A 72,089-nucleotide genomic window follows, 5' to 3' on the forward strand; every position below is an offset into this window, starting at 1 on the left:
CATGAAAAAATGCTCAGCATCACTGTTTATTAGAGAAATGCAAATCAAAACTACTATGAGGTACCACTTCACACCAGTCAGAATGGCCATCATTAGTAAGTCCATAAATAACAAATGCTGGAGAGGGTGTGGAGAAAAGGGAGCCCTCCTACACTGTTTGAAGTTGGTACAGTCACTATGGAAAACAGTAAGGAGATACCTCAGAAAAATATAGAACTACCACATGACCCAGCAATCCCAGTCTTGGGCATCTATCTGGACAAAACTTTCCTTGAAAAAGACACAGTCACCTGTATGTTCACTGCAGCCCTATTCACAATAGCTAAAACACGGAAACAACATAAATGTCCATTGACAGATGAATGGATTAAGATGTGGTATATATACATGATAGAATACTATTCAGCCATAAAAAAGAACAAAATAATGCCATCTGCAGTAACATGGATGGAACTAGAGACTCTCATACTAAGTGAAGGTAGAGAAAGATTAATTATTATATCACATCTGTAATCTAATATATGCCCAAATGAACCTCTCCACAGAAAAGAAAATCATGGACCTGGAGAACAGACTTGTGGTTGCCAAGAGGGAAGAGGGTGGACTGGGAATCTGGGGTTACAAACTATTGCCTTTGGAATGGATAAGCAACAAGATCCTGCTGTATAGCACTGAGAACTATATCTATTCACTTATGATGGAGCATGAAGAAGGATAACGTGAGGAAAAGAATGTATATGTGTGCATGTGACTGGGTCACTTCACTGTAAAGTGACAAAACAGTAAACCAGCTATAATGGAAAAAGTCAATCATTAAATAAATATAAGGGGGATAAGGAATTTAGAGCCCAACCTTCTCCCAGTTTCCTCTGAGCATTTCCTGCCATGGTGCTAGCCCACTCTGTGCAGTCTACCGCTGTAGTCATGATGCCACTTCTAGCCTTAAGGCTTGAAGGGGTCAAGGGGAAGAAGGTTCTTGCTATTAGTCTGGATTTCTTCCCTATTTCCCATTTGGCCTCCAGCTCCTAAAATACCTTTGTAGCTTTTTGCCCACATCAAATTCCTTTTATCAAACTCCTTGTCTCTGATTTAAGTGGACCCAACTATTAACAGCTGATTTATTTCAAGAATAAGCCATTAAATTGCCATTTCAGTTGGCATAGGTTAATGTTTAGGGCATGGGATTGTTTAGAGGCATCTTAATACATGAGCCATTAATCATAAATAGCAAGTAACTAGCAGACAACAGTTACAAATCAATTTGCTCATAAATTAGGTGTGCCAAGAAACAAGAGTTTACCCCCTAACAAGGTGTTACTTGGCACAGAGGTTTCAAACAGACCAAAGTGAGCTTGCATGAGCACAGAATCCCATGTTTTAAGCAGATAAAGATAACCTCTACTAACTTTCCAGGAATACTAAACAATTTTCATTTAATTGCCAAGTTCTAAATATAGCAGATTGGGAGTTCCCTTGTGGTGCAGTAGATTAAAGATCAAGCATTGTCACTACTATGGCATGGGTTTGCTCCCTGGCCCGGGAACCTCCATGTGCCGTAGGTGCAGCCAAAAGGAAACACTCTAGAATATTCTCAGACTACTCTTCAGGAGTTCAGGATCTAATATGACCAGCTAGAAGGCCTGCAGGAAAGTTGGTGCTCCAGAAGGCTGTGGCATAGTTCTATAAATATTATGTCTATATTAACCACCGATCCAAGAAGCTAGATGAAAATACTTGTCACTTGTCTATCACGAATGCACTTAACCTTCATTCTAAACTCAAAGCCTCTGACTCATTCCATTGACGCATTCCTTTTTCCCTGCAACTCTTCTGTACACCCTAGCCCTAGGTACACAACAGCGGACAGGAAATCAAGAATTCTGGCATGGGTATTTCTAGGATGCTCTGGTGGTTGTCTTGGCTGTAGATCAGAAACACAAGTGTCTGAGACATTGATAAGGGCACAGCCTCTTTGTCTTTCAAGTTACACATAGCAATTCTACCTGCATATTCAAGTAAAAAGGGTATATATTGGGGTGTGTGATGGATGGCCATTTTCATAAGAGGCGCACAAATGGAAAATCTGATTTGTTTTTTCCTAACAATTGTGGCATCTTCTCCCACAGCCTTGTGGACCATTTCCTGAATCTCTGCTTTTCCACCTCTCAATCTCAGCATCATTTTTCTGTGAAGGAATATTCTTAGAATATTTGCTGGGAACCTTTGCTTTCTCTATTCATTTTAACCAGTAAGAAACTACACCTGGCTTGTTCAAGCCCTGAAGTCTCTCAAACTATGAGGGAAAGAGTTGCCACAGTTTTTTTTTTTTTAAACTTTACTGAAGTCAATCTCTTAGTTCTATCTCAAAGGCAGACACCAAGTTTAGGGGGTCTAGTGGGAAACGGTATGTTTCTGGACACGTAATGCTCTCTGGGGGTTTGTCGCTCCTTTAGGCCCAAGCGTCCCCTCTTTTCTGAAAGGACTTCAACTGCCATTGCCTCAAATTCATAAAGCAACCCCAGGTCTTTGGCTAGTAACTGGCAAAGAATTTTTGTTCCCCCAAATGAAGGCTCATTGGAACATGATTGCCACCTGCTATTCAAGAACTGCGGCTGGACCATCTCCTGGAAACTGAGTCCCATCAGCAGCTCCCAGATGTTTCTCTGCATAACCATGAAGAGCACTGAACACAACCCCCCAAGTTTATTCCTTGCTTTGAATACTTCCCTGAGCTTCTTCCTCTTACCCAAGCATCTACAGGACATTTCCACATGGGTGCTGTGACAGGCATCTCAAGTTTAAACAGGAACAAAATTTGGATTTGCCCCCAAATTTTTCCTAATCTTATTGTTGGCACAAAAAAAAAATCACATCAGAAAGCCAGGGATCATTCTAAAAGCTCCTTTACTCTTCATTTGATACATAGAACCCACTCACTCATCATTCTCTATGCAGAACTCGTGAGACCTGGTTACATCATTTCTAAGATATTCCGGATCTACGCAACTTTTTCATTGCTACCATCTCATAGTCCCAGCAGTACCTCATCTGCTTCTATGAGCAAGTGACATGGGGCAAGAGTGGAGGCAGGAGGGATTTAATCATTTGTTGTTCCACCTCCTAGTAGCTTTCCATTAGCTACAGACTGGAGCTTACCTTCCTTACTGTAGACGCTGGGGTTCTTCACAACTTAGCCCCTGCCTTTCAGTGCCCCTTCCCTACACCTACTACGTTTTAGCCACCTAGTACGTTTCACCTACTTCCTTTCAGTCCTAAGCATGCCAAGGTGCTCCTGCTTCAGGGCTTTTATTTCCCGTGCTCTCCATCTCACATGATTTCTGCTAGGGTCCTTAAATGCCTAAAATCCAAAATGTTCAAATGGAGCAAATGTAAACGTCATCTCAGAAAAATCTGACCACTTTATCACTGCCTCCACAGCTCCTGCCAAGGACTGTCTTTCCCTCTGTTTCTACCTGTCACTCTCAGGATAGTTCTTCTTTGAAGGAATATTCCTACTTGATCCATATTTGGGTTCCTGCACCTACTGTTCATTTTAACCAGTAAGAAACTTATCATTTAACCAAAGATAGCTTGTTTGACTCTTCTCTATGTGAGAGCACAAGATCTTGTTCCTGTGGCCTTCATCCAGCTAGACATATCCAGACACAGAAGTATGCTGGTGAATCTTCAAGAGAACCTACTATGGAGCTGCAAGAGTGTTAGTCAATAGTCTCCGTCTGCCGCATCTCTGGGATCCGCCCCAGTATTTGATCTGAAGCCAGTCTTGATTATGGAGCCCAGGTGGGGTACTAGGACACTCCTGAGGGCCTTCTCTCTGCATCAGAACTTTGTGGGACTGTCAAGGTGCTCTCAGGGATGTCTGAGTTGTTTCTACCTGGTTTTCCATCTATCCCTTCTCTTTTTCTAGGCACTAGTTCAGCATTGTCTGAAGGTTGGCCTGGCCTATGTCTACCCCCTTATCCCTTTTTATAGGTATTTATTCCCTGTAAGTCTCACACTTCCAACTCCGCTTGGCATTTCCTTTTCAGAGGACACAGCAGAGCTGATAGAAACAGTCTGAGACATCAAGTGGTTTGGGGACTGAAACACCTCTAACCAGAGAGTCAAAGAAAAGCTGAACCTAATCCCAAGCAGTGTGTGTCATGACTAGTTCCTGACCCAAGGTGGCAAGTCAATGACTAGAAATTTCAACAATAGTGACCTGAGAAGGCTCCTGTGAGGGGATTTCTGTGGCCAGTGCAATGATTCAGGCATTTAAGGGGAAATGGAATTGGTTGATTACTACATTGTAGGGAGTGATGCCCTACTGTAAAGGATAACAGAATTTCATGGTCAGGGCCAGTGAGAGCTAGAGGGTCTCTTTAGCTTATAAGAGACCCCTATTCCATGCAATAGGAGAGTGGATACAGCTGAGAGGCAAGTTTAGGATCGGAAATTTGCCAAGCCTAAGAGACGGTTGAATACTCTGTCAAGGCAGGTCTGCTACATTATCAGAGCCCTAGTTGGGAAAACCTGAGGACCATCAAACAGGCTGGGGACATCTGGGTATATGCTTCCAAAGACCCTCCAATGGCCCTGAACCAACACCCTCAGAGCCTAGAGAGGTGACCTGCCTCACGTAGGAGTTAGCCCTTCCCCCTTGTAGAAGACATTGCAAAGGCTCTCCCCCTCCACAAGGTGACAGGATGCTGCCTTATGGGGGAATCTTTCTTGGATGCCAGGCTTAGAACTAAATCTCAGCATATCCTAGCATCATCAAGCTCAGGATATGCTGGTCCTGGAGGAAAGCAATTATACCCCAAGACTGAGACAATAAGCACCATCAGGAGGCTTTGGGGACATCTCTAGGACTGGATTTTGAGGATGCCCATTCAAAGACCAGAATGCAAAACTTAGGAGCAACCTCAGGATACTATGTTTACACCCTCGCAAGGACCACACAGAATGAGGCAAACTCACTGTTCTTTAGGTGACTCTTAGAGATGGCTGATTCTAAGCAAATTTGAAATACCTTTTTCTAGCCTTCTAAATTGGCAAAGAGCAAAGTACTAGAAATCTCAGGGAGGTGAGTATACTGAAATGGATGAACTATGCAAAGCCAGAAGAGCCACTGATATTACATTCCAAGAGGACACAGATATACCATTGATCAAGGTCATCAGCAATGTACTGATAAAAGGGGCTCCATAGCACTAAGTTCAGTGGCAAGTAAGGCTGTTGATAGGAGAAACAGTTCCAAAGCTGGGTTCACGAATAGCCTTAAAGGTGGCAGAAGCTCAAAAGAGTACTAGGTGGTAGCACTTGACCACCAGAAGCCATGGTACTGTGGTTACTACATCGGCTAAAGGGCTGCCGAAAGGGCTTGTTCTGCAGAGGGTCAGAGAGATGATTAACTGAACATGTCCCTGAGGCAAGACAGAATGGCAGCTCCCACCAAAGATGCTGAATTTATACAAAAGCAAGAGTGAGGCAACCTCCCTCCGCTGCCTCCTCAAAGTTACAGTGCCTCAGTTACTTCCCAGATGTGAACAATTTTTAAACCTGTAACCCCTTGACTACAGAGGTGGCCGGGTCCCCAGAGGGAAAGGGCTGGGACACCACAGAAAATATACCCCTGGTCTTCCCCCTCAAGACACCAATTGGGGAATTGCTTAGTAACCTCCAGACATTAAAACTTACTAGGACACAACATCCATGCTGATGTCAAAACCTGGAGATCACACAGTCTCATCATGACTTTGTTGAGTGTGAGCCTAAGGGGTCCCAGATAGTAAATGGACTTATGGTCAGAGTATGATGTTCAGTGGGTCTTCTGGGTCCATACACCCACCTAGAGGTCATTCTTTCAGTCTGAAGTTGTCCTTGGCGTGGATATAATTGAAGTAACCCACACCTGGGCTCCTGGACTGAAAGAATAACTACTATCATAGCAGGAGATACCAAGTGAAAGCTTCTGAAGCTGGGCAACCCCTGCCCAAGAGTGACTATCATCACTTTTTGGAGCAGCAAGGATGGCCCATATTAGTACCACCCTTAAGGATTAAGGCTTCAGGGCTGGTGCTTTCCATCACACCATCATTTAATTCAGCCTGGCCTGTTGTAGAGCTTGGATGGATTCGTTGACTATAAGCTCAACCTAGTAGTAGTCCCAGCTGCTGCTATCATCCTAGAGATGTTGCTAGGGTAAATTAATAAGACCTCTGGTATGTGGTTAGTGATAAGGTGAAAGTTCTTTTCTATCCCAATCACAAAAGGGGATCAGAGACTGTCTGAATTCATGTGGAACAGTTAACATACAGCCAGAGACTGGCCTACGGGCTAGTTACCTTTCAGGCTCTGTCAAACATTCAGGAGACTTAGGCCATACAGACATCTCAGAACATTGACCTTTTAGAGAGGGAGTCATGCTGATTGCATAGGGTGAGCCAGAAATGTCTCGTACACTGGAAGCCTTGGGAAGATACTTTAGAGGGTGGAAGTTATGCCCTATGAAGATTCAGGGATTGGCCACTTCAGGGTAGTTTAGAGGTCCAGGATTGGGAACAATGTGACAAGTCTTGCTCTCTCCAGAGTAAGACAAGTTGTGTTAGAAGGTGTACTTCCTTCACTGCTATACCACCACAGGATTTTTTAGGTTTAAGAGAAAATATGCCATACCTAGGAATATTGTTTTAGCCCATACAACAGGCTATCCACGCAGGAGATGAATAAAGGACAGGAAAAGATACTGTAGCCTATCCAGGCTCTGATAGTCACCTCTGCTTCCTGGCCATACAATCCAGTGAGGTCATGGGCAAGTCTATTACCTTAGTTGTGGTAACATTCACAGGGGTTTGCATATGCCTAAGCTCAAGGCAAAGACAATCACATCACTTTCATCAATAAGGTTTAATAGGGGCTTATGAACTGAATTGTCAACATGGGAGCTTTATATGGTATAAAATCTGTCACATCTCCAGAGGGAGGAAGAACGCAGTCCCCTGGGGCTGAGAGGCCTCATCCTGCCACCGAAGCAGACACCTCTATGTTTTAAGAAATGGTTAATGTGCTACCAGGCTCTGGTAGAGAGGAAATCTTAACCACATGACACCAAGCAACACACATCTGGGCTCAATGAGACCAACTGGACCAAATTTGGCCAGGCTCAAGTAACACTCCATAAAAGATGAAAATGGTACCCCCAGGATTTAATCCAATACCAGAGAGCACAAGATTTATAAGCAGATAACCCAGACCCCCCATGTCATCCATACCAGTTGTCTCAGGATCACTTGAGTTCACACCTGTGAGTGTACAGTGGTCTATGACCAGTTGACAGGAGATCAAAAAGTGTTAAATCTGATCTGGGGATGGGTTGGTCCAGTGTATATGCAAGCTGAAGTGGATGGCTGCAGCTTATGGGCACACTCGGAGTGGCTTTCAAGTGCAGTGGTACACAGAAGACTCTCAAAACCAAAGCAATCCTGAGGAAGGACAAAGCAGGGGGCACTACACTTCCTGATTTAAAGTTATAAAGCTATAGTAGTCAAAAAAGCCTGGTATCGACTTATCGTGGCATAAAGACACAGGCCAGTTTCAACACCTGAGGACCAAGAAATCAAACCATGCATTCATGGTCAAGAACCTCAATGGAGAAAAGACAGTCTCTTCAGTAAAGGTGCTGGGGAAGTTATGTATGTGTGCAAAAGAATAAAATTCACTCCCGTCTCACACCATTCACAAAAACTCAGAATTAAAGATTTAAGACCAGAATCCAATACTCTGAAAATAGGAAAAAAGCTCCTTGACATGGGTCTTAGGATTCTTATTCAAAAAATTATTTCTAAGGCACAAGGAATGAACATATATTCGTTTGCTCAGCAAAAGAAATGATGGGAGTGAAAATCTGCAGAATGGGAAAAAGTATTTGCAGTCATCTAATACGGTGTTAATATACAAAATATAAAGGACTCACAAATTAATACTTAAAAACAGGCAAAGGAAATAAAACAATTTTCCAAATAAGACACATGAATGGCAAACAGGTACACAAGAAGTGCTCATATCACTAATAACTAAGCAAATGCAAGTCAAAACCACTGGGAGACATCATCTCCCATCTGCTAGACTGGCTATCAGAAAGTAACAACAAATGCTGGCAAGGATGGGGAGATTTTGTGTACTGTGGGTAGGATTATAAATTGGTACAGCCACTGTGGAAAAACAGCAAGGAGTTTCCCTCAAAAAATTAGGGCTAGAAAGGCAGTGGTGAGGGAAAAAAATCTCCATATTGGTTTATCTTGGAGATGTGCACCATGGAAAGGAAAGTAACATGAGAGTTCCCGTCATGGTGCAGCGGAAACGAATCCAAATCATAGGTCCCCACGCGCCAAGGCCAAGTTAGATACCTCCAACTACGAATGCCTAACCTGCCAGCAACAGGCCAACGGGGCCTCTGACAAGGCACTCTTCAAGGAGTCCCAACAACCATTTGGTGGAAAGTCCCCTTCCATCCAACAAGATCTAGCAATGAATTCTCAAGAGGTTGACACCAACTTCCAACATGGGTTTGCCCATTTTGCTCAGAGCCTCATCTAACATTCATGCTCTAGAGACTTACAGCGCCTGATCCCCAATCATGGAATCCCACACATGGCACCTTCCCAGAGGATCTCCTCCATAGTCAAAGTGTGGAAGACAGTCGATGACATCACCACCCACTGGGCTGTATCACATAACCCCATCTGGAGGCTGCCTGCTAGGTAGAGCACTGGGTGACCACCTGAAGGCACAGTCATGGAGTCAGGTCAGACACATCACTTTGCCATGATGGCCAGGTATCACCAAGGATGCATTTTAATTCTGAGCTTTCTGCTCCAGTAGGAGGATATCACAGCACAGGCCTGGGAACCATGGATGCCAAGCAGAAGTGGTCCCCTTACTTTCACTACTGGTAACCCACTGGGAGACTTCATATCTCCATAAGTCTGGGCTTTGCAGCATTAGAGGCTCTAATCCGAAGGGGTCCCCTTTTGCCAGGGGATTTAGCAAGGGTTCCAGTGAAGTACAAGCTATAGATGCTTCTAGGACACTTTTGGACTCCCCGTTTCTAGGACCAGCAGGTGAAAAGAGAAGACACTCAACTCATGGGGGAGGTGGATGGCCCTGGTTATATAGTAGGAGCAGGGAGGAGAGTATGGGCACCTCATGGTGTTGCCTTGACCAAGTGTGACTGAATGGGAACAGCCACTCAGTCTGAGAGTACATGATCAAGGGCTCTGACTCCTCAGGAAGCCAGGGCCTGGGTCATACCAGGTAAACCATGAGGGCCAGCAGAGGTGACATCTGAGGGCAACAGAGTTTAGAGTGTTATCAAGCAAGGGAATGAACACTGGTTGTGGCTCTGAGGGCCACAGCACCTGTGGGCTATCACTCATCCCACTAATATTTCTACATCCTCTTCCAGAAGGAGAAGACACCTGAGCCCTGGAGGATCTGCTCCTTGAACAGAGAACCACATTTACATGGCTCAAGGGGTGGGATGGGACAGCCACAGTGGCATGTTATCCAAATTTCCCCTCAAGGGACTTGCTACCTGTAAGTGAAATTAACTGACAGTGTCTAGCTGCAACCACCTTGGGATTCACTGTAGCATCTGAGCTTAAGCCACCATGAATAACCCATCAAAATGGCAGAGGTCTATGAAGAAGCAGATCAAACCTTTCATGGGAAGGGTTCCCCTAGTGAGCAGAGATGGCTGAGCCTTGACACTCCTTGTATCTTCAAGAAGTGTCAGACTTGAATTTGCACCTTGAAAGGCCTTTCCCTGCATTTCTTCCTCCCTTTACGTCAGCCCAGTATGTCTCTTGCATTTCCAATTCAAGATTCAACCAAAAAGTCTCATGTATACCCCAGTACCTTTGGATAGTGCCCAGCATGTAGGAGGTATTCAAATATTTAAGTGGTACTTGGTGCTAAGACAGAAAGGCAAAGGACTTCTCCAGCTCTTACTTAGTAAGGTATTTTGGCCACGGTGGTTATTAAGGCTACTCAGGTTGTCAAGACTGGATGCCAATATTGCGTGAGAGTTGTGCTGAATGTTGCAGACACTGGAAGGAGTTGGACTGGCAGGATTGTTACTGGAAACACATTTTGCCTTAAGACCCTAAAAGGGAAATAACACAGAAGTAACATATTCAAATAACCACTAGACTGTCTCCCATCCCTGGAATCTTAAAAAGCAGACATTGACCAAGAAAACCATTGTGAAAGTTTTTTGGTTTTTTTTTGTTTTTTTTTTTTTTTTTTTTTCCTTACTATAGTCCAAGGATAGAGCCCACCATGGGTTGCTACATACAGCTCGACTGAAACTAAGGAGGAAACCCCTATCCTATCGAGGCCACGACGGGATCCTATCTAATCATATTGCTGCCCCCTATTCTCTCAAGGCAGATTACTTATTCCACTGGCACATGCCAGCACCTAGACATGAACTCAGAAGGCTAATTTGACATAAGGGGCATCTCCATTTCTTTAATTCCTCTGAACGTGGATTTCCCAGTCAGCTCCAGAATCGAGCTCTCCTTTACCTTAAGGTTCTTGTCTCTGTGACTCTGCTCTATGTCCTCTAGGGGGCCCTCCCTGCCCTATTTCTTCCAAGTCACTCTCATTTAAACTAGCACCTGGCTAAGCTAGTTCTGGCCCCTGAGGAGAGGCAAACGGAGATGCAATTTTAGGAGACCCTTGAGAAAAAGACAGTTATTAATGCCTCACCACTTGAGATACTCAAGTATTACTGTATAAACGCGGGTTGAATAGGGCCTCAGTTTTGTTTTACAAAGTTCTCTGGAACCTGGACATTCATTTAGTCCCATTAGTTCAAGTTCATGCCAAGCAGAACATTTCAGCAAAACCAAGATGTACTTTCTGTAGGAGTTGTTGCTCTTGCCAGCAAGACTTTCTTTCCAAGCCGAAGAGCCAGGGCATGTCATCTCTTAGGACCATCCTGAACTTCTGTCCATAGCTTGCACCATAACTATCTTTGTCCTGACTGCAAGTGACAGAAGAACACCCAGCCCTGATGCAGGAATCTAACTTCCTAGAACCTTAAAGATCTTGTGTTCACACTAGACAAGACGCTGTTCAGTTCTCCCTCACTTCCCAAGTATCTTCTTCAGCTCAGTGCTGGGAGAGATGGTCTAGAGCAACCAACAGGGCATCAGTCCATTACGTCGGCCCTTTAACCCCCAGGCCATGAGACAAGCATGACACAGGTAGGGTTCTGGGACAGCCATGAGCATAAACCCCAGATCTGATGGCAGGGAGCGTGCTGATGGTGATCCTTCACTGCTGGGCTCCAAGATCTTTCACCGCATTTTACCAAGGCCACACTTCTTGTGCTTAGTCCCAGCAGTGACCAATCATGCTAGGGATACTAAGGCAGGTCTGTTCCTGGGATATGGGATCCCAACAAGCAGCCTTGGCTTAGACTCACTCTACCTTCTGTTCCTTTGAGGTCAGACCTACATTGCAGCGTGAGGACTCTCCAGTCTCTTTGGACCTCTCGCCATTTTCTCACTAGTGTTTCTTGCATGTTTATTTCACTCTTAGTCCAGTCCTGCAAGAAAGATGCCATTTCTCCTGTTTATAGGTTCCACCTCATATCAGACACTGGAAGCAATCTTCCATAAACTCAGAAAAACCCTTTCCTACTTGCTGAGGCCAGAAAAACCCTGATGTTACTGGATGTTATGAGAAAATGAAACTATCTTTTCATTTTCTAAGGTGTTGCAAAGACCCTTAAACTTAGCAAATCAAATTTGGCAGATGTAAAAATACATCGTGACCATGTGAACCTATTCTAGGAATGCCAGGTTAGTTTTTAAAAAGTAATTCACCATACTAAGAAATAATCTCAGGAAATGCAGAAAAGCATGTCAATTTAATACCCATTTATTATAATTGAACAAACTGGGAGTAAGAAAACTTTCTCAACCTGAAAGGATGTTTGTGAAAAAGCCACAGCTTGAACAATCCTTAATTCTGAAAGAGTTGCCTTCCAATCATAGGAGAAAACCATTTAATATCAACTTTTATTCAACACCATGTTAGAGGCCATAGCCAGTGCAAAAAGGCAAGAAATGTGTTTATAATACTTACACTTATGTCTACATGCATGAAAGTTTGTTTACCCTATGGAAGTGGGCAGGCAGGCAACAGGCAGTGATCTAGACGAGTTCCAGAACCAATAGCCTCAGTCCTAGTGGACTAAGGAATGCAGTTGGAGGCCCAACGTGCTTCACACCACTTCCCATCCCAGAGCCTGGGCACAGAGGTACCCCAATTGCAGGGCCCTTCCATAAGCTCCCAAGAATACCCAGTCCCTGAGAGAGTAAGCAGCAAGTGCTGAGGGGAAAAGCATGACTCAGATAAGCATAGACTTTGGCCAGTTGACTAGTGTTACTTATTCCAGGACAGCCACTCCACTGAGATCCTAGCCACCCTGCTTGTGAAGGAGCGAGGCTCAGAATAGGCAGGCAGAGCTTAGAGAAGAAAGTTGCTATGAGGTGAGAATCTTTGTCCCAGTTCTAGCCTCTTCTTACCCTGCTGCTCTCTCCCATCTTAGGCCAGCTCCACACATAGGTTGGGGGGTGGGGAGGGAAGCCCAGGACCTCTGCACCTCCAGGGCCCTCTTCATACTTACCTCCTCAATCATCTTCCCAAAGCAGAGCCTCTGGGAAGGGCCACATTAGGACCCCAGGGACCTTGGTTATTTCTCCTTCACCTCCTTCTAAAGCATAAGGTGTAGTCCAACTCCACTGTCTGACAGACAAGTCATTTAGATATGTCCACAAGAACAGAACTCAGCCTCTCTCCTTTTCTGGTAAGTCTATGGAATCAACTCATCACCCCCCCCCAAACCATGGTAGGTAATACACCCACCCGTGAAGGGGCTCCTCCACCTTAGGTGCTGCTGTGTGCAGAGTCCTTCTAGTCCCCTCGTTGTCTGGTAGTTTCCTTCCACTCCTGGTAGACAGGGTGAGATGTATTTAAAACATCTTTACCCCTAGACACTTCAGTTAAATATAACAGTGGTTGGGCACACACCAATGGTGCTGAATTCATTAATCATTCTAAGCAAGCCTGCCCTGTCTCTAGATCACAATTTTGGTGATGTTTCTTTTATGTCTTCACTTAACAAGTAGAAGGCCTTGACGTTAAGTACTTCCTGCTGTAATGTCTACCGCATTCTAATAACACTCATTGATTTCTCCTCTAGTGTACACAGCCAAGAGGACATTCTTATTCAAGCCAACCATAACAGATCAAGCAAGAGTAACAAGGGTAAAACCTGGTAGCCTGTCACTCATTCAAGTGTTTAAGAAACCTGAAGTTGTAGATGCTTCTATAGTGTCAGTTGCCTTATATACCCTCTGCCAATTGCTGATTTTAGCTATAGTTCCATAGAAGCAGAGATGGATACAGAGGGAACAAGACTAGGGTTAAACTCTCCACTTCTTGCCGCAGACCTATAGCTCTCAGGCTAATACCCAAGAACCACCATCTACCAATGGAAGGCAAATACTCATTTGATTAGGGTCCCTGCTTCCAAAGCTTCTGGCTGACAATGCTACAAAGCATGCTTGAAGGTTTCAGCAGAGTCAAGCTCACACTGCCCATGACAAACTTCAATGATTTCCTTTTCATTTTTGTCTGGTTACCTCACTCCTGCTATAGGGGATAAAGTCCCAAAATACATGGCTTGCACTAAACTTTTGGTCTTGGGCTCTGTTTTTAAGGAAGCCGAGCTAAGACAGTAGAAAGCCTATAGAAAGCAGGCTCTCAAATTAAGTCTGGAACGACAATAGCTTGAGAGCAGAAAGTATTGTGATGCTGTTGGTAAATGGGGTGATGATAATCACTGTGATAACTGCATCAAGTTGGGTATTAAGACTCACCTCTGTTGCATCTGGATGTGGTACAGAGTGGAGGAGAAACATTTGGGTTCTCCTAGAGTTCTAGCACTTAAACAATATGGGTAAGAAGGCAATTATAAGTTTGTGGAGTTGGCTGGCACTTGCTAACTGCTTTGGGAGCCAGTCATCCTTTCAGACTCAGAGAAGTCAACTTAAAATCAGCTAGCTCAGGGCATGTGGATGCGGCAATAGCCAGAAGGTGTAACCACCTTGGAAGACCTCCATGTTCCCCAGCTAGAAGGCTACAACAATTAGGTCACGGGTTTGAAGGGCAGAGCTGCAAAAGAGACCCAAGGCACAGATCTCTCACGCTAAAGCCAACAACCTAATAAGGAAGGAGCAGGAGACTCAGACCTGGGTCAAGTTTATCCTAAGTAGATGAGCCCAAGAGTATTTGGGCAGATTCCTTTGAAACCTCCAAGATGGCAGTCACAAGCCCCTACCACCTACAACTGGTGATTAGCAGCCTGTTCACTACACAATGTTTTACAAGATAATGCTCATCAAGGTTATCCCTCCCTTTCCTCACAGTATCCAGCAAGTTGTCTAGGGTCAGTGCTCAGCCTAACCTGAAGAGGGACAAGTGCTGCTTGCTTTAGGAGGGAGTAAGCATTCATTGGAATGCTTGCATTACTTAACATTCATCAATAGGAACTGGGAAGTGGATCTCGAGGATGTTAGAAATGGAGTGGGCTGAATAGGATGGTCCTCCCCCGTGATCCAGGATTTAGCATCTTAGAAAAGACCCTTGAAACTGGTCTTCTGCTGGAATTTTTTTCCTGAACGCTTGGACACCATGACCTTCATCAGAACTGCTCAGAATATACTGGTAAGCTTCCGTCTCAGGGAAGTGAGGATCATTTTATATAACAGGCACATCTGACAGAAGCCACAAGCTGACTCTTCCGTGGTAGGCTCAGGAGACACTCTTCACTCGGACAATTCAGAATGCATGGGAGTACAGTTGTAAGCTTTGTGTCTCTGTGGGCTAGGAAATGCTGCCCTGAGACAGGGCTCCCTGGAATAGATGGGGTTGATAGTGACCAAAATTGGTACCTAGACTCAGAGGCAAGGTGAATATGATTATAGATGGGCAGCAAGTCTGATATTGCCACCAGTTTCTCTTGACCTGCAGGGGGTTTTGACCATAGCTAACCACAGCCATTCTTAGAAAAGAGGGCACCTGACCAGTATTTCACTTGTAGACCAGTTTACAAAATGCGTTTACACCCATGCCGATAAGGATGGTGTTAACCACAGCAATGTAAAAATCATGATTTCTATAGATCTAATTTCCAGATTTAAACCTCAGATCCAGACCTCATTGCTTGAGGATAACTAAATCCTACTGAAGGAAGACTGGCATTCCACTACAAGCATATACCTATAACTATGCTACTCTTCTGCCAAAACCATCTACCACAGTTATACATGGAGTCACAAGAGGCTGCTTAAGGTCTGAGCTAAAACCAGCTGCTTTAAAAATGCCATCATGGTCCCTTAGAGTTAGGTCCAGCTAAATTGTAGCTCAAAGTACTCCAAGTTTCATGGATCCAGAGTTTCCCCTGTGGCCTTCAGCATAACTACACAGCACTGTCTCTGCAAAGGCTGGGGGGCTTCTGGCCCTAGAATGGCCATGTGCCACAGGTGCAGCCAATTTGCAACTAAGATCATACTACTAAGAAGGAAAAGGATAAATATATCACCACATGTGTGGAATCTAAAGTATGACACAAATGAACTTATCTATGAAACAGATGCAGACCGAAGAGATTCGTGCTTGCCAAGTGTGAGGGTAGGGAGGCAGAATGAGATGGACTAGGAGTTTGGGGTGAGTAAACTATTACATTTAGAATAGGTAAGCAATAAGGTCCTGCTATATACAGCACAGGGAACTATACCTAATCTCCTGGGATGGACCATGATGGCAAATACAAGAATGTGTATGTATGACTGAGTCACTTTGCTGTACAGCAGTAATTGGCACATTCTAAGTCAACCATAATTAAAAATGAATAAAAAGCCTCACAGGTCCAGAAACTTGTCGTCCACCCTATGAAGACAAGGCTCATTTCCTGAGTCTGAGTTCATACTTAAGATGGGTAGCCTTGAATCTGGAAGAACTCTCAAATGATTCCTTGGCCTGGGACACAGGAACAATTTCAAAAGATTGGTCTTTGTCTCTCCTCGCATCTAAGCATTATGGACTCCTGAGATGTAGCCCCTGAGAAGCAGTACCAGAAACACAATAGGGGGAACCATGAGCACTGCATCCTTCATATTTATGGCTTCTGTACAAGCATGACCGGTCATGGCGAATGTTAGAGATTATAGTTCTCCATACGATCCCCAGTTGAGCTGTTCTGCTAGATGTGGTATCTCCAATACCAATGTGACATGCACTTGAAATGCTTCATGCACTTAATATGCTCTACGAGCTTGGCAACACATTCTTCTTGATCCCCACTGAGAGGATTTGAGACAGTTCTCACTTATGCAGGAGAGTCAACAAGTTCACAGCCTTACAGGGCTGTTGACTCTCCTGCTCTTTTGCTATATAGATACAAGGTCTTTGTCACCTTGACATACCACCAAGTACCTTGTTAATCCTTTAACACTGATTCATGCTAATAGAGATCTGATAAAAAGACAGTAACAAGTTCCCTGACTACCCTGGAAGGACAGGTCAGATAGTGAGAGGAATCCTCACAAAAACGGGAATGTTCTCTTGTGGAGCAGTGGGTTAAGGATCTGCAGGTTCGAGCCCTAGCCCAGAAACTTCCAGATGCTGTGGGTGTAGCCAAAAGAGATTCAAGACATCAGACGTATGCCGGGGCATCTAAGGGAAAAGACACTTGATTGCATCTTGTACCCCCTACCAAAATACATGTTTGCCAAGCTAGGCTGAAGATTTCTAATTTCAAATGGGGCCCAAAGAAAAGATTCAGGCTATTATGCCAGCTGTCATGCCAGTTGGTCTATGTGCAACACCAGAGACATCTTTGATAAAAAGGTGGCAATAAGGGATGTCTAGCAAGCCAGTTTGAGAACCCCAAAGTTTCTGGAAGATGTTAACTATTCAGTTATAGAACAGCTCCTGACATACTGCTGGGTCCTCAGACTGAGAATCTACCTTTGGGTCATCAAGTGACTATGTGACTAGATCTTTCCATCACGAGATAGTATAAACAGACCCAAAGAGTAATGTTGGGTGGGCACAATAGAAAGTGCGCTCTAAATAAAAATAAGAGTACGTTCAGGCGGAGTATTCACCTGTGTAAGCAGGGGGTCCAGACCCGATATCATCTACCTCTTTCCCTAAATCTACTCCCCTTGAGATAATAGGTGCATTTTCCTACAGACAGGAGGTTAAAAAGAACAGCTCTGGTTCAAAGTTCAGTGAAGGTGCTAGTGCAATGTCCACTAGCAGTGAGCCCCACCCAGGTGTAGCCCTGAAGGACAGTGAGAAGGAGAGCCTCTTAGTGGCCAGAGCTTCAGGGGACAAGTCAATCATGTATTAGAAGACACTGACATGAAGGAAGGCTATGCAGGAACTTCTAGGCAAATGACCTTGCTGTTTGGCCAGGTGCCTAGAAGGAATGAGAATGGGAGAATGGATAAAGGTCTGGGGAAGGAGTGTGTCCTTGGACCTGTAACAGGGGTCATGAAGAAGGGTCTGGGTGCCTCCTGTCAAAACTCGAGCATCATCCAAAGAAACTGAACAGACTGACTGGCTTATGTGAAGTTAGCCCGCCTGTGTTCCATGGCCACTCAAGTGACTCGTGAATGATGTAGTCATGGCGACAGGAACGGAGGCCATTGCACAGACCGACAGCATGAGCTTTCTCAATAAGACATCTAGTCACTGACACTGAATACCTCACCTGTCAGCAGCATAGGGTTATCTGGACAGTGACCTTATCTATGAAGGTATACATCATTTTTATCATTTAACAGATACTGTTTTTCCCGCCAAAATTTGTTTGTGGCAACCCTGCATCAAGCAAGTCTATGGACATGTCTCCAATAGTATTTGCTCACTTCGGGTGTCATGTCTTGATCACTCTCACAATAGCTCAAGCTTTCATTACAATATTTGTTAGTCATCTGTGACCAGTGATCTTAGTATCGTGATTGTTTGGGGGCACCACAAACCACCCCCAAAATGTGAACATAAATATCCTATGTGTTCTTACTGCTACGCTGACCAGCCATACCCTGTCTGTCTCTCTCCTTAGACCCGTTAATAACCCTGTAAGACCTTAATATTGTGTCTCAGGAAATAGGGAGGCCCAAGTGTGTGAAGAGTTGCATGCCTCACTTTAAGAGCTTGAAATGATTAAGCTTCATGAGGAAGGCATCTCAAAAGTTGAAAAGATGCAAGCTGGGTGTCTTGTACCAAACAAGTTGTGAATGCAAATAAAAGTTCTCAAATTAAAGTGCTATTCCAGTGAACACATGCACAGCAGAGCTATATCACTGACATGGAGACAGTCTGAGTGGACTGGATAGGAGATCAAACCAGCCACAACATAACCTCAAGCCAAAGCCTAATCCAGAGCAAGGCCTTAACTCTCAAGTTTGTTAAGGTTGAGAGAGGGGAGGAAGCTGAAGAGGATGGTTCATAAGATTTAAGAAGCCAGCTCCTAAACAAGGGTGCAAGGGGGAAGCAGCAAATGCTAATGTAAATGCTGCAGCAAGTTACCCAGCTAAGATAATAAAGATGGCCATACTATAACCATTTCAAAGTTGAAAAATGTTTAAGATGATGCCATCTTGGACTTCCATAGCTAGAGAGGAGACGCCAATGCCTGGCTTCCAAGGACAGGCTGACTTATTAGGGGCCAATGCAGCTGGTGACTAAGTTGAAGCCAATGCTTTTACCATTCCCGAAATGCTAGGGCCCTTAATTATGCTAAATTATGTCTGATCTACATGGAACAAAGATTAGACAACAGCACATCTCTTTATAACACGGTTGACCGAATAAGCCCACTGTTGAGAGCTCAGGAAAAGATTGCTTCCAAAATATTACTGCTTACTGACAATGCACCTTGTCACCCAGGACTGGATGGAAATGTATAATGAAATTCATGCCATTTTCACACCTACTAACATCTATTTCTGAAGCCCATGGATCAAGAAGTCATTCACTCTCAAGTTCTATTTAAGAAAGACCAATTCTCATGGTAGGAATTCGTTAAGATGGAGGCCACAAAAATTAGTTCAGAGGTATGAGTGCCTTGCTGAGGACTTAAAGCCTTATACTCAAAGGCAATGAGGAATAATCAGGTAATAGGACTGTATTACGCTTTGGGACCCGATTAACAAATCTTAAGAGCCCCTTACGTTCATCTTAAATGAAGTGAACCCCATTTGAATGCAACGCTCACTGTTCTCTCCTGCAACCCTGAACATAGTTCTGCCAAGCTGGACCATGGAGTCTAATACATTTCACTGTCCTGCCAACAAGCCGGCCAGCCATGACTATGGCACCCACAGGATTCTGCTTAGAGTACTTAGAGGTTGATCATCACTACACCTCCCAGAGTTTAAGTGCTCACATGAGCAGTAACAGTAAGCAATGAAAGCTTCTACATTTGAGACCAGGCCCAACTACACTTCCAAGAAGTTGGATGGCGTCTTGTACCATTTCTATCACTCAAAACCTGACTGGTCTCAACTCTAAGCATAGAGTCCTCAGTTTACCATCTTAGCACATTTGCATCTACAGGCAGAAACTGACTGCATGCTGTATACAGGGTTCCCAGTGATGGGAGTGGGTGTGGGAGCAGGGGAGTGGTCTATTATAGTCACATCAGGAAAGGTTCATGGGACTCTTACCTGCCTTGAGGGCTGTAGCAGAAGTTGTCAGCACTCTATCCCTGTTCCATCAGATCCCTTTGCCATTTTGCTGTCATTGTGGAAGAGCTGCATTTTAGGCCACAGAAGAGCCCAAAGTGCCTGGAAACTTGCATTCTTCTTGTGACATTCTGAGACACCCCCCCCAATTCCTACCTCGTAGATCCCTCATCCTACATAAATCCAGCAGATGATCCCAACTCCCATGGAAATTTTAAACCAGTCACTAGTGAAGGGGACACCTACTTGTTCATACATTTTACCTTCATTGTCTAAACCCTCAGCTCTGCAACCTCCAAGAAGTCAACTCTGGAATTTCCAGCATCTGGTTTCTTACCCCCAAGCCCACATGCTTTGGTTCTCTGGCTTTTGACATTGACTTTTCAGCTGTGCTTACTAAGAACTTTGTCCTGCCTTTGGTCTCTGAAGCTCAGTCCTGGCCCTGGCTACTTGGAGACAGACACTAAATCCCATCCCCAACATACAAGAGTCATGTTTATTCTCACAAGACTTTCCTTCCCCCAGTCCAGTGGGAACCAGCACTGGTCCAGGTATGAATCAGCATCCAGAGGGGCTTAAGATAGGATACTAAGCATCAATCCAAAGCACCTGCCAGTGGACAATCCTAGCTGGCATGCCGACCTGCGGTACTTTGTACTATGCGTCTTTGCTGAATACTGGCAGCTCACTTGTATAAATCATGAAGACAATGAAGCAAGTGGTATTCTGCCTTCAGGAGACATGCCTCAACCATAGCCCTCCCTTATGCAGGCTGACCAACTCGTCCCAGCTTGCCTGTGATGTTCATCAGCAGTGAAAGCTCCTTACACCCAGGGGAACCAGGACACTCAGCCATGAAAGTCATGAGAAGCTCATGAAATCATTCCCTCTGCCCCCTCCACATTTCCCCACCTGAGCTTCATCCAAAAAGCAGTAACCAAAGTACATTCTAGCAATAGGAACATAGGGATATACTGCTTTTAAATGTGCATACAGCTTTTCCCCGGCAAAAGTAAGTTAGGAAAATCCACCATCTTGCTTCAGGCACCCTTACCAGGGGATTTCTGAGGACAGTTAAAACTCCTTAACCCAGATCCTCTCCAGGTCTATTGCACACAACTCTCCCAAGCAGAGGGTTCAGTCTAGACATAGAATCTATGAGCAGAGCACGGAGGTCAAACATTAAGGCCTTGCTCAGGACGCTGGACCAGAGATTAAGACTTTTAACTGCCATAAGAGAGGCATAACAGCTACAACTCAAGCAGAAATAACTCAGCCTACACACCAAGGTATAGGACCAGGCACGAAGGTCAGATATCCAAACACAAGGACCAAAGTGACTGAAACCCAAAGGGAACAGGTGCAAGAGCCAACAAGGAGTCCCAACTGCACACTGGTCACTAACTGTTGATGGTTTGTCACTGGAATCCATCTGCTATCTCACAAAGTAGTTTTCCTGAGCAAGTCTCAGGCCCATGCGAGAGGAGAGCCCTTCCCACCCCACGTTCCCAGGACATCAGTGCCAGTTTGGATGGCAGCCCTATTGGCCAGCTTCAAGTCAGTTCATGCCCTAAAACTTGGATTCCTTGATTGTTATAAAAACAAATCACAATAAATGGGTTCAATCATTCCAATTCCAGTGTAACCACATTCAGCATTTTGCTCATTTGGCTCTCCCACCTCTAACCAGTATAAGTTCCCATCACCCTGGAGAGTTACTGTTTTAGTTAAGTCACCAATGCCATTGTTCAGCTGGGCCAATCTGCACAAATCAGTTTTTCCAGCCCCACCACTGAGGAGAGCTTAAGATGGGTCAAGACTGTGCATTTAGTTACCACAACCTCCAGAAAGCGTATTGGTCACCTATACCAACACTGACATTTAAAAGGACTGAGTTGTATTCTGTGCACAAAGTGGGATTTATACATCTTTTATTAAGCATAAAAATGGCACCTCTCCCTCAAACTCTATAGTGTTGAGCTTGTGCATTTTTTCCAAGAGATTTTCACCTATACTGGCAAGCTTGTCACTACTCTTGACTGGATTGGATTATGCCTATCCTTAGGTAGGATCTAGATCCTGAGAAGTTTTGTAGACACTGCCACTTTGGTGTACAGAAGTTTGAAGTGCTGCTTAATAAAATGTGGAATTAAAAGACAGTGTGGCCAAGGTTGTGGTAGGCATTCTGGTCCAAGAGCTTAAGTTTCCTTAAATCTTTAGGGAAGATGTGACAGGAGGCCAACAGCAGAACTACTGTGCAGGTTGCTAAAGGCACCTGCCACACCACTGTTTAATCCTTTCCCATTACACAGCAATGCTTCCCTCATAAGAAGGGGTTTATACATAAGGGGAAGTTTGTGACTTCACATTTTAGAACAAGACTAGATCAACAGACCAGATTACAAGTATGTTGAGTGCCCAAGTAGACCAGCCACACAAGTATCAGTGGTCTGTCATCTTGTTCACCAGTAGGAGCAGTAAGTTCACATTTGTCAATGGGCTGAGTTTACTGTTTTTCAGTGCTTCGCCTTCCAAATATAAGGGGTAAGCAAGTGAGCCAAAAGTCAGATCTTCAGAGTTTGAGTTTGCCTTCTATAGATCCCTTATAAATCTGGTTTCTTCCTTCCTAGCATTCAGTAATTGATCTTGGATTCATGGCTAAACTGTCTTGGACTGAGTTGGACAATCCAACTCTTGCTTCTGAAACTGATGCTCCAGTTTGGTTCTAGGATAGTCAGGGTATAGTGGTATTCCAGCTGATGAGAATCAGCTTAAGGAGAGCAAGTCAAGGATGTGACAACTCCTCATGCCCCACAGGGGAAATCTCCTTCCTGAAGTCCTTCAAAGCGCTATTCTACGGTTAAAGCCACTTTTTGGCCACAGCCATCCTATACCTCAATGGTCAGCAGCTCCCAGGCTTGTGCACCCCAAGGGGCCCCCAGAAACTCCTGAGAATCTAGAGGGCTCCAGAGTGCTCACTTCCCATAGAGTGAGTGGGCATCATCAGGCACCTGGATCGAAGAATGATCCTGAAAAACAGTTTCTTCAAGAAATAACCCTCGAATGGCCTGTTTCATATTCAAAGTCTGGCTGAATCTGAGGGCTCCAAGGAAAACCGTACATGCTCAGCAAGAAAACTGCAGTCTGACTCACCATACCCCAGGTTAAGATCAGAATTGACCTGACTTTTGGGGAAGGACTATCCGAATCCATCTGGGTTAAGTTGGCCCATATATCCTTGGGCAACAAGCTACAACCTGGTAGATTACCCTGAATCTGGCATAAGAGATCTTTAGTTAAGAAAAGCTCTTCAACAGTGAGGAATAATTCTGATCTCTAGTCCTTAAGATTCTGTTCTCCTTTCAGGCAGCCCTAGAAAGATCAGAAGACGAGTCACAGATTAGTCAAGCAGATTAAACTTTATATAAACGTCACTTAAATCCACCTGGGCCAATCAAGCTGGACTGAACCAACATCTGGCCTGAGAGGGGCCACTAGGACACAGCCATAGCATTCAATATAACAAAGTGACGTTATCATAGGGCAGGTGAGGCATGGCGAGTTAATGCTGGATAGCAATTAAGTCATGTCACACTGGTCCATGTGGGAAGACAAGACTGACACTCATGTGCTAATAACACTTGTCAGTAGAATGTTCCCAGGCATCCTACTGTGAGTGAGGACATTCTAAAGTGATGATTTACATGTGTCCTGCCTAGGGCTATGTGTCTTCATAGTTTTTCCCCCATTTTCACATGGAATACCAACTCCGTAGCTTTCCTTTCCTGCATATATGCCATGTCAAAACAGATCAGAGACCCCTTGATCGAGAGCCTTGGCTTCCTAACCAAACCTACTGAACCCACAAGGCTTCCTCCCATGGTAACATTAAGAAACATTTATCAGAAGTCTGGGGGTTAAGATTTCTAGTTTCTTACCTACCAGGCTCACAGAGGTGGTATCCTGACCACCCAGACAGTGAGTCTTATTTATGAAGGTTACTTAGGCCTGGAGGTCTGAAGGTTTAACTTACATCTAATACCCTGACCTCACATGAACTTAAGTATTAGAGTGGGGTCATAAGAGGTCAAGTTCTGCCTTTGTTGGGGTTGAAGAAATACAACGAAAGTGACTGGAAGAGTCGTGTGGCCATTTTCTTCATTCCTTTATCCCCCGCAACCACCAACCCTTACGATTCCTCTCCTCTAGGCTCAGTAACCCGCCTCAACAATTCCCTCTTCAGGGTTACCCACTGCCTCGAGCTGGATCAATTTCAGTGGCTGCCTGAAGACATCTGAGCCCTAGAATTGTGCTTTGCTTTCAAGAGTCCTTGCCTTGTCCTAAGTTGAACTGAAGATACTCCAGTCAGTAAATAGGTTAGATGGTTCTCTGCTCCCTTACAGGAATTTATAGTATTAGACCCTCATCCTTTAAAATCCAGCTTTTAAAGTTGACTTTCTGGTTTGGGATGGACATGCTATAAAATATGGTTGCGATGATTGTTGTACACCTATAAATGTAATAAAGTTTTAAAAAGTATTTTCTATTGTTTAAGCCAACAGATGCATGAAATAAGTCACTCCTGCATTCTCACCTATGAAAGTAGTTTAATCTGTAGAACTACTCTGGTCATTTTCCTGACTCTTGAGTTCCTAATGAGATGAACACACAGCCGCTGACACTCACAGCTAGTTCCATGGGGCAAAAGCCACCATGATGGGGAAGTCCAAGTGGAATCTCCCAACACTGCTCTCCACCCACAGCCAAAGCAATGCCGCATTCTAAGGCGATGATGGTGCCAGGGGTGGGGACTCTATTACCTGATTTACTAGGATGGCTCCTGGAAAAGCGAGGTGAATCATGGCATAATTCTGGACTATAAACAAGATAGCTCAATTGCAGCTGCTGTGCCAGATGTGGCATCTCCTACTGATCAGCCCCCCTTAGGTGCTGAGTCAAGGCTATTGATCCTGCAACCCCCTCTCAACTTGAGACTGCCAGCCATTCATATTCACACAGGATGGCAGTACCCTCATGGTCCTTCCAGGGTTCTATCAGTTTTTTCTGTTCTACCACTCATCTCCAATGACTTAAAAACCTGAAGACCACCACAGGGGTCCAACTTTATCAAAAGGAAATGTTCAACATCATTAGCAAGTAAGTGATGCTCCTACCAGGACATATGCACGCTAAAGGGCAGATAAACCCTTTGGATATCCAGAGCCTGCCATAACTTAGAAGGCCAGTGGTTTGAGGTATGCTAGGATATCCACTCAAGAGACTAGTTCTATCAATGCCTTACCCCTACCTTAGGTAGGCATCTTTGGAGTTAAGGGACAGAACAGTCATGTGCTTGGGGATAGTACTGTTTCGAGTAGGGCCTAGAATGAGAGGGCTCTACAGCAGGTCCAGGAATCAATACAATCCTGACAGTTTGAACCATCTGGCCCTGCTGGTGGTGCCGAAGGTATAGGCGGTAAATAAAGATGGCACGTGTGTGATAAACAGATCAGTTCTGTGAAGAACCTTTCATTCGTTGCAAAGGCAGCCCCTGACCTGCTTTCCAGGCTCTAAGAAGGGCAAGAGTGACCAGAAGATATGAAGAGAAAACGTGAACCCCATTTTGCACATGTATTTTGAACTTGGGTCTGGGCATATCAAACTTTTTGAACGATGTGAGTGGGTGAAACACGGAGGCCCAGAGCCCTATGTCACCTATCTCTCTCCAATTCACATCTAGATCTGTGAGTCCCTCCCTCATAGTTGGTGGAAAGAGGTCTCATTCAAGATGGTCACTGAGTATCAGTGTGTGGCCAAGAGATGCTGCCCTGTAGGCAGTGCTGAGAAGTCCTCCCAGTCAGCAGAGACTCAAGCACCATCTCCAGTCATGTTCTTGGTAAGGAGGGAAAGGTAGACAAGGACAGACTCCTGGCATGACTCCGTGATTAGGGGCCTGTAAGGGACAGGAGTGTAAAATGAGACAAGGAGCCCTGGGAGAAAAAGTGGACACACCTAAGGGCGCTGGCAGAGCTCTTTATACTGCTATGGCTCAGAACCTTAAGGGGTTTTTGTTAGGGCTGCACCCACGGCATATGGAGGTTCCCAGGCTAGGGGGTCCAAGTGGAGCTAGAGCTGCCAGCCTACACCACAGCCACGCAGGATCTGAGCCGCATCTGCGACCTACGCCACAGCTCATGGCAATGCCAGATCCTTAACCCATTGAGCAGGATCGTACCTGCAACCTCATGGTTCCTAGTCGGATTTGTTTTCACTGTGCCACAATGAGAACTCCAGAATCTTAAGATTTTTAATCTTGTTTGGGTCCCTGTGGTCCCTTTGGAGCAGCAAGTAGACATTTGAAGATATTGAACCAGATATCTGTGTTGGGAAAGTGGAGCTGAAGCTTGACCCCAGGTCTCATCAGGAACAAAAACTTAGGGTGTGCCCTCTTCAGAAACCACTCATCCTCAGGCTACAGTTTCAAAAATTAGCTTCATGCTCAAAGGTAGACATGCATCTGTGTGTGTGCTGACATTCAGATCCTGTATCAATTTAGCATTTACATGGCCCCTAGTCCACCCCTTTGTTCTAGCTATCACATCATGGATTACAGCTTAGGTGGGAACTTCCCTCCCCATTCAGCGGCTGCCAGGCACATCTCCCCAGATCCCGAGACCTAGTGTATACCAGGTAAAGGAACTGAAACCCCACTTCCCCCCTTGGGTATGTGAGGCCAAGGTATTAGGGGGCTCTGCTCCCCTTTCAAGCTAAGACTTTCTCCTGCTCCAGGTTTGAGCAGGAAACAGAATGCAACTTTATTAGTTTGAGTAGACTTTATGGAAAAAAAAAACCTCAGTGGAATGTGAAGGATGGAGGAACAGAGGATGAGGCATTAGGGACTAGCAATGATGGAACCTCCTGCCAATCACAGGGCCCAAGGGAAGATTACCCGAGCCCACAGAGCCCGAACTATGGAAGATGGTCCCAAGCTGGCAAGAGCGGTGGCCCTGGGACAGAGCTGCTAACGTGTCGCTGTAAAGCAGACAGCGAGTCAGGGAAACGTACCCAAACCTCTTGTCTTCTAGCTAGTGTGTCCTAGCAGCCAAACCCACCACCAGCCAGTGTATCCCAGGGGCCAAGCCCTTCTGGATGTCAGGTTTCAAGGGAGACCAAGAGATGCAGCCCACAGGAGTCTCCCCCAACTGGGCACAGAGCAGAGTATCCAAATTAAGGAGTGATGGAGAAGAGCCGGCTTGCATGGGGACAGATGCAAAGTGAGGGGCTTGGACGGGAACAGCCATGTAACCTTGGGAAAGGACAGCACAGGTCTCGACACCCAGTCTTTACACTCGTCTGCAGGGGACCCACCCTGGACCGGAGCCCAGAGGGCCCTCCTATGAGGGGGGGAGTGGGTTTACCCAGTAGCTAGCTGAATTCAGAGCAGAATCATTTTGATTTGTAGATGAGAACTGCAGCATCTGATTCACCCAAAAATATGGAGCTAAATCCCTGCTGGTTACAGAGCTAAGTAGAGGTGAAGACCTTCCAGCAGCAGAACAGGCCACCACTGGGGCTTAGCCTGTGTGTTCCCTGTACATGGCTTCCAGGCGCTGTGTGGCTCCCAAACACCCTTGGCTCCCCGAACAAGATTAATCTGGTTGTCTTAGTCCTGTTACAAGGGAGGTCAGCCACTTCCGTTTTCTAATGGAGCTAGATGAGATGATCAATCAGTTTTGAGTAAGGAGGCATTACCATCTTGTTAGAGGCAGGGTCAGAGCCTCGGGTTGGGCAAGCTGCTGTGTCAGGGATTGAAGAAAAACTAGGGGCTGTTCTCTACTTAATGGATAGATATACAACAAGTTTGTTTTGTTTTTTGCTTTTAGGGGCACAGGTGTAGCTTATGGAAGTTCCCAAGCCAGGGGTCTAATCGGTTTCAGCTGCCGGCCTACACCACAGCCACGCTGGATCTGAGCCACATCTGTGGCTTACACCACAGCTCATGGCAACACCGGATCCTTAACCCACTGTGCAAGATCAGGGCTCAAATCCATGTCCTCATGATTACTAGTCGGATTCATTACCCAAGCCACAAAGGGAACTCTCGTCTTGGGTTTGCTTTTGGTTTAGCATAGCACCGTTTGCCACTTAAACACTACACAAATGTCATCTTAGTCGACAGAGGACATCTGCCAATAAGGAATATTGCTTGAAGATGTTGTGTTATGCATTTATTACAACTTCAGCTTTTAAAGAAGTTGAACATTTCATTCTGCATATTGACACACATCCCAGGGCTTGCTCTCAATCGGAGCTCACGTGCAGTCCACCTCTCCTGGCAGGCTCGACCTCTCATGTCTCAGTGAGCAAGGCTTTGGAGCTGGCACTAACATACGTAGTGCCCCAACTTACAGGCTCAGCCTCATTTTCAGTTTCAGCCACGGCCTGAATTTGAAGCCTTCAGATTTCAGACAGCTCCAGGCAGGCATCCACTCCCTTCAAGCCTCCTGCATTCACTTTCTACTCCAGGGCTCCCTCAATTCTGTGGATGCAGACAGAAGTTTGCTAAGCTTTAAAGAAGCCCCTAGGCACATAAACGGAGGGTTCATTCAACTCTCCTGGCTCCTTATCCTTCAAGGAAATAATTCCTGAATATGTTTTGATGGATCCAAGAGGTCTCAGCAGAATTAAGCCCCTAATACCAACAGTAGGGATACCAATGCCCTTTCTTCAGTCACCTCTCTACCTTGACCGTGTAAGATACCCATACGTGAACCTCCACGTCAGGATCTTAAGGGAAGTCAAGCTAAGAGGATCCCTTCTGGTCCAGCCAGATGAGGAACCCAGTTCTCAGCAACACATAACCAAGCTAGATTTGTCAAGAAAGTTCTACTCTAAGTGCTTGGCTCAGGCAAGAAAGTTGCTTGATAGACACCCCAAGTACAATGGTTGCCCACTGCTGCTCAGGGACCTGTCACACAGATCAGTTTCGCATGTCCTCATCAAGTGTATACAAGAGGGAAGTCTGAGGACATGGCTAAGTCTGAAGTCCCTCAAGGATCAGAATAGACAAGAGTTAATTCCAGCTCTCCCAACTCAAGGAGAACTAAGGTTCTTCCAGTCCTCTAGCTCCTCCCATATTCATTACTTGGTTCTGTCTACTGAATACTTTTTCCCCCATCTCTTGACTCGAGACTCTTTCCAAGGGCCATTTAGAAAGCCTTCTTGGACCTTTAACAGCAAGAGTTAGAAATAGACATTTGACAAATGCTCGCCCCACAGAAACATCAGAGGTTACATCATGAAGCAAGTAGGGGTGGTGGTGACGTGCAAACAGAAAAGGTGGACAGAGCCTGTCCAGCCACTTCAAGGAGGCAGGCTCCGGAGAAAGACAACACGTGCACGCATACGCATTAAGGGATCCTCTAAGCAGTGGAGCTGACTGCCACGTGCTGTCATTTATTCTCTCCAATAAGGAATGCTTCCTCGATCCTCTAAACTCCAGCTCCCATATTGCCATCCACTAAAACCCTACTCTTCAGAATTTCACTGCCATCCATAAGCATTGTGGAATCTTGCGTGACTAAGCAGCCAATGAATATTCTATTTAATCATGTAAGAATTGTCCTTTCACGAAAGTCTGCAGAGAGTTTCTCATAAGCCCAAGCAGGCATTAACAGCCCAAAGTTCCCCAATGCCTACGCAACTTAAGTCTTGTGAATTGACAGTGGCAGTATTAAATCTTTCCCCTTGAAGTTAATTTCACGTGAAAGTTAAAGCTTCAGTCATGAGACTTAGAGCGTGGTAATCTAGATCTGTTAAATCACCAATTGTCTTGAAGCTGGACGCTTGCAAGCATCCATCAGGCATGCACAGATGTCACTTTTAGCAGAGCACTGAGTGCCCACAGGGTGAGGTTAAAGTTTCTAGAAGGGTTCTCAGGGGTGAACTTCTGTAGGGCTTCAACCATGCTAACTATTCACAATAGCCAAGACATGGAAACAACCTAAATGTCCATAAACAGATGGATTGAGATGTGGCATGTATATACAATGTGATACTAAGCCATAAAAATGAAGTAATGCCATTTGCAGCAACATGCTCTCTTAAGAGATCAGAAAAAGGCATACCACATGATATCACATATACTGTGCCCCATTTTAGATGGCACAGTGAGCCTACCTATAAAAGGCTCAGAACAGACTTGTGGTTGCCAAGGGGGACGGGGGAGGGAGTGGGCTAAGACTAGAGTTTGGGGTTAGTAGATGCAAAGTATTGCATTTAGAATAGGGAAGCAATGATGTATAGCACAGGGAACAATATCCAGTCTTTTAGGATAGAACATGATGGAACATATATGACTGGGTCACTTTGCTGTATAGAAGTTGGTATATTATAAGTCAACTAGACCTTAAGGAAGCATGCTAACAGCTAAGGCCATGGTATATCCAGTTTGAGCTCAAAGGAAAGGTGACATCCTAAAAATGTATCCAGATAGAGCTTGGTTTCAAGGAATCTCAGAAAGCTCATAAACCGGCTTCAGTTAATGTCACTTTCTAGTTCTGGCAGTCACCTTTCTCATCTTGGTATTTCACCAAATTTGACAGTAGTCCTCTCCCTTTGTTCAGATCCACTAACAGAAGTAGTCTGAGACTGGAAATGCTGGATTAAAGCTAGACTTAAGTAAATGCTCAAGTTAAGGACAGTATACAAATCCACACTAGAGGGGATGGTAGGAGCCTGGCTCATTCTCCCCAAACCCAACTTCCCAGCAGCCCCAGGCTGGCAGAGTAGGTACCAAAGGAGCACCCCACCCCCTCCTGAGATAGGTCTGGTGCTCACCTCACAGCATCTAACGAGATAGGTGTTTTGATAATCTGAAGGTTTCCACCAGTGCCTGTCCTATTTCATGTGATAGGGTCCTTAACCCATCACCCCACTTTTCAGCCAGCATAGCAGTAGGGGGTGCCTGAGGCCCTTGGGGTGGATCCAGCCTCTGCTCAAACCTTTGTCCTTGAGGCTTCCTCTCAAACACATCCTGGTTGAGAGGATTGAATTCTAGTCAGACTCGCTCCCCACTTTGTCTTCTCTGCCACCAGTGTCCAGCACTATTCCTTTTGGAGAAGGTTCCATAGATTGGACAATTCACATTGTCCCTTTGACCCCATATGCATCCATATGGCTGCTTGTCCAACCCTTTAAGTGGTACCTGGTGACTTACAGCTGGAGCTGGGCAATTTCCAACACTAACCAAAGCTCCAAGCATGACCACATTCTGTGAAGTTTAGTAACAGATGAAAGATGCTTTAGTTTCTTCTCCCCACTGTGCTTCCAGCTCCACCAACAACCCTTCTTAAAAGAGTTTCTGGCAACCCCCTCTCCCACTCCTTTGGTAAATCAGCAGGTTCTACTCACGTTGCCCTGCAAAGAGGGGCACTGGCATTGCTCCAAGATGCCAGGAAGGTTCCTGTCACATGGAAGGCTGATGATCTGCCCACTTACTCAATTAGCCCAGCAGGTGGGGTTGACATACTCCTGCCAGTCAGCGGGGATGTTTGCCTCTTGTTAATTAGATCATCTATATCCTCATTTCTAAGGGTTATGTAAAAGGTGCAGATAGCTAATTAAGCCAGAGGGAGAGGTTGCCAGAACTAATTTTTCCAGCCGAGTATAAAACAGACGAGGATTTCCTATCTCTGGTGTGTGGGACACCCCAAGGAATAGTTCTGAGGTTGTCCAAGTTCTCATGTCGAGACATTAGACAGGACACTGGACAAGGGGAAGTGGGGCTTCCCTTCTGCATGTGTGCACATGAGGTCCTTAAACGGTGATGCTCAAGAGACAAGTTCAGAACTGAGCAGACTCCAGATTTCGTGAGAAAAGCTTGGCCCCTCTGTAAGGAGACTAATTACCTGAGAAAGGAAGTCTCCACTCAGGTTCACTAGAGAATCACCTGGATCAGTAGGGAACCAACCAAGGTGTCCATCTCCAAGGGAGCATAGAAGTAGGAAGGTGCATAAAACTCTGTAAAGGCCTATAAATCATTCTACTTATGTCACTAGACATGCATCTAACCATGCACATTTTATGTGACCATCCAGGTGTGTATTTCCCCATGGTGGAGAAAGGGAGGTAAGAAAGGACTTAACCATGCAGAGGCCTTTCATGGACCAAGTGTACCATGAACTAAGGTATACGGCCAGCATCTCCTTGTGATCCAGGTTAACAGTCAAGTCCAACATCAAGATCCAGGAGACCTGCGTCCAACTCTGAGAGCCTAAGTCAAGCTCTCCATCATCCCCTGTTCCAGTTAAAACTCCAGGCCACCAGAGCCTTCAAGAGACAAGACTGCCCATGAAGATGGGCCAGGATTGTTCCTACATCTTAAAAAGGTTTTAGAAACTTAACAGATATGGGCCCTAGACAGGGTACCTCTTCAGCAATTGACTGGTGTCCTGGATCAAGAAAGCCATCTTACTGAAATCTCCAAGAGGATGGGTTTGGCACCAAGCCCGTTTTGTCTTCAGCAGAGACTTTGTCAGGAAGTTGTCCTATCAACTTTGGGGCCCTTTGCTCTAGTCTGAGGCAGTTTGTTCCTTCCCAAGTCACGAGGAATGTGCGACACCCTGGTGGGCCCAACTTTGGGACAGAGCAGCTAGACGAAAGAAAATCCTTTCTTTTGGCCCTTGTTAAGCGTTAACCAGCTGATCTGCAGGACTTACTTAGCTGGTGGTAGGCGGTCTTCCCAGCTAAGGAAGAAAGGGCGCCATTGGGTGTCAAAATGGAGGCCTACAGATCTTGTTGCAGGGATAAGGCTTGAGGTGGCAGCTAAGGCTCAAGAAATGTAGACATTCAAAAGTTATACTGAGCTTGACAGCACCCCTACCCCATCTGTCCCCCTACTAACCAAACAGCACTGAAAGGAACATGACTTGGGTGAATTGGGTGGGTGGGGAATCCTGCTGGAATCCTTCGCAGTGAGCCGTCTTGAGCAGCTCAAGGAGAGCACGTCGACAGCCAGAGTTCAATTCTCCTTAGTGCATGAAGAACAAGAATGGACCCGTGGCAAGGCAAAGAGGCCAGACGGCTGGATTGAAGGAGACCATGTCCCCTCGGGGGAACACGCAAGTCTACACGCATGACCAGGTCAGGCAATGCACCCCTTGGTGGCCCTAGAATACTTGAACATTGTGGCTTCAATGTGGTCCTGAAGCACTAGTCACTCTGAAGACTTATGCCTACTTTCTGCCTATCCAAAAGCTAGCAAGTGATAAGTGGGCATCTGAGATATTACTCTAGCAACAAGACAACGGTACTTGTGAAGCTCTAAGCTTCAGCCCTGCTTTCCACATGAAGGCAGGTTAGAGCATGGACAGGACACTGGCTGGAGACAAGACAGGACTGATTGCAACACAGCACCTGAGGGAAAAAGCCCCACAGCCACAAGTGGACTCAGTCCTAAAAGCTTTGAGAGAGGACTCCTTAGTGCCCCTCACAGATCCTCTCCACACCCAATTCCAGCCGCATGCAATTCCCACCTAGAGCGGGTATAGACGCTGAAGCGGGCATTGCTTTTCTACCCTTTCATGCTTGAGGGCAGTGCTTGTGTTTATCTGCTTAGCTAGCCAAGATCAGTTTCAGGCAGTTGTCCTGTTGGACAGGAATATTTTTTAAGAGAACTTTTCTCCAAGGCCCAATACCAGGGCCCAGGAAAAGAAAAACAAACTTCACGGGAGTAAGGAATCCCTAAAGTGTACTCTCAGGTAAGCCTAAACTGAGCCTCTGTGGATTTGTCAATAGCCCTTTAAGGGCTCCAGCTGGTTGGCTGCTCACTCAGGCCACATCTTTTGTCCCCAGCAAGCTGGTTTGTCTCTCCAGATTTCAGGGCAGTTTTATGGGGTTTTTTTTGGGCCACACCCACAGCATATGGAAGTTCCCAGGGTAGGGGTTGAATCGGAGCTGCAGCAGCCAACCTATGCGACAGCCACAGCAACTCGGGATCCAATCCTTATCTGCCACCTACACCACAACTCTTGGTAACAGGAACTCCCCCAGGGCAGAATTTTGTCCTAGGACATCAAGCCTCTGACATAAGAGCTGTTGATTCAGTTAATTCCAGTCTCATTTCTATGGCAACAAGAAACCCAACTTCCAAGTTCCTTCCCTGATGGGGCAGCAGGCGAAGTCCAGTTTAACTTAAGAGATCTAGTCGATTTTTTGTTGTTTTTTTAGGGCTGCACACCCGTGGCATATGGAGGTTCCTAGGCTAGGGGTCTAATCGGAGCTGTAGCTGCCAGCCTACGCCAGAGCCACAGCAACGCAGGATCCGAGCCATGTCTGCGACCTACGCCACAGCTCACGGCAACGCCGGATCCCTTAACCCACTGAGCAAGGCCAGGGATCAAACCTGCAACTTCATGGTTGCTAGTCGGATTCGTTAACCACTGTGCCACGACAGGAACTCCGTAATGCTTTTTTGCGCTTTTTTAGGGCCTCACCCCTCGGCATATGGAGGTTCCCAGGCTAGGGGTCGAATTGGAGCTGCAGCCATGTAAGGAGAGGTCAACAATCCCTCAGACGTCATTGAAACCTTTTGTAACAACTTAGAACAAGATTCCCTTTGTATTTAAAAGGATGGAAGCCTAAAGTTCATTCTTTTATTGAAGCAAGGGAGGCCTTTCCAAGCAAGAACAATTCCAGCAACCTTAAGTCACTGGCAGGATAGATAGGAAACAAGCCTTTCCTTTACAAGGTAGTCTTAAAATGGGCAGAAAATTGGCAACATCCTGGATACCAAAGTTCTCCCTTCTGAAAGGCAAGAACTAGGAGGGGATGGCTTTTTTTTTTTTAAAGACTAAGAAAAACTAGTTCTGAAATTAAGAGTGTGGACAGGTCTTCAAGATTGCAAAGCTTCTCTGCGATTCTAATATTGAAACGAGAAGGTAAGAGCAGAAGCCACTTGTTCAAAGGTTTTTCTGCCAATTAGGTTTGTCCTTAAAGAGAATTAAGGTAGAGTACCAACTGTCAAGTTCAAGTGAGTGTCCATAGCATTGTGGAGCCCAAGAAAAAGCCAGCCCTGGAAGAGTGCTTAGTGGTAAAATCTTGGGTCTCTGCGAAGTGGCTGACGTATCCTTCCTTGCCCTGTAAGTGCTGCAACCTAAAAGGTCACTCTTGGGCATCTGGAGAGATTCAAATGAAATCAGGGACTTTTTTGCACTTTTTAGGGCTGTACCCATAGCATGTAAAGGTTCCCAGGCTAGGGGTTGAATTGGATCTGCAGCCTCCAGCCTACACCGCAGCCACAAGGTATCTGAGCCATGTCTTCGACTTACACCCACAGCAATGCCGGATCCTTAACCCACTGAGCGAGGTCAGGAAGCGAACCTGCCTCCTCATGAATATCAGCTGGGTTTGTAACCTGCTGAATCATGAAAGGAATTCCCAGGGACCAATTCTGAAACAGAACAAGGTGTCAATTGACCTTCAGCTCAGGTTTCCTGAGGTTTTCTAAAGAATCAAGGTGGCAAAAAAAGTCCATTTCTTCCAGTACCAGTGCCCCGCCCTGGACTACCTGAGGCTGTCACACAAAATCCCCACATTGTCACTCTACAACCTTGGGATGCCACAGTGTCCCTACTTTCAGGATCAGGTCAGGCATGCTATGTATGAGCTGGTTCAAGAATCTACCCCAGACCCACAAAGGAAGTTTGACGGGCCGCAGAGCAAGGGTCAAGTGTTCAGAGAGTAGGCCATCACTGTAGAGGCCCATGGGTTGTGGATAAGTACAACCAGCCGGGGCGGGGGAGCCTCTATAGCCAGAGCGGCCAAGAGGGCAGCCTCCCCCAACCCCACCCCGCCAGGGCACAAGCAGCGACTTCTGTTCCTGCCAAGAGGCCTGCGCTTAAGAAGGATTCAGCTACACAAACCCCCTTTCCTCACTGCCTCTCACCTACCACTGGTTCTAGGACATGCCCAAGTTACCCAGGGGCTGTGCAGCTTAGTGACAAAGAGGACAGCCCCAGAACCAACCTGGAAAAGGGAGATGCTGCCCAGGGTAAGGCTTGAGAGGAGCTTACACTAAGGGGAGGGAGCTACGCAGAGGACAGACCCTCTCAAACACCAACATAGAATTGATACCAAGCGATGTGGGTGGGTGAGCGAGTACAGGCTTGTCAAGAGTTAGTCATAGGACTGGCAGTATGTCATGCTTCTCAGGATCGCCACTGAAGCCTCATGGCCCAGTTAGCTTCTAGTTTACCCATTTTAACAAGTCAGCTTATCAGAAAGCTTAAGCAGCTCAAGACCAGAGAAGCAAGTGGCAGAATCCAGGTTGAAGCTGTGTCTGGCCTTAAGGTCTGTGACCTTAACCTTTTGAAGGTCCTCCAAAGAAATAAGGTGGCCCAACCTCAAGAGCCTGGGAACTGCTTTCCCTATAGGGAACCTAAGGTCTAGGTTCTGCCTAATTCTGGACCCATCCTCCTTGCCCCTCAGACAGGGGTTCCCCTGGTGTAAAAAGAAGGCAGACTACAGAAAGCCCAGACGGGCAACTGGACGTTGCAGCCCATTATCAGCAACAGCTGGCAGCCCCACGTCAGCCCCCACTTCGCACGCTCCCACCCAGCTGTCGGCTGAGTAGTGCTCAGACCCCTCCAGGGCTGTGCAGCAACCACATGCACTTCAGACTTATGTGGCAGAGCCCAAGGTCACCCAGATGAGGCTGGGTCTGAGTGGCAACCGACTCACAGCACACGCACCCTCTCAGGTTCAGGCGCACACACACTGGTCCTGGATGGATTTAAGTTACTGCCACAAGCCCATCGTGGTTCCGCCTGCCCCCAGAGACTGCGGAGTACTAGAGCTGGATGTATGATTTCGTGGAGGTCTTATGGGATAAGTTACAGCTGTGGCTATGTGACTGAGGCCAAGAGCTCAGGTTGTAGCAAGAAAGGAACTGGCACAGTCTCTTCAATCTAAAAAGATCGATCTTATCCAGGAATCCCCTAATGGCCCAGTGGTTAAGGATTCAGTGAGTGTCGTCTCTGATGTGGCTGGGGTGCAATTCCTGGTCTGAGAACGCCCACATGCTACAGGAACAACCAAAAAAAAACTTCCACCCAGCCCCCTTGTCTGTCTTTCATTAGGGTAGAAAAGTGGTTTTCAGTGATTTCTTTCAGGTTACTAGCCTGACACTGACAATGTTAGGAAGCAATTGCTTTGAACCCTGAGCTACTGTTGAACAAGTTTTCATCCATGTTTTATCGATGTCATGTTGAGAGGCTGCTCGGGATAAGAGCAGGTTCATACAATCACGGTACAATCTGCTTGGGTGGGTGAGAGCTACACAAACATGAGGAACAAAACCAGTGTTTTGAGAGGGTCCCAGGCTGCAGGGAGATTAGATAATAGATTAACAGGCGCTCCATGCTGCATCCTCACTGTTCAAACACATGGCTATGAAGGCGTGTCCAGCAGATCGAGGCTCTGCTCAACAGTCCACCAGTCACCCCCAGTCCTGAACAAACAGGTTACATACAAACCCCAGTACTCCCCACCTCCAGGATGAACAGAAGCAACAGCTTCTAATGCCCTTCAAGTGGTTTTCAGAGGAACTGCCTTGAGGATTTCTGATGAAGCCCTCATCAAGCTTAGCCGAGAACTGGTTCACCTGAACAAACCACACCAATTAGCCCTGCCTCCCTTATTTCATCAGGTCAGCACTGTCCTGTTTCCCAACTCAATAGGTTGGGCCTCAGATGCTCCCACTTCTCAGGCCACCACATGTGGTCAGTGGCCTGCTGACTCCCCAGTATTCCTCTTGAGCACTCTGCACTTGATTCATTTCCCTGGAGATGTCAGCCTGTTACTATGCCCTTCCAGACAGCCCAGGCTCGTCGCTATGATACTGCGGGAATGGCAGTCTGATCACAGCTGTGCTGTAGGCTCTACAAGTTTCTCCCCCAGGCAGGAAGGACCACAGTGTCTAAGCCAGCAGGGAGCCCCCAGGAACTGTTAAGCTGTTATTCTCTCAGAAGAGTTCCCACCAGTTCAATTCCTACTCAGGCATTCCCTTAGAACAGGTCCCACTCTGAGGACTGGAGCAATAATCTACAGGAGAAAACCCTCATCTTCAAGGGCTGACCATGAACTACCACCCACCACCTCAGTTCAACCCATTAGTGTTTTCAGCTAGAGAGAAATATGCAGGTTTCCAAACTCACTTTAGGTTTTGCCCGATATGAGTTCACAGCTAGCAAGGTTTTGCAGATAGTGGGTCTATTCTGTAGAAGCTTGTTCCCAGGAGAGAACTTTAGGACACTTAGAGAATCAATAGGAAAGCCAACAGGACTGCTATTTCCAAGAGGCGGCCACAAATTAGGCCTCAGGTTGTACCGAACAGAGACTTTAGCAAGAGCAAGGAAAGTTGAGTTTATCACCTATCACTGGCAGGGCTGAAACTAAGTCACTGCCTGCTAGGAGCGTAAGTTTTTGGCTTTCGGGAGTGAGAGACAGCATGGTCATTCTTTTGACACATATACACCAACTCAGAGCCCCGAGTGCTCCATAGCAGTTCCCAGTGGAGTTTTGGCAAAGCTGATCTTTCTCTATCCTTACCAATAGGGCTGTTCATTCCTAGAACCCACTCCCAGAAAGCGATCCTTGCGAAAGGAAAAAGCTTTCCTAAGAGGAAATAACTTTAACCACTGAGAGGTTTGTAAAAGATTTTTCTCCAGTTGAGAAAACCCAAGAAAAGCATTTTCAGGGTGAAAAAGCAGGCAGAAAGAGCCCCCTAGAGAAAAACAGGCACCTGTAGTCTTACAGCCCCATGACTATCTGTAAAGAAAAAAGAGCCCCCCCCCCCCACGAGAGCGCCAAGAAAGGCTAGCGTTTGGAGGAAGTCCCTGCTTTTCCCAGAACTTTCCCTTTATGAAAGTAGAGAGAAAAAAAAGAAAAGCAGCAGCAACAGCTTTATACCCCTCCTCGTCTTTTTCCACTTTCCTAACTCCAGCTCCGTGGAGCCTTTACGGACACCTTTCCACCCACCCCAGCGCCAGCAACTACCACCAAACGAGCAGCACTGCTTCTGGACAAACTGAGGGTACTTTTTATAGGCGGTGGAGACTAGTCCCACCCGCTGTCCCAAAGCACTCTGGGTGGGCAGTGGTTCCTCTGTTTCTCATTGGCTCACTCCCTCTCAATCAGCCGCTAGCTCCCGCCCCCTTGCTAGTTTCCTGACCAGCTGCAGTGAAAGCCAGGTGGAGTTTCTAATGAATGTTAATGGTCTCTGCATCTTGCCCTCTTCCCCTCCCCCTACCAAAAAAAGGGCAGCCTCTTGCTCCCAGCAGCAGTCTTGATTGGAAAATAAGAGCCAGTCTCTTCACAGGGAAAATATAAAATTCTTTGTTCACCCAACTTCCCTGTTAAGAGTCACCTCAAGTGCTTATAATTCAGGGCTCTTCCCTGGAAATTATGATTCAGAAGATAGGGAGTCTGTGGTTTTCCTAAGCATCCCCAGGATTTGTGTCTTTAAGGAAGCTGGCGTATTACTAAAAGGTGGTATTCAAAAATTCCCTTCTAAGAAATGGCTTCTGTTAACCTGTTAATCTCAAGATTCCCTTTTAGTTCCTCCTTTGGCTTTGAGTTTCTCCAGAATCTGCCCCAAAGAAGCATAATTTCTGGGAAGGATAGAAAAATGCAGAGTTTAAGAGGGGGGAATGCTTGGCCCTGAATTTCACAACCCCTCTGCTCTTCAAGGAATGAGCCACAGCTGGGAAGCATCTTTATAATTCACTTCACCTGAATCAATTTATGAGTTTAGCTGCCATCCCCCTTCCAGACCTGAGTGAGGTGAGAGGGTAGGAAATGGGCCTTTGGATGAGATGAACTGGGGTGTGGAGTGAGAAATTTTGAGGGCAGCCAGAAGATGGGAACACACAAGACTTTTGGCAAGAAGGTGGCTTTCTGTGCACTGTGCCTGTGGCAAGTGAACTTGATGTAAGATGCCCACCTGGCATTTCTCCAAAGAAGACATACAGATGACCAAAAAGTACGTGAAAAGATGCTCAATATCACTAATTATTAAAGAAATGCTAATCAAAAACTACAAAGAGGTATGATATTTCACCAGTCAGAATGGCCATCATCAAAAAGTCTACAAATGATAAAGGTGGAAAGGGTGTGGCGAAGAGAACCCTCCTACACAGTTGGTGGGAATGTAAATTGGTAAAATCACTGAGGATAACAGTATAGAAGTTTCTTGAAAAACTAAAAATAGAGATTCCATATGATCCAGGAATAAATACTACTCCTGGGCGTATGTCTGGAGAAGACCATAATTCGAAAAGATACATGCACCCCAATGTTCATGCTGCACTATTTACTAAAGCCAAGATATGGAAGCAACCTAAATGTCCATCTACAGAGGAATGGATAAAGAAGATGTGGTACATACATACAGTGGAATATTATTCTGCCATAAAAAGAATGAAATAATTCCATTTGCAGCAACATGGATGGACCTAGAGATTATTATACTAAGTGTAGTAAGTCAAAGAGAAAGACAAATATCATATGATATCACTTATATATGGAATCTTTTAAAAAGTGATACCAATAAACTTAGTTACAAAACAGAAACAGACTCACAGACTTTGAAAACACTTACCGTTACCAAAAGCAAAAGGGGGGGATAAATAAGGAGTTTGGGATTCACACATACACACTACTCTATATAGATAATCAATAAGGAGCTACTGTATAGCACAGGGAACTCTGCTCAATATTCTGTAATAACCTGTATGGGAAAAGAATCTGAAAAAGACTGGATATATGTGTATGCAAACCCAAATTACTTTGCTGTACACCTGAAACTAATACAACATTATAAATCAATTACATGCCAATATAAAATTTTTTAATTTTTAAAGTTACTGAAATGAGGAAAAAAAACCCCGAGATACCCACTCAGAGATCAGAAAAACTTCAAGAAAGGAAAAAAATGTGAAACTCAGTGGTTAATTCTTCTTGTAGCGTATTTGAAAGCTGATTCTGTAAACATCAACTTGTTTCCTAATCGAAACAATTGTCAATTCCCTCCTGCTTTCAACAGGTCCTTCACTCACCTGACTTTCTTTACCCTTGCTGTTCCCCAGCCAGTCCTTTTTCCTCATTTTCTGCCACAATTGAAAAATCTATCCATTATTTAAGTCCCAGCTGAGATGCTAAATCTTTGTGGCATCATCTCTGATATCCCAGTTTGATTCCACCTGCTCACTAAGTGTTTGTCAAGCACTTTCTGAGGTAGTTAGGGAACTGAGATGGCCAACATCTGGTCTTCTCCCTCGAGGGCCTCACACTCTGATTAATAATTTGCTCTTGGCTTTGCTGCTCTATCCTTAGCATCACCTGCACCTCCATATAACACCCACTTATTTGCTTTGTGTTCAGCTACTATCATACTTGTCTACATCACTACACTCTGAGCACCTGGAAAGATGGCAGAGTGATTTCTTCAACTCGGCACCAAAAAATGTGGTACAAATGCAACGTGTTCCTTGAATGAATGACTGAAAGAAGAAAGAGGAGGAGATGGCTGCAAAGAAATCAAGCAAATTCTGCCTCCTCCAGTATCTTCTCTGTAGCCTGAGCTTGGTCTAGGGGGACATGAGTGAAAGTTCTGGACTTCCTTAGGCCCTAGAAACAGTTGCAACTCCAGAAAGCTGGCCTGCAAATCAGGAAGAACAAATATTACCAGAGTGAGAGAGGGAAGAGACTTTGGGGCAAAAGCTAGGTCTCCTCTCCCTGAGCCATAGTTTATGAGTTCAGGTCCTACCTGATACAACTCTGAATAAGCTTTGAGAACTTGGAAGGTGGTACAGTGTGGTGGTTTAACATGCAAATTCAGTGTTCATAGCCTGGCTCTGTGGCTTACTAGCCTGTGACCTTACGTGACCTTGTACAAGTTGTGTGTTCTCCTTAGGTTTCAGTTTATGGGTAAAATGGCAGTGAGTATGATTATAATAGTTCTCACCTCCCAGGATTATTGTGAGGTTATATAAGCTAGTACATATAAAACACTTAGAATTGTGACTGATACATAGTAAGTACTAGGTTATTATTATTGGAGTTCCCATCATGGCACAGCAGAAACAAATCTGACTAGGAACCATGAGGTTGCAGGTTTGATCCCTGGCCTCACTCCGTGGGTTACAGATCCGGTGTTGCCGTGAGCTGGGGTGAAGGCCAGCAGCTGCAGCTCCGATTCGACCCCTAACCTGGGAACCTCCATATGCTGTGGGTGCAGCCCTAACAAAGGTAAAAAAAAAAAAAATCATCATTTGCCATAAAATATTCTTAGCTAAATCACAAGAGCAGCTAAACCTTATTGATCCATATATTATTCACTTGCTCTAATTGAGCAAATGTAAATTCAAAACAGTTGGAGACTAAAGCCTAGGCAACAGCGGCACAATGAGAACTGCTAGGAAGTTAAGGCGGTGTTGATGAAGGTTCCTAACCCACTGGGGATGGGGTGGGGCATGCCTTTCCCCACTTAGTCCACTTGCTCCGGTTAGAATCAGAGGTCTGAGCACAAGAGGGCCTGTGTGGCTCAGGGCGGAGAGGGTGACTGATGTGCTCAAAGTCTCGTTATTAGAGAAGATGACGTCTCATTCATTTGCAGAGAAATAACATAAATTATAAATGATTAAGTCTGTGATGTATAATGACTTTGCATCATGAGGGCTGTCATGGTATAATGGCAATAAGACAAAACAATCTTAGGGGTCTCTAATTAGTTTCTGGAAGAAGATTCTGGAAGCAAGAGGGGCATAATGCCTGCCTATTTCCCTTCCCCTGGAGGAACTGACAAGCAACCAAGGGACTGGGAGAGCCATGGCAGGTGAGTATCTGAGGAGGAGGGAAGTGTGGACAGCAAGCCTATAACCCACGGGCAGAGCCTCCTCCCCCAATGAAATTCCCTGGGAAAACACCGGGCCCTGAGCTGGACCTTGGAGGAGCTGGGCAATTGGATCATGTTCATTGGTGGTGGCTGCAGGGTGGGGGGTTGATGGAGGAGTATGTGTGAGAGGAAGGGCGAAGGCTGTTCTGAAAGCAGTGGCTTCTTGTCACATTCTTGGCAGGATGGGGCAGGGGTCCCTCTCCACCTGCTTCCAACTCCACGCTCCTCTGGAACCCTGAGAGCATTCTTCTAAACCAGAGCTTCTCACACGTCACTGTGCACATAACCCCACCCCCGCGCCGAGGGCCTTGTTAAAAGGAGACTGTGATTTAGTAGGTCTGGGTTGGAGTCTAAGAGTCCCATGCATTTTCAGGTGTTTGCAGGTGATGCTCATGCTGCTGGTACTGGGAACAGACTTTGAATGACAAGCTCAGAAACCTTGTATCCAACAGCTCCGTCACCACCCACCAGGGACCTTTTTAGAAATGCAGATTCTTGGACCCTGCCTCCAAATCAGAAACTTGTTTTAACCAGCTGTCCAGGAGATCTTGGTTCCTGCTCAGATTCTATGACCCCTGCTATAGACTATGCATGAGCTAGTCTCCTTGGAAGGGTGGATGAGGTTTTAGAAAAGCAGCAGAAACGAATCCCAGTGGGTAGATGCAGTTTTAGAAAAGTGATATCTGACTAGCATAGAACCCCAGGAGTTGCCCAAGAGGTTACCCAGCCAAGCCCTCTTCCAGGGCTTGGGAAAAGGACTGGAAAAGGTCCTTTGCCCAGGAGGTGGTCCACGCCCCTCTTGGAACCTTCCATAGGAACCATTCTGATGATGGGGCATCCCTGCTGTACGAGCTCCTGGCATCCACAAAGGGAAGCCTTGTGGTGGGCACCTCAAGGAAGAGGAACAGGAGAGGAGGATTTGAGGCTGGTAGAGAGAAAGCAGATGCAGAGAAAGGGGGTCTCGGGCCTTGCTGAGATCACTGTACCATGCCCCAGACTGGCCTCTTCACTGGGGGGGCGGGGAGACAAGCTGAGGTTTCAAGGCCAGAGTGGGGTCTCGAGCTCAGAGGAGAGGGGAAAAGGACAGGGGAACCCTTTCCACAAAATCTGCCAGCTATCTTCACATCCAGTTAATTAACTAAATTAAACCCTGAAGCCTTACTCCTTTTGGAGGGACCTTTGATGTCTCAGCTCTGAGAATGGGGAGGTGGGCGGTACTGGGCTGGGAACGACTCCCGTGGATGGCCGAGCAGCACTCTGTTAATCGTGGCTATTAAACTGCTTTCCTGGGAGTTGTTTTTGAATCATGTGGAATAGATTAAGAGTCTGTTTTGAATCCCCCAGGGTTTCCTGTGGTGCATAATTATAGATGCACTGGAATAAGAATTCAGGTCAACAATTACTTTAATGAAATGTCTGAAGAGCATGGCCCAGCAAGGCGGGCGGTGCAGAGGAGGAGCTGGGAGAGGGTGTTGGGGAAGAGATGAGAAACTGGAGGAGGTGGGGGAGTTAGGGGCAGTGGCAGGAGGGGTCGGGGCTGGGAGGCAGGGTGCAAAGAAATGAAGATTTCTGGGAGGAGGTGAGTGGAAGAGGGAGGAGAGGAATGGAGAGCCAGGGAGCTTCCAGAGAAGCAACGGACAGGGGAGTAGCATCCACTGTGTCCCCACCACGTGCCTGCAACATTTTGAAAGGCGAAGGGAGGAGGACCTAGGGTGCATCTGCGGAGAGGTTCTCAGTCATGGGTTCTGACATTCCTCCCTTGAATTTATCTGGAGACAGTGGGGAGGGATGGAGAATGGGCTTTACCATCAAAGAGACTTGGCTCTGAATCGTGATCCCACTCTTTTTTGACCTGTGTGACTTCTGGCAGGTCACAAAACCTCTCTGAGCTTGTTTCCTCATCTCATAGGTTCACTCTATATGGTACATGTCTTGATCTGTTCAGGCTCCTGGAACAAATGACCGTAGACTAGGTAGACTAGAAACAACAGCAATTTACTTCTCACAGTTCTGGAGGCTGGAAAATCCAAGATCATGGCAGATTTGGTGCCTGGTGAGAGCTTGCTTTTGGGTTCATAGGCAGCTGTCTTTCCACTACGTCCTCACTTGGTGGAAGGAGTGAAGGATCCAGCTGGGGCCTTTTTTTTCTTTTTTTCTTTTTTTAGGGCCTCACCTGTGGCATATGGAAGTTCCCAGGCTAGGGGTCAAATCAGAGCTGCCGCCACTGCCGGCCTACACCACAGCCACAGCCACGCCAGATCCTTAACCCACTGAGCCAGACCAGATATTGAACTCATATCCTCACAGACACCGTCAGGTTCTTAACCTGCTGAGCCACAACGGGAACTCCCACTTGGGGCCTTTTTAAAAAGGGCACTAATTCCACTCATGGGGATCCACTCTTAACTATTGAATCATCTTCCAATGGCCCCCACCTCCAAACACCATCACAGTGGCAATATTAGGCTTCATCTGTTGAATTTTGGTGGGACATACGTACTCAGTCCAGAGCAGTGTATAATCCTCCTAGAATGAACTACTGACATATAGTAGGTGTCCAATAAATTGTTATAATGAGGAAACTGAGAGTAGTTTTGCCTAAGGCCTCATAGCTAGTCAGTAGCAGAACTGAAATTTAAACCCAGGTTTGTCTGATCCCCACTGCCACCAAGGAAAATGCTCATGACTCTCCTTCTTTGGGAAAGACAAGGTCTGCTCTCCAGGGGGCCACTCAGCCCAGCAAGACAGTCCTTACAAGCTGATGATGGTGGCTTAGGGGAGAACCAAACCAGCTTCGATCCAGTCATGGTAGGATTTTAGCATTAAACAGGGAGTTCCTGTTGTGGCTCAGCAGGTTAAGAACCCAACACAGTGTCTGTGAGGATGCAGGTTGGATCCCTGGCCTCACTCAGTGGGTGAAGGATCTGGCATTGCCGTGAGCTGTGGTGTAGGTTGCAGATGTGGCTCAGATCAGGTGTTGCCATGGCTGTGGCATAAGCTGTCAGCTGCAGCTCCAATTCAACCCCTAGCCTGGGAACCTCCATATGCTACAGATTTGTCCCAAAAAGAAAAAAAACTAAGCACAGGTCTGAAACCCCAATTCCGCAAGCTGGTTTCTCTAGAACATGCCCTTACTCACATCCCCCAGAGATATGTAAGGGGCCATTCATTCTTGAATTCATTCTGGGGCTTACTGAGTTCCCGTGACATGCCAGGTACTACTTCAGGCCCCCAAAGAGCATATATCTAGTGGGACAACTGTGGCAGACTTGGTGGTATACTGCTCAAATCTCCTTTCAAGCTCTAGAACCTGCTGCAAGAATCTGCCTTTGGAATCTATGAGAAGGTTCACACTGACATCATAGGCTTCCTCAGGCTGCTTTCAGCAAATGACAGAACTTGGGTGGGTGGGCGGGGCTAGAGTTGGGCCATTCCTGCCCGTTTTTTCTTTATAAAATTTTTTTGTCGGAGTTCCCGTTGTGGTGCAGTGGTTAACGAATCCGACTAGGAACCATGAGGTTGCGGGTTCGATCCCTGGCCTTGCTCAGTGGGTTAAGGATTTGTGTTGCCACGAGCTGTGGTGTAGGTCACAGATGCAGCTTGGATCTGGTGTTGCTCTGGCTGTGGTGTAGGCCAGCGACTATGGCTCCGATTAGACTCCTAGCCTGGGAACCTCCATATGCTGCAGGAGCAGCCCTAGAAAAGGCAAAAAAAAAAAAAAAATTATCTTTTTAGGGCTGCACCTGCGGCATTGGAGGTTCCCAGGAGCTGTAGCCGCTGACCTATACACTGCAGGCACAGCAATTCAGGATAAGAGCCTCGTCTGCAACCTACATGACAGCTCACAGAGCAACACAAGATCTTTAACCCACTGAGTGAGGGCAGGGATCAAACCCGCATATTCACGGACACTGGTGGGGTTCATTACCACTGAGCCATGATGGGAACTCCCCTGACACACAGTTCCTTAATTGGGGGGGGGCGGGTCTAAGCCTCCCCAAAGACTGGCCAAGACCTTCTCCAAGCTGAAGTCCAGGCTGAGGCTCTTCCTTCCCCATCCCCCTTCCTCCCTGTCTCCTCAAGGGTCAGGCGGCCCGCATCACTGTCTGAAGCTATCCCTGTCCCTTCTCACTCCCTCTCCCCTCTCCCATCATCTTTACCCAGAACTTCTCCCAAAAAATCCCTTGTGCTTCTATCTCGGTGTCCATGTCCTCCAGGAATCAAACTGACCCAAGAACCAAAATCCCTTGTTTATAAAACAATTAAATGCCATTTTAAGCCAATGGAGGGGAAGTCACAGGTCCCTCCTAATTATCTCTTGAATCCAAATCCTTCCATTCTCTCCAGGCCCACAGTCCACACCTTAGTTCAAGCCCCCATCATGGTCACTTGGTTTTCTGGCAGGACACAGATGTCACATTCAAACGGGATCATTTGTTGAGAGGTTAACAAAGGGACAGTTTATAAAGCTGGTCCTGAGATATGGCTTGAGGTTAAAGGAACAAGGGACACAGCCTGCCTGCATCAACTGGGATGAGGGAAAAGCACCCCCCACTCACCTTCCTCCATCCCTCCCATCTCCTGTCCTTGCTCCTTTTTGGCCAAACCCAAATCAAAGCCAGAAGAGACTGGAGCCCATTGATGATAGAAGCCCAGGTCTGTTTCCCAGGGGCACAGACCAAACCCGAGAGTGAATCAGGACAGGCACAAGAAGCTATCTGGCACAACCGTGTCTTGTCCAAAGCTTTGCAATATCTTTTTGTACCCCACTGTCCCGTCTTTTTATTTTTGGCTATGCTCACAACATGCGGAAGTGCCTGGGCCAGGGATTGAACCCACATCACTGTGTTGACAAGCTGCTGCAGTGACAATACCAGATCCTTAACCCACTGAACCACAAGAGAGCTCCCCCCCGCCCCCGCCCCAGGCTTTCTCCTCATTCAAACCAGAGTGACATATTAAAAAAGAGGTCGAACCCTCCCAGCTACTTAGCCCATTCAAGGTCAAGGAAACTCTGCTTGACTCAAGGCTGCATTCTGACCTAGAACAGTGCAGCACCCAGCAAAGACTTGTTTTATGAGTAAATAAAGTTCCATGGGCAGACCATACATTTTGGAGTCCAGAATGGTGCTGACTTCAAAACATTTCTTCCTCTTTTTCCCAAACATTGAAAAGTCCTAGAGTTTCAGTGTTTGTATGGCCAAAGTCTCCCTCTCAGCTACCACTAACTAAGCACCTGCTATGAGCCAGGCACTCTGGGAAATGCCTTTCCGAATAAGATTACTATCCTATACAACTAGTGTCCCCATCTGTATTTTGCACATTAGGAGATGGACCCAGCAGTCAGAAACAAGTTGCCCATCAACCATCCAGTGTCCCAGTAGAGAACAAAATTATGTTCTTTCGTGTTTCCATGCTGTCCTCCCCACAGGCACACGTTCCCCCAGATGCATCTTGCTTAGGGACCATTGCAAAGATGATAAAGTAACTCACGTTGCTTAGAACAGTGCCTGGACCGTACTCAGTGTGCAGTCAGTGGTAGCTCTGATTAACATGTCATCCTCTTCCCCCCCACCTTCCAAGTTTTTCTACAGAGCATCATTCCTGCCAAGTGGACCCTCCTTCTCCACCTCACACATCACACTGATGCAATTTCATATAACGATCTGTTTAAGACTTATGACATCCTGGACACTGTCCAAGGCTTACACCTCCTGATTGTATTGGCTCTGGGAACTCCGAAGCATCTGTCAATAGCTCTGAAGTGAGAATGAGAGCATGGGTCCAACCCCTTTTAGATGAGGAAGCTGAGCCCAGGAAGGGAACGGACCTGTCCTCACCTCAAGAAACCCAACATGTCTGTCCACTTCCTGGTACTCGTGCTGGCTTTTAACTCCAGCCCTGCCTCCTGCAGTCTCCCTTGCTCTCTGAGCACATGCTCAGAAGGGTCACCCCCACCACACCCCCAGCATTTCTCCCTTCCCATCTCTGCAGTCATGTACTGCAGCCTCCTGAGAGGAATTTAATTGTAAATTGTGGAGGGGAGATGGCACATCACAAGCACTTTGCTCCCCACCCCTCTCTCCATCCCCTCTGTCTCTATGCTCCCGCTATTTGCACAAGCTGACTCACCCTCCCCAGTCCACGCAGACCTGTGATGCCTTCATTCAGCAGAATCCCTCAGGTGTCTTGAATCAGACATCTCTTGGTACCACTTCCCATCCTGTTGGCCTCCCTCTCTTCCAGCCCTAACTGTGGTACCCAGATCCATACACAGGCTGAGAGCAGCTGCCTGCACGTTTCTCTGACAGCTCCCCACCCCACCTTGGCCTGCATTGCACACCTCAGATTCCCATTCTGGGGCTGTTAAGGTGCCGGGGGTAGGGGACCCTGGCAGAGACCCCCCAGGGGAAGGCTCATAGGCACAGCTGGAGGTTCAAGGGGAGTTCACACCCTTGACCAGTGGCAGTGGGAGGAGCAGTGCCCCCCCCTTTGCCATCCGCTGCACAGGTCTGCAGGGCACTGAGCCAGCTGGTGGGAAGTGCGCTTGCAGGGGCTCCATGCAGCACTTGCTCAGCTGGTTCTCCCTCTTTGCCTGACTCACTCCCTGGCTCCTTGGTCTCACTTCCCATGTGAACTACTTGTACACAAGTCCTTTCTCAGCCTGTTTTGGGGGAACCCAAACTAAGACACCATAGTCTCCTGGAACAGCAATATCCCTCCTGCCTCCTAGTCTTTTCCATGGACCTCCTCAAGAGTGCCTTCCCACCTTTCAAAGTCCCACCTCTCCTTCAAGGGTCATCTCAAATTCCAGTCCCCTGATTGCATCAACTCACAAGGATCTCTTCTCTTCCTGGGTAGCTGTTGCTATTTCTAAGCACTTAGAATAGTTCTCTGTTCTTGTTTTTCTTCTCAATATTAATAATAGCTAACAATAATTGATGCATACAATTGCTGGTTGCCATCCTAAGCCCTAAAGGGATTATAAAGACCTTGAGGCCAGAGTCTACATCCAAGTCCCCACAGGGCCTGGCATAGGGTGTAGCCTGAGTTCTAGGATTCTCCCAAACTCCTTCACTAGAGGACAGCTTATCCATGGGCACCAGAGTCAGAAGGAAGGCCTCTCTTTCCTCTCTCTGCTGCCTGGTTTCTCAACTATAGGAATAAATGAACTCCTAGTAGCCTTCCTAAAAGCTCTGTGAAGAAAAACGAACAGTGAGTTCCCTAGTGGCCAAGTGCTTAAGAATCTGACATTGGACAAAACTGTAATTCAAAAAGATACATGCACCCCTACATGTTCACTACAGCACTATTCACAATAGCTAAGACATGGAAACAACCTAAATATCCATCAACAAATGAATGGATTAAGAAGATGTGGTACAAAGACATGATGGAATACTACTCAGCCATAAAAAAGAATAAAATAATGCCATTTGCAGCAATATGGATACAACTAGAGTCAGAGCAATATGCATACGACTAGTGAGTCAGAAAGAGAAAGATAACATGATATCACTTCTATGTGGAATCTAAAATATGACGCAAATGAACCTATCTACAAAACAGAAACAGACTCACAGACACAGAGACCAGACTTGTGGTTGCCATAGGGGAGGGGGGAGGGAGTAGGATGGACTGGGATTTGGGGTTGGTACACACAAATCATTATATTCAGAGTGGATAAGCAGTGAGGTCCTGCTGTATGGCACAGGGAACTATATCCAGTCTCTTGGGCTAGAACATGATGGAAGATGGTATGAGAAAAAGAATATATGTATATGTGTGACTGGGTTACTTTGCTGTGCAGCAGAAATTGGCACAACATTGTAAATCAACTATACTTTAATAAAACATTTTTTTAATTAAAAAAAAAAGGATCTGGTGTTGTCACTGCTGTGATGCGGGTTTGATACCTGGTCTGAGAATATCCGCACATTACAGGCACAGCCAAAATTAAAAAAAAAAAAGTGAATAGTTTACTCATACTTGACCTCCAAAGCCCAGCTCAAATACAGCTTCCTCCATGTAGTCTCTCTCATCCTTCCAGAAAAAACTCTCCATACTCTATACCTCTGTAGTTCTTTATCATCACCCTTTTAATGAAGCTTCTCATTTTCAAAAAAATCTTGCAATTCTCCATATTTTGTCTCTCATTTAACCGTGAGTAAGCTAATCATTACCAAGCCTCAGAGCCCACCCCTTAGTAGCTGCTCAATACATTGTGAATGAATGAACAACTGGTGGGGGAAAGAGAGGTTGAGAAGCTACAGGCAGATTATCAGGCCTCCTGACATACTGATAAGTCCAGGGAGGCCCACGATTGCAAATTTATAAAGATTATGGCAGAGTCTACTTCTAGTCTCTCCAAACCCATTCATCTCTCCTGACATAAAATGTACAGTTGGGCACATACAACCACAAGAATACATTTCCCAGCCTCCCATGCATCTTAGGGCTAAGTGCTGATGTCTGTGAGCAGAAGTGAGGTAAAAACAAATGACATCAAATTATGTTCTTAAAAGGAATATTCCCTGGGAGGGCAGGAGCTGGGGCAGCCATATTGCGTCATGAGGTGGGAGCTGCATGTTGAGGCTGGCAGAGCTAAGAAGACAAGAGTCTGGGCACCTTAATGGCTGGTTAGTCCTGGACCACTCACTGAGACTTCTACATGGGAGAATAATAAACTCTGTTGTCTGAGCCATTCTTATTTGGTCTCTCAGAGCAGCTGAATTTTTTTTTTTTTTTTTTGTCTTTTTAGGGCCGCATCCGTGGCATATAGAGGTTCCCAGGTTAGGTCTAATCAGAGCTGCAGTTGCTGGCCTCGGCCACAGCCACAGCAATGCCAGATCCAAGCCATACTTGCTTGCAGCAATGCTGGATCCTTAACCTACCAAGAAAGGCCAAGAATCAAACCCTCATCCTCATGGACACTAGTTGGGCTCCTAACCCACTGAGCCACAAGGGGAACTCCCTGAACTTGTATATTAACTAAAACCAGCTCTACTCTGTAAGTCTGATCAGTTCTGAAGGAGTGAACAGAAAGTATATGCCAGAGATATGTTGGGCTAAGGATTCATGGTAAGTTTGGGTGGTGGTGAGGGCAGCTGTGTGGTTGGATAGACTCAGCACAAAGTATGTATGGTTTTAGACATACTCTGGTGTAGTCCTATTGCCTCTTCAAATTGAATAGAACCGGAGTTTCTGTTGTGGTTCAGCTCATTAAGAACCCAATTAGTACCCATGAGGATGCAGATTCAATCCCTGGCCTTGCTCAGTGGGTTAAGGATCTAACGTTGCCGTGAGCTTCGGTGTAGGTCACAGATGCGGCTCATATCTGGTGTGACTACAGCTCCAATTTGACTCCTAGCCTGGGAACTTCCATATGCTGCGAGTGTGGCCCTAAAATAAAATAAAAAAAGCAAATTGGATAGAACTGTGCTAATTAGTTGGCTCAAGTCAGCAGTGGAGCCCAGGCGGAGAAGCGCTGGGGAAGGTGTAGCCACAAGAAAGCCGAGGGCAGAAAGCTGGTATAGAGAACCTGGTGGGACACACTGAAGCTAACTGTGAGTTCCTGACCAGAGACCCTGATATAGGCACAGAGTCTTTGGGGGCCAGAGCGAGCTGCTAAATCAAAGCCAGACCCAGTGGTCGGGGACTGGGATGAGGAGCAAAGCAAACAGAATCTGGATGATTCCCACAGATACAGGTGAGCTATACGATGTATTGTAGTACAAGGTGTATTCTACTGAATTAAAGACACACAGGGCCAAGGGGGAGCATTTTACACCCTGTGCCCTAGCTCATCCTGTGCTTGGAATTCCTGCCTCTGCCCATCTTGCTACTCGTTGGCTTCACTTATCCTAGAAGAATCAGCTTGGGTATCACCTTCTCCAGGAAGCCCTCCGTGACACCACTGGCTGAATCCGATTGCCACCCCCACTCCCCACCAAAACCATGCTTCCCCTAGACCATGCTTTTCTATTATCAATCTGCAATTACTGTAGGAGTACAATTATTGCAACCCACTTGATGACCGAGGGCAGTGATCTTTGCCTTCATCCCCTCCGTGTCTCCTATGATTCCAGATACACAGTGGGAGCCAGTTAACCTGAATGGGACCACAGGGGAAGTGGGTGGATGACTGGATGGTGTAGAAGCACAGGGTGGGGACCCAGACATTTCAAAACATGGGCGCTGAATGGATTCTCTAAAATCCCACTGAGATTCCAGGAGGGCGTTGGGAGGTGGGGGTCGGGCAATGAGTAGAAGGAAATGAGAGGGCTGAGCGGATTTCAGCAAGACCCTAGTGCGGCCCAGAACTGCACAACTCACATCACCCCACGTCCCCACATCTGGTGCCCAGAAGGGACAATCATCACTAACCGAGGAGCAAGTAAACATCCCAGGACTGAACACTGCGCATCTCATTATGCAACGCTCATCCATCCATTTTTCCATCCTCTGCCTCTGGGGGAGGAGAGGCGGTGAAAAATTCAACCTCTCTCCCTAAGATACACACCCACGTCCTGGGATGTGTTTTCTTTGGGGAGTGAGTTCAAAAGGCCACGTTTAAATCTAGAGAGAGGGCCCCGTGAGAAGAATCATGATCTGACGGCTTCCATTCCTATTTAATCATTTCATTACTAATTAATAGGGTCATTACTGCATTTCGAAGGGAAAGAACTGTGATTAAAGGTTAATGCCGTTGCTGCACGCATCACACCTCGAATTATGTTATAAAAATGTCCAGAGTATTTAATTGAACCTATAAGTAACAATGTAATTACACTTAATAATGTATGTGCCTCCTATTTATTTGCTCCTCTCTGAGGGGCACGGAGCCCCACGTGGGTGGGCTGGGGAAGATGACAGTGACTCACGGCCACAGCTTGTGTTCCATCTCCTGGCCTATCAGCGCTCTCCCAGCCCCCGCAGGGCAAGAACAACACCCCTTGGTGTTGGTTACAAGAAATCCACCCCTCCCCTCCCACACTCCTCCACGAGACAAGGTCTGAGGTCAATGTCACCCACGAGAGAGGGAGAAGGGTAAAGGAAAGTGCCATCGCCTGAGACCTTGGCACTCTACCGTCTTGCCAAGGAGCTGTGATGCTTCAAACATATGTGTCTTGGAGTTCCCGTCGTGGCGCAGTGGAAAAGAATCCGACTAGGAACCATGAGGTTGTGGGTTCGATCCTTGGCCTTGCTCAGTGGGTTAAGGATCTGGCGTTGCCGTGAGCTGTGGTGTAGGTCGCAGACGTGGCTAGGATCTGGCATTGCTTGTGACAGTAGTGTTGGCTGGCAGCTGCAGCTCCGATTAGACCCCTAGCCTGAGAACCTCCATGTGCCGTGGGTGCAGCCCTGTAAAGACAAAAGACAAAAACAAACAAACAAACAAAAATTCATATCTTAGTCCCTCAGGGTTGCTACAACAGTCACACCACAGACTGGGTCGTGAATAAACAATAAAAACTTATTTCTCATAGTTCTGGAGGCTGCCAAGTGCAAGATCCAGACGCCAGCAGCTTCAGTGTCTTTCTGGTTCATAGATATGACTTCTCATGGTGGAAGGCATGAGAGAGCTCCCTGAAGTGTCTCTCTCTCTCTCTCTTTTTTTTTTTTTTGGTCTTTTTAGGGCCGCGCTCGCGGCATATGGAGGTTCCCAGGCTAGGGGTCCAATCAGAGCTGTAGCCGCTGGCTTGCACCACAGCCACAGCGATTCAGGATCTGAGCTACGTCTGTGACCTACACCACAGCTCATGGTGACACCAGATTCTTAACCCACTGAGCAAGGCCAGGGATTGAACCCATGTCCTCATGGATACTAGTCAGGCTCATTACTGCTGAGCCACGACGGGAACTCCCCGGTATTCTCTTTTATAAGAGCACCAGTGCCATTCCTGAGGGCTCCACCCTTACAACCTAATCACCCCAAAGCCCCACCTCCTGAGACCAACTATTTAGCGGTCAGGTTTCAACATACGAATTCTAGGGAGACACAAACACTATGATCTTTTTGTAACCCCCTCCTTTGAAAATACCTTTTCTCCTCTTGAAATGTCCCCTCCTTTTTCACAAATAAATAATTACAGATAATTGGCCCTCAGCATTCATTCTCAACTTCTAGCATTTTCTCCCTTGACTGCAAAGGCTAGACAGCTTAAAATGATATTTCCCAGACTCTCCTGCAGCTGGAATTCTGGATACAAATTGGGTTCCTCCCCCTTAACACTAGATGCACTCAGGTGAGTAATGAGGAGTTCCCTGGTGGCCTCGTGGTTAAGGATCTGGCATTGTCACTGCTGTGGCTTGGGTTCAATCCCTAGCCTGGGAACTTCCACATGCCATGGGTATGGCCAATAAAAAAAGGAAGGTGGCAAGGAGACAGGGCATTTCCTGCTGGTTTGGCTGTTTCAAATGGCAAGCAGGTTCATGCCGATGGGACCATTTCTGCATCTGTGTTCCTCACACTAGGGTTGGCAGGGCACAGAACTGAAGGACTATGGGACTTGGGCACATCATTTATTTTCTGTCGCTTCTCAAACGACTACCAGTAAAAGATGTTCTACCATTTTTACAGGTGGTTGTAAAGATCAACTTTTCAGGAGTATCTTTGAGAAGTTGAACCACCTTTGTGATTGTAAATTATTATGAGTCTCAAATGTTTCCTGCCTTAAATCGGAATTTCTTCTAAGGCCGCTGATGGTGGATGATTCGGTTTTTCATTTTCTGTAGATTTTTAGCACATAATTCTGAAAGCCTAGATTCATTTTCTTCCCTGGCTCCACTTTGTCACTATCCATATGTGTCTCCACATGTAATTCTAGAAGGTTTTGCCAGAAACGATTTCCCCTTGCAGAACCACGTAGGCTTCCTTTTTGGCAAGTGGCTTTTGCTACTGTTGCTACTGTTTATTCCAAAGTTGGATAGCTGGGCTGTTTTCACAGCCAGTCTCACTGTTCAAGCTCCCAGGGTCCTTGGTGGAGGCCCAGCCACCCTCTCCAGCTCGCCGGCACCACATCCCTTCGTAATGAGCACTTACACATTTTGGCCAACAATTCCCCAATTTCACCCTTGGGTTCCTTCACTACTCCCGGGTGAGTGCCATCTGGTCCTAGTGATTTATCTATATTTAGTTTGTCAATTAGGTATAAAATCACTTGCACATTTAACTGCTATTTGAACTGGTATCTCTGCCCGGTCAGTCCCAAAAGACAGTCTGGAATTGGGAATTTTATAGAAGCCCATAGAATGGTGGAACCCCAGAGCTGAGAGGGTCCTCGGAGAGACTTTTAGAGGAAACATCATTGAGCCATTCATTCAGCTATTGTCTCATTTATTTACTTAGGCTGGCCACAGCATGCAGCAGCTTGATGTGGGATCTCAGTTCCCAGACCAGGGACTGAACCTGGGCCATAGAAGTGAAAGCACCAAATCCCAACCACTAGACCTCCAGGGAACTCCCTCAGCCATTCATTTATGGGAGGAACAATTACTGAGTCCCTACTCTGTGCCAGCCCGGGTGCTGAGATAAAGCAATGAGCAAGACAGACTCTAAAACTGCTCCTGGCGCTTTTGTCAGCTTCATGCTGTGCTGCATATTAGTGGCTAGGCTGGAGCAAGAACTGAAATCCTCCATCCCCTGCCACCTGCCTCCCTGAATCACCCCTGGTAGTGACAGGGAGAGGGATACAGGGACGAAAAGGTGTAGATGGTTAAAGCCCTACAGGAAACAGAACCAAGGGAACTGGGGGGGGGGTGAGGGGTGAGGAGGTGGAGTTCAAAATAGAGATCAAAGCGAAATAGAGAAGAAGCACCATATTGAATGTAAGAGAAAGACATTAAGAGAAACATGATGATTGATGACCAGGGTTAGGGTTGAAGGGAGAAGCTAAGAAAGAGCAGGTGGGGGGCTTTCTGACCCTTCCTCCTTTTTATGCTTTATTCTTTCCCATCCACGGTCTGGTGGGCAGGAAGGGAGGTGGAGGTGCTGCATCCACTGCTGTGGACCGAGCTTGTTACGCCGTGCGACGTCATCATTATCCTCAGGGGAGCAGCATTTATCATTCTGATAAAATCTCTGATAGCCTGTGGTCTGCTCCCAAGGGACCCTTACAAGCTAGAGACAGTACTGAGGGGATTTTTGCAGCCTTGATTATGTAGGGCCCTGGCAGAGCGAAGCCAGGAACTTGGAGGCAGAGAAAGAGGAGGTTCAGGAGGGAAGGAGAGGGTAGGGAGATGCGGGAAAGCGCAAGAAACCCTCTGCTTTGGTTTCTGGAGTGCAGGTGTCCCTGATGAGTCACAGGTGGCAAGCTGGCAGGCCAGAAAACAGGGCAACGCATTTGTTGGCAATTCCCACACTGAACGTGAGCATGGAACACAAGTGAAACGTAAACCCCTGTTACTGTAAGTCACTCAGACTCGGGGCCTGTTGCCACAGCATCATCCAGCCCATCCTGACTGATGAAGGGAGGCTCTGGGAGCTGGTGAGGCAGGACAGAGCTGCTGCTGGCAACAAGTCAGAGATGGTCAAAGCCAAAAATCTAACCACACAAAGGGCTCTGTGCCAGAGAAGGATTAAATAACAATGGGATGGAAGGATCTGGGTGTCTGGAGGACTGAGGCCTACAGACCTTTTAAGCTAGAAGAGAAGCTAGACATTAGCATGGGAGGTGGTAACTTTCTCTGACCAAAGGATGGGCTCTGGCACCAAGTCCCTTTTCCTCCACCCCTTGGGCAAGTTACGTGTCTGGGTTTCCTCTTCTAAAAAGCAGAAATGATAATAAAAACAGCACCTAATCAGAGTTGTTGTTGGCACCATGGAGTTCCCCTCCTCTGAGTCACCATGTGTGCTTAGAACATACAGAATGAGTTACCCACATATAATGAGTCACCCACGTGTGCCTATACTCAACTGTCCGGCTCACTGGAGATGCTGCATGCACATACCCCAAGTTACTGCGCTTTCCAAGGCTCTTGTTTTGCAGATAACAAAACCAAGCTCCAGACAAGGTCCAAGACCTCCTAGAGATCACCCAGCTGACTGACAGCAGAGGAGATTTCACTGCAGCCAGCCAGGAAGCAGGCTGACTCTGCCCGTAGTGGGTGTGGAAGGCCAATGACAAGCATTTAATTTGCTCTTAAGCCAAAGCAGTTGTTTGTAAATTAAACATTGATTGTAAAAGGGCCTCCAATTAAGATTCACTAATTACATCACCAGCTCAATTGTCATGCAATTTATATACAATTACCCATGAACAAATATTTAATTACTTTCCTCTTAATACATTAAACTAATATTATTCCTCAAGCTGTGAGATAGGAATATAGAAACAGTTAATTGACACAGAGACAGGAAATCAGAGAACTAATGAGACAACGGCCATATTGTCCTGTCTGTGGGTGTGACATGGCCCCAGGATAATGAGAAGCAAGGGAATCAGAAGAGGGAACCTCCCTGAGTCTGTGTGTTCCGTTCCTGGGACTGTGGTGATCTAAGTGCCTGGGAGATGGTACAGGATACAGAGCATCCCTGAAGAGAGTTGTCCACAATCCTCAGGGGCTGAAGCTGCCATTGGCTGAAGCTGCACTGCAGCTTAACTTCTCCTTCTGCTCACTCTTGCTTCCTTCCATCCCCCAAGATGTTAATCCCCAAGGCACTCCCTGCTGCACATCCTGAACACTAAATTGCCTTGTATATAGTCTGTTCCCGAAACCTCCAGATGCAAAAGGAGGCCACTGGGGTTTTCTGAGCAGATAAGTGGCATGATCTGACTTACACACTAACAGTCTATGACTGAGGGAGAGGCAAGAGGAGAAGCAGGAACACCTGCAGGATGCTTTTGTTGGGAGTTGGAGTCTAGATGCTCTGCTTTAATGAATGGAGAATTAAGTCACAGGCAAGGGCCGTGGAGAAGGAAGAGGATTCCGAGAGTCTGGTGGGGGAAAGGGAGCAGAAGGCGGGGCGTGGGAGCTGCAGTCACTACAGGCAACTGGCCCTGCTTTGCCCTTTGCCTGCAATGGTTTCTGTCCAAAGGACACCCAGCAAACAGCTCCCCCAAGGAGTTGCCCCGGGCCCACCCCTGTATCCTGGGGCCACTGAACCCAGGGGTCCCAGCATCCACTGGATGCTTGCAAGTTTGGCTTGCAGAGGGAGCAATGAAACTTACATCATATAGACAGTTATTTCACAGGCTGTAAGAGATTAATAATCTGCAATATAAAACTTATTACTTACTTAAACCTGTCAGCTCAAGAAAAACTGAGTTTGATTCACAGTGTTCTAGAAGCACAGCGAGAGAGCAATAAACTCTGGTCCTGAGGAGAGGCGAGGGTCTCAGATGTAAATCTGAAAGTCTTCTGAAACGTGGGACTCTGTTCAATACTGGCTCTGCCACCTGCAAGACCAGTTACTTCATGTCTCTGAACCTCGTCCTTCTATAAAATGGAGATGACACCATGCTGGATAGCCCACTTATTGAGTTGTAAGTAACGAATGAGGAGCTAGTGTGGCCACAGTGGATAGGCTGTGAAATGACAGGGACACGTGGCCTGTGTACTGTGGCCACACACTTTTCTCTGGGAAACGTGTACCAGGGAAAGCGGGAGGATTTATTTTTTGTTAGAGTATAGTTGATTTATAGTGTTGTGCCAACTTCTGCTGTACAGTTTAGTGACCCAGTCACACACACACACACACACATTCTTTTTCTCATACCCTCTTCCATCATGTTCTACCCCAAAGACTGGATGTAGTTCCCTGGGCTATACAGTAGGACCTCACTGCTTACCCATTCTAAATGTAATAATTTGCATCTACCAACCCCAAACTCCCATTCCAGCCCACTCCCTTCCCCTTGGCAACCGTGAGTCTGTTCTCTATGTCTGTGAGTCTGTTTCTGTTTTGTAGATAGGATCATTTGTGCCATATTTTAGATTCCACATATAAGTGATATCATGATATTTGTCTTTCTCTTTCTGACCTACTTCACTTAGTGTAATAATTTCCAGTTGCATACATGTTCGCAATAGCCAATTTAAACAACCTAAATGTTTATCAACAGACGAATGGATTAAGAAGATGTGGTACATGTATACAATGGAATACTACTCGGCCATAAAAAAGAGCAAAATAATGCCATTTGCAACACGAGGGAGGTTCTGAAGCAACTATATTGCTTCTACCAGGAAGAAATTCCAGGCCAGATGTGAACACTTTCACCTCTGTGCCCTGGAGCCCTTGTGACACATTTCTCTACTAGCATTTGACTCAAAAACAACCTTTCCCTGTGACATTTTCAGATTGAAAGACAGGGAAGGGAATTTTCAGATATTGAGTGTCCATGATATGCCAAGAACTATGCTGGGTGTTTTAAATATATCACCTCAGGAGGGAGTTCCTGCTGTGGCGCGGCAGGTTGAGGAGCAGGCATTGTCTCCGTGGTGGCTCCAGTCACTGCTGAGACATGGGTTTGATCTCCATCCCAGCTGCAGCTCAGATTCAATCCCTGTCTGGGGAACTTCCATATGCTGCAGGTGCAGCCAAAAAATTAAATAAAAATAAAAATATTTCTTTATATATAATTATTATATACAATAAATTATAACATCATACATAAAGAAATATATACATTTATGTGAATGTTATATATATTTATTCAATATAAATACATTTATATTGTGTTTATATTATTTTATTATTATAATTATATAATTATTGATTGTACATTTATATAATTGTTAATAAATTGTATTATTAATGTATTTTCATAAATTATATTTAACATGTAATATGATATAATATACTGTTATATACATGAATATTACATATATATTTCTATATTTATACTTATATATAACCTCAGACAATATCACAGATTTGTTAGGAAAATGTGCAAAAGCCTTTGGAATGGGGAAGAACAACCATAGCCACTGCTGGGTGTTCTCTTTGGTGCAACCTGCCAGGTTATCTGACTCTGCTGGGGCCTGTGCATCCCAATATCTTTGAGCCATTTAAAGACTGTGCAAGTCCTAGAATGCAAATGATTCCCATCCTTAGAAATGCAGATAAAGTGTTCAGTGGAGATGCAGCTGACTCTTACTCTATGGATATTGACCAGTTCTGCAGATATTTGTAAATCTATTTCAATAGTCCCAGTTGCCCACATATGTATTTTGTTTGTTTTTGGCCACAGTGTACAGTGGCTTGATGTGGGATCTCAGTTTCTAGATCAGGGATTAAATCCTGTCTGCAGTGGTGAAAGCTCCAAATCTTAACCATTAGACCACAAGGGAACTCCCATATATATATATATGTGTGTGTGTATATATATACACATATATATGTGTGTGTTCCTTGACTTCTCCCCTCAACTGGCTGTCAGGTCTTATGGGTTCCCTCACTGTTTTTTGTTTGTTTGTTTTCTGTTTTTTGGGGGGTTTTTTGCTTTTTTTTTTTTTTTTTTTTTTTTTGCTTTTTAGGGCCACACTCGCAGCATATGGAAGTTCCTGGGCTAGGGGTCGAACTGGAGCTACAGCTGCCCGGCTATACCACAGCCACAGCAATGTGGTATCTGAGCCTCGTCTTTGACTTACACCACAGCTCACGGCAACACTGGATCCCTAACCCATTGAGCAGGGCCAGGGATTGAACCCAGGTCCTCATGGATACTAGTTGGGTTTGTTACCACTGAGCTATGACAGGAACTCCATGGGTATCCTCATTAATGAAGGAGTTAAATAAATTCTTTGACATGTAGACGTTTTATGTTCATATGAGCTGTGATTTTTACATTCTTTTCATTTTCTGAGTTTTATTGAAGTATAGTTGACTTACAATGTTGGGATACTTTCTGCTGAACAGCAAAGTGATCCAGTCATACATATACACACATCCATTCTTTTTCAGACTCTTTTCCCACATCGATTATCACAAAATATTGGGTAGAGTTCCCATGCTATACATCAGGTCCCAGTTGGCCAGTCATTCCACATACCACAGTGTGTGCATATGCCAATCCTAAACCACCAGTCCATCCTTCCCCCAAACCTGTCCTCTTGGTAACCATAAGTTTGTTTTCAAAGTCTGTGAGTGTGTTTCTACTCTGCAAACAAGTCCATCTATATCCTCTTTTTTTTTTTTTTTTTTTTTTTTTTTTGGCGTTGCTGTCATGGCTCAGTGGTTAACAAATCCGACTTAGGAACCATGAGGTTGCAGGTTCGATCCCTGGCCTTGCTCAGTGGGTTAAGGATCTGGTGTTGCCGTGAGCTGTGGTGGCTAGGTTGCAGATGTGGCTCTGATCCTGCCTTGCTGTGGCTGTGGTGTAGGCTGGCAGCTACAGCTCCGATTAGACCCCTAGCCTGGGAACCTCCATGTGTTGCAGCTGCAGCCCTAGAAAGGACAAAATTTTTTTTTATTAAAAAAAAATATATATATATCTTTTTTAGATTCCGCATAGAAGGGATGTGATGAGTTAAATAAATTCTTTGACATGTTGCCGTTTTATGCTTGTATGAGTCATGATTTTAACTTTTAAAAAATTATTATTTAATACTGCATATCAGAAAACTGGGAAAAGCCTTGCCCAAGGTCACAGAGGTAGAAATCTCAGAGCTGGGATTTGACCTTAGGTCAGTCTCGTTCTTTCCACTTTATGAAGTAACCTCAATAGGTCACATCCTCCTGGTTCACATCTGTGCTTTTTTCTTCTGCTTTTTGTGAGTTCTGGAAGATTAAAGGGCTTGGGGCTTAGACTCAGCAGTAATTATTTTTTTATTTTTGTTTTTTTTAGAGCTGCACCCATGGCATATGGAAGTTCCCAGGCTAGGGGTCAAATCAGAGCTACAGATGCTGGCCTACACCAAAGCCATAGCAACGCCCAATCAGAGCCATTTCTGTGACACCATAACTCACGGCAATGCTGGATCCTTAACCCACTGAGCAAGGCCAGGAGTTGAATCTGTGTCCTCATGGATATTAGTTGGGTTTGTTACCTCTGAGCCCTGACAGGAACTCCTAATTACTTTCTGAGAGGATGAAGGAGCAGGGTCAGATGGGGATGAGGGATGGACTTGGGTGGTAGGGTCGGAGGCACCCTGGAGGAGGGCTTGGGTGTGAGTGTAGAATGGAATAGGATGGATAGAAATATCTTTCCCCCTTTTCTATCAAACACTTCGCACCACCTGCCATACCCAGAATTCTCCTTGTAACTGTGGTGTGGAATGAGAATGAAGAAAGTCCCCATTTCCATCCTGAAGGACCTTGGCTTTAGTCCCCGAATGTTTCTAGCAAATGCAATCCCATCATTCCTTCTCTGGGTTCCACACCTGTGTCCCTGGGTCAGCCCAGATGTTTGGGTGAGCCCCCTAACTTATGTTTTCTCCAGATTCAGTTTCTCCCTCATTGATCCATCCCACACAACTGCTACTACCAAATGCATCCTCCTGAAAGCACACCTTGAATGTGGATGGCCCTCCCTGGCTGATGTCAGAAGCGTTCAGAATATATTTGCTGAGGGTTGATGAACGGCAGCCTTCTTCCTTCCCTCAGTCTTTCCATTTTCCATCCAACTAGTACTTGTATTAAATGCTTAACCCCCACTTTACAAAGCATCGTGGCGGGGTGGGGAAGGATCAAGATGGTGGAGGAGGAAGACATCACATGCACTGTCTCCCACAAACACATCCAAAAAACTCCTCTACATGTAGAACTATTCACACGAAATATTGCATCTACTGAACTCTGGGAGAAGAACTTAAACGTCCAAAAATGGCAAGAAGCCCTCCACATAACTGGGTAGGAAAAACGAAGAGAGAGAAAAGGAATCAGGATGGGATTAGCATTCCTGAGAGAGAGCCATGAAAGAGAAAAGGAACCCACACCCTGGGAAGCCACCTAACAAACGGGGAGATCAACTGAGACAGAGGGACCTCAAAGTCACCGAGAGAAGCACAGCAGCTAGACTGAGGTCAAAGCAGAGTGAGAGGCACAGATCATCTGCAGCAACACCCTAGACACCACAGCCTGAGCCACTCGGGTGGGGGCTGGGCACTGAGACTCAGGCTCTGGAGGTCATTTCCAGGGAGAGGACCAGGGTTGGCTGTGTGGAGACAGGCTGAGGGGCTATGGAGCAGTGTACCATGGGCTAGGGAGTGGAACACCACAGCTGAGGGAACTGGGGAGGAGGTCTGGGCCCGCAGGAGCAAGGCACCATTGCTGGGGAGGGGAAGACCACCATAGGAATTTCCCTGCACACACATGGGTTCTCAGAGAGCATGACACCTCTGGCACAGGCTATGGGTGGCAAGAGGAAACCTGCTTGAGCTATAGGAGACTGGGCGCTTCTTGTGTGGGCTATGGATGGCCGGGCACCTCTTGTGTGGGCTAAGGGCAGTGGGGGCTAAGCACAACACGGTGCCTCTTGCAGGGACAAACCACAGCAGTCATTTCAGAAACCAGAGGGAGGTGTGGCCTGCCACCACTAGGGGTCTGTAAACAGGTTCCACCTGGGGCCCCAGTCACCTCAGAGGTCAAAAAAAAAAAAAAGAGGGCACTGCAACTGAGCACCAACCAGTGTTGCCCTCACTCCCCTAGGAACACATGCACCCTGCTGCTGCCACTGCCAAATGCTCCAGGCAGTGCCCACACATGCTTGACCACTGTCACTTCCCAGGACCCTGCAACTAGGAGCAGCCTGTGTAGCACTTCCTACATGAGCTAAGCAGGGGAAAACCACCACAGTTACCTCTGACTCCAGAGGTAGGCATGGCCTGCCACCACTAGGAGTCTATGAATAGGCACCACTTGCAGCCCCAATCACCTCAAAGGGCACCACAGTGGAGGGCATTGTGACTGAACACCACCTGTTGTTGCTCTCACTTCCCTGGGAACTCACATGCCTTACCACTGCCACTGCCAAATCCTCTGGGCACCTCCTAAATCTTCCTAAGGCTCATTATCACTTCCTGGGTCCCTCCAACTAAAAGTAGCCTGTGCCACCTTTCTGCAGGTCCTTGCTACTGTCAAAAGCACAGCAACCAGGCACTGACTGCTACCCGTACCCATTGCCTCCTTCTCCCTGGAAACACACTCAGCACCCTGGGGACAACAGCTGGCTCACACCAAAGAAATGGAGAGCAAATATCCAAACTCCCAGGCTAAAAATAAATAGTAACCCTCCACAAAATACAAAGGGGTGCTCTTGCATAGAAGTAGCCCTCCAAGACTAGTTTGCTTTCCCTAAACTCACAGAAAAAGAAAAATATAAGCAAAATGAAGAAGCTCAGTAACAATTCCCAGTTAAAAAAACGGGAGAATTCACCTGAAGCAACAAACAACAAAGACCTCTGCAGTCTAATGGACACCGAATTCAAAAGGGAGATAGTGAAGATACTGAAGGAATTAAGGGTGACTATAAAGGAATTAAGAGAGGATATAAAAAGTAATGCAGATTATTTAGAAAGGAACTAGAAAATATAAGGACAAACCAAGAAAAATTAGGAAATTCATTTGCAGACAGGAAAACTGAGATAAAGGCAATAATGAGCAGAATGAATAATGCAGAGGAACGAATCAGTGACTTGGAAGAGAGAATAATGGAAATTACCCAATCAGGACAGCAGACAGAAAAGCAAATGAAAAAACATGAAAGCAATATGAGACCTATGGGATAATATAAATTGGGCCAATCTATGCATAAAGGAATTCCAGAAGGAGGAGAAAAAGAAAAGAGGATTGAAAATATATTTGAAGAAATTATGTCTGAAAACTTTCCAAATCTAAAGAAAACAAACAAACAAAAAAACCCCCACAAAAACAAAAAAGGAGTTCCTATCATGGCACAGGAGAAATGAATCTGACTAGGAACCATGAGGTTGAGGGTTTGGTCTCTGGCCTTGCTCTGTGGGTTAAGGATCCAGTGTTGCCATGAGCTGTGGTATAGGTCACAGGTACAGCTCAGATCCCTAGTTGCTGTGGCTGTGGCACAGGCCAACAGCTGTAGCTCTGATTCGACCCCTAGCTTGGGAACCTCCATATGCTGTGGGTGCCGTCATAAAAAGCAAAAAAAAAAAAAAATAGTAATAATAATAATAAATAAAATAAATAAAAGAAAGAAAAAGAAAACAGATATCAAGATACAGGAAGCACACAGGGCCCCAAACAAGTTGAACCCAAACAGGCCCACACCAAGACATGTTATAATAAAAATGGCAAAAGTTAAAGATAAAAAGAGGATTCTAAAGGCAGCAAGGGAAACACAGAGTGTTAATTATAAGGGAACCCTATAAGGCTAACAGTTATTTCTCTACAGAAAAACTACAGGCCAGAAGAGAGTAGTAAAATATATTCAAAATTCTAAAAGGGAAAAATTTGCAGCCTAGAATATTCTACCCAGCAAGAATATCATTTAAAATAGGAGAAGAAATAAAGAATTTCTCCAACAAACAAAAGCAAAGAGTACAGCAATACTAAACCCATTCTAAAAGAAATACTGAAAGCCCTCTCTAAATAAAAAAGAAGTAATAAGAAATAGGATGGAGGAAATCACAATTGGAAAGCAATCACTTAAATAAGATTTAAAAGGAAAAAAAAGGAGTTCCCGTCGTGGCGCAGCGGTTGATGAATCCGACTAGGAACCATGAGGTTGCGGGTTCAGTCCCTGCCCTTGCTCAGTGGGTTGATGATCCGGCATTGCCGTGAGCTGTGGTGTAGGTCGCAGACGTGGCTCGGATCCCGAGTTGCTGTGGCTCTGGTGTAGGCCAGTGGCTATAGCTCCGATTCGACCCCTAGCCTGGGAACCTCCATATGCCGCGGGAAGCGGCCCAAGAAATGGCAAAAAGACAAAAAAAAATAAAAAATAAAAAAAATAAAAGGAAAAAAAAAACCTACTGTAAAAGTGATGATGAACACAAGGAACAGCAAAAGAACAAACATGAAGATGTTAAAAAAGGACTTCAAAATCTTAGAATGTGGGGAATCAAAGTAAGAAAATCTAGACTCTTTTCAAAAATGATGTGTTTGAGGAGTTCCCGTCATAGCGCAGTGGTTAACAAATCCGACTAGGAACCATGAGGTTGCTGGTTCGGTCCCTGCCCTTGCTCAGTGGGTTGATGATCCGGCATTGCCGTGAGCTGTGGTGTAGGTCGCAGACGCGGCTCGGATCCCGCGTTGCTGTGGCTCTGGCGTAGGCCAGTGGCTACAGCTCCGATTGGACCCCTAGCCTGGGAACCTCCCTATGCCGTGGGATCGGCCCAAGAAATAGCAAAAAGACAAAAAAAAATAAAAAATAAAAATAATAAAAAATAAAAAACTCTTATGTTTGAATCCATATGACTATCAGGCTAAAAAGCAAGCTGATATAGGAAGGGGTTAATAAATTGAAAAAAACAGGGCAACCACAAATCAAAACCAAACATTACATTCACAAAAACTAAAATGAAAGTACAAGCATAAAATAAATGGAAATCATCAAACCAAAAAAAGAAAGGAACAAAAGATAAAGAATCAACTGGAGAGATTTAAAATGGCAATAAATACATATTTATCAATAATTACCTTAAATGTCAATGGACTAAATGCTCCAACCAAAAGACACAAAGTGGCAGTTTGGATAAAAAAGCAGGAGCCTACAATCTGCTGATTACAAGAGGCTCAACTTAGGGCAAAGGACAGATTAGATTGAAAGTGAGGGGATTGGAAAAGATATTTCATGCCAATGGACAAGACAGGAAAGCAGGAGTTGCAATACTCATATCAGACAAAATAGACTTTAAAACGATGGCCATAAAGACAAAGAAGGACACTATTTAATGGTAAAAGGATCCATTTAAGAAGATATCACAATCATCAATGTATATGCCCCTAATATAGGAGCACCCAGATACATACAATGAATACTAACAGACATAAAAGGAGAAATTGATGGGAATACAATTATAGTAGGACACTTTAACACCCCACTCACATCAATGGACAGATCCTCTAGATAGAAAATCAACAAGGCAACAGAGATCCTAAATGACACAGTAGAAAAGTTAGACTTAATTGACATTTTAACAACATTACATCCAAAAAAAGTCAAAATATAGATTCCTCCCAAGTGCACATGGAACATTCTCAAGGATTGACCACATATTGGGGCATAAAACTAACCTCAACAAATTTAAGAGTATAGAAATTATTTCAAGTATCTTCTCTGATCACAATGTCATGAAACTAGAAATCAACCACAGTTGGAGTTCCCTTCGTGGCTCAGTGGTTAATGAATCCAACTAGGAACCATGAGATTGCAGGTTCGATCCCTGGCCTTGCTCAGTGGGTTATGGATCCGGCATTGCCATAAGCAGTGGTGTGGGTCACAAACACGGCTCAGATCTGGCGTTGCTGTGGCTCTGGAGTAGGCCAGTGGCTACAGCTCCAATTAGAGCCCTAGCCTGGGAAGCTCCATATGCCACAGAAGTGTCCCTAGAAAAGGCAAAAAAACAAACAAACAAAAAAAATAAATCAACCACAGGAAAAGAAATGAGCAAAAACTGACTTCATGGAGACTAAACAACATGCTACTAAAAAACCAATGGGTCAATGAGGAAATCAAGAAGGAAATTTAAAAAACACCTCAAAACAAATGGTAATGAAGACACAATCACTCAAAATCTATGGGATGCTGCAAAAGCAGTGCTTAGAGGGAAATTCATAGAGATACAGGTCTTTCTTAAAAAAAAGAAGAAAAATCTCAAATTGACAACTTAACCCACAGCCTAAATGAATTAAAAGAAGAACAACCAAAACCTAAAATCAGCAGAAGGAAGGAAATCACATAAAGATCAGAGAGGAAGTCAATAAAATAAATATAGAAAAAAAATAGAGAAAAAATCACAAAAAACCAAGAGCTGGTTCTTTGAAAAGGTAAACAAAATTGACAAAACCTCTGGCCAGATTCACCAAGAAGAGGAGAGAAAAACCCCAAATAAACAAAATAAGAAATTAGAGAGGAGAAATTACAATGGATACTGCAGAAATACAAAAAAAAAATAAGATAATACTGTGAACAATTACATGCCAACAAATTTGACAACCTAGAAGAAATGGACAACTTTCTAGACGCTTACAGCCTGCCAAAACTGAATCAAGAAGAAATAGATCAACTGAACCGACTGATAGTAGAAATGAAATTGAATATGTACTAAAAACACTCCCTACAAACAAAAGCCCAGGACCAAATGGCTTCACAGGTGAATTCTACCAAACATACAGAGAGGAACTTATACCCATTCTCCTTAAACTTTTCCAAAAGGTTGATGAAGAAGGAACACTTCCAAAGATATTCTATGAAGCCACCATCACCCTAACACCAAAAAAAGACAAAGCTACTACAGAAAAGGAAAATCATAAGCCAATATCTTTGATGAATACAGACACAAAAATTCTCAACAAAATTTTAGCCAACCGAATCCAACAACATATAAAAAAAAAGATCTTACACCACGACCAAATGGGATTCATCCCAGGTTCAGGAGGATGGTTCAACATACGCAAATCAATCAATGTCATACACCACATTAACAAAAGAAAAGTTGAAAACCACATGGTCATCTCAATAGATGCAGAAAAAGCATCTTTGTCCAACCATCCATTCATGATAAAAACGCTTATCAAAATGGGCATAAAGGGAACATAACATAATAAAAGTCATTTATAACAAATCCACAGCAAATATAATACTCGATGGAGAAAAGCTGAAAGCCTTCCCGCCAAAATTTGAAACAAGACAAGGATGCCCACTCTTACCACTTTTATTCAACATAATATTGGAAGTCCTAGCCACAACAGACAAACAAAAGAAATAAAACGTATCCAAATTGGAAAAGAAGAGGTAAAATTGTCACTGTATGTAGATGATATGACACTATATATAGAAAACCCTAAGGACTCAACACAAAAACTACTCGAACTGACCATCAAATTCAGCAAAGTAGCAGGATATAAAATTAACATTCAGAAATGTTACATTTCTGTATACTAACAATGAAATACTAGAAAAGGGATATAAACATATAATACGTTTTAAAATTGCACCCCAAAAATTAAATACCTGGGAAAAAATTAAATACCTGACCAAGGAGGTGAAAGACTTATATGCTGAGAACAATAAAAACATTAATCAAGGAAATTAAGGAGGAGTCAAAGAAATGGGAAGATATTCCATGCTCCTGGGTTGGAAAAATTAGTACCCAAAAAAGGCCATATTCCCCAAACAATCTACAGATTCAATGCAATCCCTATCAAGTTACCCATGATATTTTTCACAGAACTATAACAAATAATCCAATATTTATAAGGAACAATAAAAGACTCAGAATTGCCAAAGCAATCCTTAGGAACAAAAACCAAGCAGGAGGCATAACTCTCCCAGACTTCAGGCAATATTACTAAAGCCAAGACATTGTGGTCCTTGTACCAAAACATACATATGAACCAATGGAATAGAATAGAGAACCCAGAAACAAACCCAGACACCTTTGGTCAATTAATCTTCAACAAAGGAGGCAAGAATATAAAATGGGGGAAACAAAGACAGTCTTTTCAGCAAGTGGGGCTGGGAAAACTGGACAGCCACATGTAAATCAATGAAACTGAAACACACCCTCACACCATGCACAAACTCAAAATGGCTTAAAGACTTAAACATAAGACAAGATATCATCAAACTCCTAGAAGAGAATATAGGCAAAATATTCTCTGACATCAACCTTACAAATGTCTTCTTAGGTCAGTCTCCCAGGGCAACAGAAATAAAACCAAAAATAAACCAAAGGGACCTAATCAAACTGACAAGCTTTTACCCAGCAAAGGAAACTATTAAAAAAAACCCCAAAAAGGCAACCTACAGAATGGGAGAAAATAGTTTCAAACAATGCAAGTGACAAGGGCTTAATCTCTAAAAATATACAAATGACTTACACAACTCAACAGCAAAAAAAGCCAACAACCCAATTGAAACATGGGCAAGAGACCTGAATAGACATTTTCTCCAAAGACAACATACAGATGGCCAACAAGCATATGAAAAAATGCTCAGCATCACTGATTACTAGAGAAATGCAAATCAAAACTACTATGAGATACCACTTCTCTCCAGTCAGAATGGCCATCATTAGTAAGTCCATAAATAACAAATGCTGGAGAGGGTGTGGAGAAAAGGGAACCCTCCCACTGTTGATGGGAATGCAAATTGGTACAACCACTATGGAAAACAGTATGGAGGTACCTCAGAAAACTAAATATAGAACTGCAATATGACTCAGCAATCCCAGTCTTGGGCATCTATCTGGACAAAACTTTCCTTGAAAAAGACACATTCACCTGTATGTTCACTGCAACACTATGCGCAATAGCTAAGACATGGAAACAACCTAAATGTCCATTGACTGATGAATGGATTAAGAAGATGTGGTATATATACAGACAGATGGATTATGGATTATCACGTCTTGTTTTCTACAATAGGTTATCATCCCTTGCTTTCGTTATGTATTTTGATGCTCAAATTGTCCCAGATTTGTCTTGTTTATTGTCTGTCTCCTCAGGAAGAAAGTAAGCCCGCTGAGAGCAGGAATTGGGTTCAGGTCTCTTGTTTATCTGTCTTGTTCACTGCCTGGTCCATAATGAACAATCCATACATTGTGTTGAATGAATGAATGAATGTGCACATATCAGGATCATCACATCAGCCAGTGAAGTACATTTAATCACTTGCATTTTACAGACAAGGAAACCAGAATTCAGGCACTAACATGCCTAAGGGGGAGAAGCTAGAAAACAATAGAGCCCAAATTCTGACTCAGGACTCCTCAGTCTCGGCACATGCACACCCCGGTTATGCAAGAGAAATCCAATAAAGTCACACAGAGGACACGGTGTGAGGGTCACCAGTTGCCACCCTGACCTGGCGTGGGAAGGACTTGGGTGTTGGAGGAGTTGGCAGGGGCTACCTCTGCAGAAGGCTCTGGAGCCCAGAAGGGAGTGGACGAGCTCAGAGCCAGAATCAGTGAGGCATGTCAGGGCTAGGGAGGCCAGACAAAGGTATATATAGGGAGAAGGAATAAGACAGGGGATTGGGAGTTGGTATCTCATTCACTCATTCATGCAACATGCACTGAAGATCTACTAGATTCCAAACACAATACCAGACTTTGGGAGTTAAAAAAAAATGGTTGGAGTTTTCACTGTGGCACAGTGGGTTAAGAACCCGACTCTGGTGGCTCAGGTCACTGCAGAGGCACAGGTTCGATCCCTGGCC

The 72,089-nt window shown here is 45.4% G+C and overlaps 2 long non-coding RNA genes across 2 annotated transcripts; both read right to left on the bottom strand.

The window, feature by feature from the left end:
- On the bottom strand, nt 11,380-15,872 carry LOC110261519. The gene is made up of 2 exons (XR_002345706.1): nt 12,943-15,872; nt 11,380-11,617 (listed from the first exon to the last, which is right to left on the bottom strand). It is a non-coding gene; the product is annotated as an uncharacterized LOC110261519 (long non-coding RNA).
- Nucleotides 22,886-39,867, bottom strand: LOC110261520. The gene is made up of 3 exons (XR_002345707.1): nt 38,054-39,867; nt 28,248-28,377; nt 22,886-23,210 (listed from the first exon to the last, which is right to left on the bottom strand). It is a non-coding gene; the product is annotated as an uncharacterized LOC110261520 (long non-coding RNA).

Source organism: Sus scrofa, chromosome 7 (assembly GCF_000003025.6).
Source record: "Sus scrofa isolate TJ Tabasco breed Duroc chromosome 7, Sscrofa11.1, whole genome shotgun sequence".
In the NCBI taxonomy this organism is placed as follows: Eukaryota; Metazoa; Chordata; class Mammalia; order Artiodactyla; family Suidae; genus Sus; species Sus scrofa.